This window comes from Sorex fumeus, unplaced genomic scaffold (genome assembly GCF_029834395.1).
Source record: "Sorex fumeus unplaced genomic scaffold, SorFum_2.1 ptg000019l, whole genome shotgun sequence".
Lineage (NCBI taxonomy): Eukaryota > Metazoa > Chordata > Mammalia > Eulipotyphla > Soricidae > Sorex > Sorex fumeus.
Window position 1 is genome coordinate 27,269,713 of NW_026606076.1, and position 72,089 is coordinate 27,341,801.

Sequence of the window (72,089 nt, forward strand, 5' to 3'; positions counted from 1 at the left end):
AGTCAAACCTTCTGGTGACTCTGGACTTTGCATCTGTAGTCACTTATTTGCACTTCTCTTTCCTCTGTAACCTATATAATCAATAATCTATCACTATAGAGCAATGTTCTTTGCTTCAAAAAGGAAAATACGTTCATGCTAAGCTCTTAATATTTATGAGTTAGTTGACTCTAAAATATATTTACTCCTGGCCATCCGTCATTATTACTTGACTCAGCATTCAGTTGCTATAGTCTCTAACCCCAGAAAGCTGGATCCCAGTCAGCTTTTAACCTTCACTCCTGGACCCCAGAGAAGTAAGTTTTGGAATGTTTCTCTACTGTGTGTATCGATAATTTCAAATATTAATAAGAAGTAAAATTAATTGTTTAATATGTACGAGCAGGGAAAGAGAAAAGCAATACAGATGCATATAGCCCCTGAGTGAATTTCTTAGTATAGTCTCAGGCAGAACGTCTTCTTGACTTAATTCCCCCGCAAAAAAATTGTCTCTGTTGAAACGCTTTACCTCTGTAAATGGTAAATCACAATACATGCAGTTCTGTACCGCAAAACTCCTCAGATATTCTATAAGTATGCTATTTGGTTCTGAATTAAAGGTTGACTATGCACTATCCATTGGCCATCAGTTCCTGTGTTCCCTGTGTCTGTCTTTCTTTGGAGACACAGAACACTAAATGTGTTACCATGTGACCTACCAACTCACTATGCTTCACATCTGGCGACCTGGTGTGTATGCCTCAGAATTCATACTTGGGGTATTTTTTGTTGTTGTTCTCTTGTTTCATTAGAGTTATCTTTTGACGTTGCAGTGTTTTTGGTAATCACCCTTCATTGTCCGTGGCTTATTCCTGACTCTGAACTCAGGGATCATTTCCTACAAGGCTCAGAGGCCCATATATGTTCTAGATTATTGAACCTGAGTCAGCCAAGTGCAAGGTGAATGTCTTACCGATTGCATTACCACTCCAGGCCCCAAGATATTATATTCATGGTTTCAAAGTGGAGTCATTCTAGAAACTCCAGTTGTTAGATACATGTAATATTTCGTAATAAACATCTCTTGATAAGCTGCTCCTCAGTGACGCCATGTACGCTTAGAGAAAGGGACTGACTCCAATCAGTCTTTAAGCAGGGAAAGAGGAGAGGTTAAAAGGGGAAGGTGTATTGTTTTTTATTTATTTATTTTATGATCATTATTCTTACTTGAAACCACCATGAGCTCCAGTTACAAAGCTTTCATGTTTGAGTTTCAGTCATACAATCATAGAACACCCATCCCTCCAACAGTGCACATTTTCCAATACCACTGTCACCACGGTTCACCCCCTCACCGCATCCCACCTCCACCCCTGCTCTATGGCAGACAATTTCCCTCATACTCTCTCTCTACTTTTGCAATATAGACACTGAGAGGCTATCACACTTTGTCCTTTATCTGCTTTCAACACACATCTTCCATCCCGAATGATCCCTCCACCCTCATTCACTTAGTGATCCCTTCTCTATTCCAGCTGCCTTCTCCCCCAGTTCAAGTGGCAGATTTCCAACAATGGAACAATCTTTCTGGCCCTTGTCTTTACTATCCTTGGGTGTCAGTCTCATATTGTGTTATTTTATATTCCATAAATGAGTGCAGTCATTCTATGTCTGTCCCTCTCTCTCTGACTCATTTCACTTAGCATGATGCTCTCCATGACTATCCACTTAGAAGCTAATTTCATGACTTCATCTTTCCTAAGAGCTGCATAGTATTCCATTGTGTAGATGATATGTTTTTTAAATTATTTTTATATTTTGTTTTCTTTTGTTCTGTTTCATTTTGTTTTCTGGGCCACACTTGGCAATGCTCAGAAATCTCTCCTGGCAGGCTGAGGGGTCAAAGTTGAGTGAGGTTTGACTGCCCGAGGCTAAGCAAAGCTGTTTGAATACACCTGACAATAGGTAGACTGAGAGATATGTGAGACAACATCAAAGGAAACAGGAGATCCAGGAAAAATTAACGGTAAGAGGGAGAAGATATGTTTTTGATGTTGTTTTGTGTTTTTTTTTTTGTTTTGGGGGAGCACACTTGGCTCTGCTCAGGGATCACACCAGAGAGGCTCAGAGGTCCTGAAAGCATCAATTAAACTTAGGTGGACAGGGGCTGGATTACTTAGACAGTGGGAAGGGAACTTGCTTTGAACACTACCGAGGCTGGCCTGGGTTTGATCCACTGCACCATTTATGGTCCCCGAAGGCCACCAGAAATGATCTCTGTGCACACAGCAAGGTGTAAGTTCTGAGTATATTATTTTGTTTCTAAGTTTTGCCAATGTTCGCACATCTTGGAAATTTGTGTTTTTGTCACACAAATCCTGTGCAGATATTTTCTCCTGTTCATTGAGGGAGTGTTTTAATTTTGGCTGCCATTCTTTGGCAGTGCAGAAGTGTTTAAGTTTGATGTGCTCCCTCTGCTTTGACTTTCTTTTCCATGAAATATAATTATCAAAGACATTCTTTTTCTTTTCTTTTTAAAATTTATTTTCCAGCTAAGACATGTAAAAAAACTAAAGCACCATGATTTCCAAAGTTATTCATAGTTGAACTTTAGACATACAACATTACAACACCAATCCCACCACTAGTGCCAAATTCCCCCCACCAATGGTCTCAGGTTCCTGCCCGTATCATCTACCCACCTCCAGCCCTGCCCTCTAGACAAGCAGCTTTCTCAGTTTGGCTGTTATAATTTTGGTCTCTTGACTTCATTGTACTTGATACTGTGGATTGGATATTTGGCTCTATCTTTCCTTAATAAAACCTGAATCCCCGGACCTGACCCCCATTCCTTCTCCTCTGACTTTTCTATCCCTTCCCTCCACTCTTGTTTCCCTTCTCCTCCCTCTTGCCTGGGGCTAAGGTTTAATAGAGCATCCTCCTCTTTAAAACATTGCATTTCAGTCATCCAGTTATTCTAAATTTCACATACAAGTGATATCGTCCTGTGTTTATCCTTCTTCGGACTTGTTTCATTTAACAATCGTCAAAGACATTTCTAAAGTTGATATGATGGATATTTTTATTATTAGCTTTTGAGGTCATACCTGGCGATGCTCAGAGGTTACTTCTGTCTCTGCACTTAGGAATTACTCCTGGTGGTGCATGGGTGGACCATATTGGATACTCGGAATTTAATCCAGGTCAACCATATAATTTACAAACACCCTACCCGTATCAATCTGGCCCCAGGATTCACTCTCGATGCTATACTTTCTAGATGTTTTGAGAAAATCATACTATTTATCCATCATTATAATCATAGAGGAAAATCACTGACCTGAAACTTCTGTGTACATTCTCTTCATTCTTTCTTATTCCTTTGTCACTAGCATCTACTTGTATTTTTTTTCCCATGGGGCCACACTCATATTGATAGTAGGGCACTGTCTTCAGCCTCTAACAAGAGGAAAACATTTCTTCTGTCTCTGAGATCTAGAAGGACCCTTTGTAGTCAGGCAAAAAAAAATTAAAAAGCTAAACTGCCCTTGAGCCTGCAGTTGGGAAAATAGGATCAGATGCCTACTGGATAAAGTGGTATTTCTCTAAATTTATTTAATCTAAATTGACAAATATCAAGCTACATGAATGGTCAGTGGTTGATCAGTGGTATGGAAATTGGATGGTAGTTATGATAGAGGAGGATCCATTTGACAATACTAGTTGGAAATGATCACTCTGGACAAGAGATGAGTGTTGGAAGCAGGTAAAGGGATATACATGATAACCTGTCAGCTTCTGTATTGCAAACCATAATGCCTAAAATGAAAATAGAAAGAGATAGAGAGAGAAAGAGAGAGAGAATTACCTGCCATAGAGACAGGCTGGGGTTGGGGGTGACTTGAAGAAGTAGGAGGGAAACTGAGGACCCTGGTTTTGGGAAAATACACTGGTACAAGGGATGGGTTATGGACTATTTAAACACAATCATCAACAATTATGTAATTCTCTAATTCACCCTGATTCAATAAAAAATAAATAATTTATAAATTTTGACCCCAGTTCTTACCAAACCAATGTGAACACATTGCCAACTTTACTGAATACAATCTGTAACTGTAATTGTAAATGTAGAAGAGAAACCCTATTGCCCCTCAGAGACAGGTTTCTCTGTAGAAAAAAAAAATTATCGTCTTATGAAGGGTTACTAAAGTTTCCATTTAAAATCCTACCATAATAGTGGTTGGAGTGATAGTACAGCAGGTAGGGTGATTGCCTTAAATGCACCTAATCTGAGCATAATCCTGAGCATCCAGTATGATCCACTAAGCCCCACCAGGAGTATTTCTTGACTACTGCCAGGTGAGGCCTCAAAACAAAAGAAAACTACAAAGTATTATTACCACACCCTTTAAAGCATGCAGAGAGTTTACTCTAGGTACTCAGATAGTGCATTTACAGAGGGGGATCCAGCTAACAGGCTTCTGGGGCCTGCTTTGGGACTGAAGACTGTACTTCTATACTGCCTTGCCTCATTGCCAGGGGAGAGAGAACAGGTTTATAAGACCTTGTAGATATTCCCGTAACCAATAGACAAACAATTTAAACTGAACAAAATAACAAAATATATTGAGAAATACATAACTTCTCTGTTACTCCAGTAAAACACCTTAATTATCCTGAGTATTACATTGAGGGTATTAGCATACAACATACCCATAGCTCTGAGCTTCCTACAAACCACTTTCTATTTGTCTCAAAAGATTTCAAGATCAAAACACAATCATGAAAGTTTGTAAGTCTGTATCTCATGGTGATTCATTAAAATACAAAATAGATTTCGAGATAAAAGAAAACAAAGATTGAGGCGCTGTGTGTATTCGTTTGAATGTGAAATTCCGGTTAACTGTCAGTCACCTTTTATTTTGTTAGCCTGCATCCGTGAACCAGAAATGCTAAGGAAAGACAAGGTTGTCTGAGATTCTTTTTTATTTGAGCCGCAATACTGGGTTTGGCAGAGCCACGTTTGTAATTAGTACATCAAAACTCACTGTGCCAGATGCGAAGTCCAAAGTCCTGGGCTGGCCACATGCAAGGCAAATTTTGTAGAAAGTTCCTTAATTAGGAAATGCTAACTCCTCGTTCCCCCCGCCCCCCCCGGCTGCCAACACAAATATGGCAGGTGAATCTTATGGAAACCTGGACAGATCTCTTATTGGCTAAACTAAAACTTCAAATATCCGAAGATTGATCTTAATTTCTAAAACTCTGATATATAGGTCCACTGAGAACTTCTAATGAATTAGAGGCAAGGTCTGTGTATTTGTTCTGGGTTTTGCAAAACATGCGGAAAAGCTTATAAACAGGCATTGGAGGACTAGGTCCGGTGTTGAAGCACAGGGTCTGTAGTCTAACGGTCAGCATCTAACGGTACAGAAGAGAAGCTGGTGGCTGGAGCACAAAGGTTTCCTGGCTAAGGAGCACGCACCTTTGAGCCCGCCCCCAGTAACCAGTTCGCAGGGCTCTAGGCCTTAGCAACAGCCAATGAGAGAGGAGCGGGGCAAAACATGGACCAACAGAAGGCGTGTTCATAGATATTTCCTGACCCTGGGGCAGGGTTTGCTCATTGCCTGTCTCAACATCCAAGGGTTAGTCGTGGACTCTGATCTGCGGGGATGAGGTTTAGAAAATTGCACTGTGGATCCCGAGCATCTCGAGTCTCCCAGGAATCCCCAGATGACAGGTCAGCAGGATGGGGGCTGTATTTGCCTTGAGTGGGCCAGGGAGGAAGCGACCCTGGGGACGAAGGAGCTTCACCCAGGACTCAGAGGGTCCCGCTGGCAGGTGGTGGATTAAGTCCTTGGGGGCAAGTTGGATTTGATGGCTGGTGACCAGCGCATTTTAAACCCTGTTGGTAGAGGCGTCTATACTGCCGACATCAGGGATTGGATTCAGATCTTCCTGGAGAAACTTTCGCGAGAGTTTCCTTCTGACAGCTATCCGCCCTGCTCTCCATGTTCTGGGAGAGCCACCCAAGTTCTGGGAGAGTCAGGGTCAGTGGTGTGTGTGTGTCTGAAATGCTTTTGCTGTGGGGATCAGGTGCCAGATTCGGAACTGATAACCCAGGGTGAAATGCCCGTTTCTCACCTGTCCAGCAATTATATTGCTGGACAGAGGCAGGGGGGGATGGAGGGATGCGGGTGGGAGGGATATTATCCATGGTGGTGGAAAATGGGCACTGGTGGAGGGATGGGTATTTGATCATTGTATAATCGAAACCCAAGCACAAAAAAATTGTAAATCTTCAACTGTACCTCACGGTGTTTCACTAATAAAAATAAAATAAATAAAAAATAAAAAAAAACAATTAAAACAACAAAAAAAAACCCTTATTTTAATTAATTATGTGGGGGGTAATTTTTTGTCATGCTCTACCCAGCAGTGCGTTTCTCCCCCCGCCCCCCACCCCTGCCTCATTTGGACAAAGCAAGAACCAGAGAAATAAACGGGTCAGAGATGTGTTTGTCAGTTTCTTGTTTATGACAACTTCAATGAGGGGGAGGGGAGGGGAACTGAGTGGCATCATATTAAAATGTTATCAGTTTCTGAGAATTTAAGTTAGGTTATTTTTAACTTTATGATTTAACTACCGTGTAACCCCAACAACGGCCAGGATCCAGAGATTATCACACCAAGCTCCCGGGAGCACACAGCTGCATTCACGGCTGTGCGACTTTTTATTTATGTTTATTTATTTTTTCAGGTTACCTTGAATATCCCAACCAAACGGCAGAGCCTGGCAAGCTATCTGTGGCATATTCGATATGCCACATCCAGTAAGAAAATGGATTTCATTCTCTTGATCCTGAATACGGCAGAGTTGAGAAGGATGTGGAAGGAGAGGCTGATAAAATCTCAAGGCCGAACTAGGCTGCCAAAACGAAGAAAGACAAAAATGGTTGTCTGTACTTTCAATGGATGTATTCTGGCATCTGATGCATTCATCGAGGACCTGAAGGTACAAGTGCGAAAGATCAAGTATGACATTATTGGTCTGACCGAAACGAGAAGGCATCAATCACATCACGCCATTTTTGACACTGGAGAAGAACTTTTCCTTGGAACATGTGACAAAAGAGGCATCGGTGATGTCGGTATCATTGTCAACACGAATTTAGCCCTGAGCATTGATTCATTCGAATGCCTAACAACTTGAATCGGATGATTTCACTTGAATATATGTGGCTCGCTGCCAGCAGTTTCTATCTTTGTTGCCTATGCACCAACATCCAATTATGGTGAAGGAGAAATTGAGAAGTTCTACATGGAGCTGGGGAAGTTCTATAAAGAAGACCACACCTTCTACAAGATTTTAATGCCAAGATAGGACCAAGAAGATTAGCCGATGAACTCCACATTGGGACCCATAGCATAGAATGGAGTAAACAGGGTGACAGACTGTCTGAGTTCATCATGTCAACCAAGACCATCCATGGTAACTCACAGTTCCAAAAGGCTGAATCTAAATGTTGGACATGGGAGTCTCCTGGTGGACGGTTCCACAATGAAATAGACTACATCATATTCAATTGGCGGTTTTGCCTAACTGATGTTGCTGTTGGCTCAAAATTCCAAAAGGGATCGGACCACCATCTCCTTCGTGCAAAATTCTACCTCACAGAACAGGGAGAAAAGAATGCAAAGTTTAAGGAGAGAACTCACAGAATGACCACCAACTGGGAGCTCTTTGGCTCTGTTGCAGCAACATGGAAGGATGCCGTCATTGACAACATTGACAAAGAATATGATTGAATGATTCAGCACCTCCATGATTGTGCGAGGAATGCCAAGAGAGAGATAACCACAAAACCTCAGGCAAGCAAATGTCTGAGCTGGCAAAACAGTGCAGAGAAGTAATCTAGGATGATTTCAAAGACATGATAGCAGCAGTGCTGGTAGATGTGGCAGAAGTTGGGAAAAGCATTTGTAATGCCGCCTGTACTTCACCAACTACAAGACCAACATGACTCCCCTCCGACATCCTGATGGATCTGTCACACCTTCCAGAAGGGCAATGGAGATTATTCAAGACTTCTACTCAGATCTCTTTAATAGCCACGTTCACTTGCCCACATACCAAATTCCGCGAGATGGATATGTCATTTCCAATGTTCCCCTCCCGAAATCCAACACACCATCTCTTCGGTAAAGAAACAAAGAGCATATGGCCCAGCCACGTTCAGACCTGAACACCTGAAGCACTTACCATCAGTACTCATCAATACACAGGCTTGGCTCTTCACATGCTACCTGTTTGAATGCAAGGTTCCATCCCAATGGAAAAGCAGCAGGACTGTACTACTATACAAGAAGGGAGACATTACAACATTGGCAACTATCGCCCAATCTGCCTATTGTCGGTCATCTACAAACTGTTCACTCGAGTCATCCTGAATAGGATTGACAGAACACTAGATGAAGGACAACCATGCGAACAAGCCAGGTTCTGAAAAGGATTCAGCACCATCGACCATATCCACACGATAACCAAAGCTCATTGAGGTTTCTCAGGAGTTCAAGATGCCGCTCTGTCTAAATTTCATTGATTTAAAGAAGGCCTTTGATTCTGTTGAGACGGAAGCAGTCATAGAAGCCCTAACCAATCAGGGCATACAAACTCAATACATCAGGATCCTCCGTGAGCTCTATTATGAATTCAGTACCAGGATCTCACCATTCTACAAAGAAGTAATCATCCATGTCAAGAGAGGGGTTTTGCACGGTGATACCATTTCACCAAAACTCTTCAGTGCCACCCTCAAGAACATCATGCGACGACTGGAATGGGAAGGAATGGGAGTGAAGATAGATGTTCGGCAACTACACCACCTCCGCTTTGCTGATGACATCTTTCTAATAACAGCAAACATCAGCGAAGTGGAACAAATGCTGACTGACTTCGACCGTGAGTGCGGAATGGTTGGATTACAACTCAATCTCACAAAGACAATGTTCATGAGAAACAGTCTTGTTTCTGATGTTCCATTCACTCTCAACAGAACCACCATTTCCGAATGCAACATTTATATATACCTAGGTCGAAAAATTAACATGATGAATAACCTGGCACCTGATTTACACAGGAGGAAGAGAGCAGCTTGCTATGCCTTCAAGAGCGTTGAAGAAATAACTCAGAGGACAAAGAACCTCCAGCTCCGAGCACATCTCTTCGATTCCACTGTTCTTCCTGCATTAACTTATACCTCAGAGACCTGGACCCTACGAAAATAGGATGAGAACGCCATTCAAGTCTCTCAAAGAGGAATAGAAAGCGCTTTGCTTGGAGTATTACGCTTGACTGAGAGATAGAATCCAGAGTTCTGATCTTCATCAACGCTCAAGAATCAGGGACGCTGTCTCATTTGCCAACGCATCAAAAATCAGATGGGCTGGACACGTAATGAGGTTTAGAGATGACCAGTGGACTAGAGCCATTACTGACTGGATTCCACGCGACATCAAAAGATCGTGTGGACGCCCACCTACAAGATGGTCAGACTTCTTCGTCAAGATCCTGAATGATTGTTTTGAGGCTCTGCATGCTCTTAGAACGAGCAGATGCCACTGGGCTACGTGAGCACACAACAGGGATAAATGGAGACGTTACTGGCACCCGCTCGAGTAAACCGATGAGTAACAGGATATGAAGTGATCAAGTGATTTGACTTGGCAGTGATTCTGGAGTCCAGAGCCCAGCCAGCTTCCCCACTCTAGTGCGCTGATCTCAACTTTCTATATTGTACTTGGGATACCTCGACTTCAAGGAAACAGTGTGTCTTGGATCTTCACTTGACTCAAGTGGAGAAGCTTCAATTTATGCTATTTCAACTGTAGCAAATACATTCTTCACACCTAAGATGAACACTGATAACATGGTTTTTGTTAGAATTTGAAATGGCTTCGAAACGTTGCCATGGGCCAGGGCAACGACTCAACGGGCTGGGGTGCATGCCAGACTAGCAAAAGACCCCAAGTTTGAATGCGGGCTCCCTTTGTTCCCCCCTCCCCATGTCTGCCCCACTGGGTGTGACGTCAGCAGCACCAACTCTGGTGGTCCCCAACACTGAAGGTGAACACTGAACTGCACACCAAACCTTTGAACCCAACAAGGGCAGTTTTAAAGAGAGGGGGACCCTGTCAGGCACCTCCATGGAGCTCCTTTCCCGTTCCCAGAAACGGATCAAAATAAAATAAGCTTACAGAAAGGTCCTGGGTAGAGAATACTTACTTGTTTCAATAATTTAGTGTTCCAACTCCACCAATGTGACTGTCCTTCAACCAATATCCCCAGTTTCCGTCCCAATCCCAATCTACCCCCTTTGGCACATCAAAAATTTACTTTGTATTATTTATTCCAACAAAACATTGAGAACGACAAATAGAAGCATCAGAAACTTGATCAGTAAGGGCTGATTAGTGCACATCTGAGTCTTTTAATAAATGTATTTGTGGGGCTGGAGCTATAGCACAGTGGTTTGGGCATTTGCCTTGTAGGCGGCCGACCCGGGTTTGATTCCCAGCATCCCATATGGTCCCCAGAGCACCGCCAGGAGCAATTCCTGAGTGCGTAGCCAGGAGTAACCCCTGTGCATCGCTGGGTGTGACCCAAAAAGAAAAAAAATTGTTCATTTAAATTTAAATTTTATTTTTATAAATCACTTGATCACTTGACATCCGTTACCCATTGATTTGCTCGAGCGGGCACCAATAACGTCTCCATCCATACTTGACACGTGCTAGTGTAGCCAAATGGCGTCTGTTTGTTCTAGGAACAGGAATGAAGAGCCTCAAACTGATTGTTCACAGTCTTGATGAAGAAATCTGGCCATCTCTTAGGTGAGCAGCCATGTGATCTTTTGACGCCCTGGGAATTCAGTCAGTAATGGCTTTAGTCCAGCAGTTATCTCCAAGTCTCATTACATGTCCAGCCCATCTGATTTTTGACACCTTTGCAAATGAGACAGCATCCCTGATTCTTGACCGTTGACGGAGATCTGAACTTCAGATTCATTCATTTGAGTGGAGCTTGATACTCCAAGCATAGTTCCTTCAATTCCTCTTTGGGAGACCTGAATAATGTTCTCATCTTGTTTCCATAGGGCCCAGGTCTCTGAGGCATATGTTAATGCAGGTAAATCGGTGTATTCGAAGAGATCTGCCTGGAGCCAGAGGTTCTTTGTCCTCTTAGCTATTTCTTTGACTCTCTTAAAGGTGTTCCAAGCCACTCTCTTCCTCCTGCGTAACACAAGTGCCAGGTCATTCATCATATTGACTTCTCGACCTATACACATAACTGTTGCATTCGGAGATGATCATTCCATTGAGAGTGAATGGAACGTCAGGAATGAGACTGTTTCTCATAAACATTGTCCTGGTGAGATTCAGCTGTAGTCCAACCTTTCCACACTCACGGTAGAAGTCAGCCAGCCTTTTTGCCAGTTGGTTAATGTTTGTTGTTATTAGAACGATGTCATCAGTAAAACAGAGTTGGTGTAGATGCCAACCGTCTATCTTCACTCACATTTCTTCCCATTGCAGTCGTCGCATGATGTTCTCGAGTGTGGCATTGAAGAGTTTTGGTGAAACGGTATCACCCTGCCGAACCACTCTATTGACATCCATGATCACTTCTTTGTAGAATGGTGAGATCCTTGTAGTGAATCTGTAAAAGAGTTCACACAGGGTCCTGATGTATTGAGTTTGAACGCCCTGTTTGCAAGGCTAGGCTAGCTGTCTTCGATCACAGCTTCCATCTCAACAGAATCAAAGGCCTTCTTTAAATCAACGAGCGTTAGACAAAGCGTCATCTTGAACTCCCGAGAAACCTCAAAAAGCTTGGTTATCATGTGGATATGGTCAATCGTGCTGAATCCTTTTTGGAAACTGGCTTGCTGGTATGGTTGTCCTTCATCTAGCCAATCCTATTCAGGATGACTCGAGTTAACAGCTTCTGGATGACAGACAGTAGGCAGATTGGGCAATAGTTGCCAATGTCTTGAATGTCTCCCTTCTTGTACAGTAGTACAGTCCTGCTGGTTTTCCACTGGGATGGAAACTTGCATTCAGATAGGTAGCGTGTGGAGAGCAGAGCCAGTGTATTGATGAGTCCTAATGGCAGATTCTTCAGGGTTTGGTTCTGACTTTGTCTGGGCCAAGTGCTATTCACTTCTTTACTGACGAAATGGTGTGTCAGATATCAGAAGGGAGAACGTTGGGAACGACATATTCATCCAGCAAAATTTGGTATGTGGGCAGGTGGATGTGGCTATCGAAGAGGTCCTAATAGAAGTCATGGATAATCTTCTTCATTGCCCTTCTGAAAGATATGATAGATCCATCAGAACATCGGAGGGCTGTCATCTTGGTCTTGTAGTTGACCATGAACAGCAGGGCTTTGTGAATGCTTTTCCCATCTTCTGCTGCATCTGCCAGGACTACTGCCCATCTCTCTTCAAGGTCTTCCTTTATCGCTTCTCTTCACTGATTTGCAAGCTCGGGCATTTGCTTGTGGTTGCCTGAGGCTAGCGCCAAGCCATGTTGGCAAATAAGCTCAGGAGTTTTCGAGGACAGGCATTTTTTTGGCTATCTGTCTCTTGGCGTTTCTCACACAATCATGGAGGTGCTGAACCAGTCAATCATATTCCTCGTCAATATTTTCTATGGCAGCATCTTCCCATGTTGCTGCAATAGTGCCAAAGAGCTCCCAGTTGGTGGTCGTTCTGGGTGTTCTCTTCTTAATCTTTGCAGCCCTTTCTCCCCACACCGTGAAGTAGAATTTTGCATGAAGGAGACGGTGGTCCGATCCCGTATGGAATTTTAGAACCACAGCGACGTCGGCCAGGCAAAACCATAGATTGAGTATGATGTTGTCAATTTTGTTGTTAACCATCCACTGGAAGACTCCCATGTCCAACGTTTAGATTTGGCCTTCTGGAACTGTGAGTCACCATGGATGGTCTTAGTCAACATGATGAACTCAGACTCTCACCCTGTTCATTCCATTCTAGGCCATGGGTCCCGACTATGAGTTCTTCATCTAATCTTATTGCTCCTATATTGACATTAAAATCACCAAAAATTATCTTGTAGAAGGTGTGGTATTCTTTATAGAACTTCTCCAGCTTTCTGTAGAACTTCTCAATTTCTTCTTCATCATAATTGGATGTTGGTGCGTAGACAATGAAGACAACTACTTTTATAAACTAGTTCACAATATTTGACAACTGCTTTATATTTGACAATTACACTTAATATTTGAACACCGATTCCACCACCAATGGACCTTCCCACCATTTTAGATGTTTCCATTTCGAACCCCAACTTCTGCCCTAAAGCAGAACTAAAGTAATTTATTTTCTATTTTTGTTATCAATAAATAACTGAAAATGCTCAAAAAACTTTCCTTAGGGGAGTGTGTGTGAAGATTATTGTATTTCACCCAAGGGCCATTAAACCCTTCTATAAGAGATTACTAATATGTTGTTAAATTAAACCGTATTTAATGTGGTGTGCTACTTTTGGAATATGAGTGGTGTGAGGTATGTGATATTGTGTGGCCACGCAGTCCAGGATTTCAGTGGCCAGGTCTTGGTTTCTTGAGGTGTGGAGGGGCTTCCCCTGCCGCCCTCCCGGGTACCCTGTATGAAACATCCTGGCTTGGGGTCCAGCAGCATGGCTATTGCGTGTGTTGTTTTATGCTGTATTCCAAGAGAGAAGGACAATGAGTCTCTGGATCGTGTCCATTGATGAGATTATCTGGCCCACATTTTATCCTTGAACCCTTCTGAGCACCACGTCAGGAATAGCCTGAGCACTGCCAGATGTGATCCAGCATCCGCCTGACTGCCAACTTTTCCCAAAGAGAGAAATGCTTGAGGATGTTAGTTGCACATCACAACTTCACATTATTGAGGGTTATTTTTTGTTATTTTTTATTTTATAAAATAGTTCACAATATTTGATTACATTTAATATCCCAACACTAATTCCACCACCATTGTACCTTCCCAACAACATATTTCAGATGTTTCTATCCATCCTGAACCCCAACCCCTGCCCCAAAGCAGAAATGAGATAATATCTTTTGTATTGTTTGTTATAAAAAACTGCTGAAAATTCTACAGAAATGTATCCTTAGAGGAAAGAGTGCGAAGATTGTTGTATTTCACCCAGGGACCATAAGTGATAATGTGTTGTTAAAGGTTTAGCCTTCTGTGCATATATATATATATATATATATATATATATATATCGGACACACACATATATCTGTAAAAGAAATATTTCCCTCTAAGATTAGTTGCCTCCTTCTTTGAACTCCATCAAATGTGGTGTAGTATTCTTGGAGTATGGGTAGGGTTGTGTCCTGTGAAGGGTTACACTGCTGTGAATATGGCTACGCAGTCCAGGAATAGGTTCACTCATGGGTGAGGCTTGACCTGAGCATGTGGGGTCAAACCCTGTGCAGGGTCTGGCAGCATTCTTCTGGCGAGTGTCATGTTATGATCTCTTCCGGGAAAGGACATGGGATCTGGATGGTCACCAATGACGAGATTATCTGGACTCAGCCAGAGGTTGTTTATGGGCGTGACTATTGACTTGCTGGAGACAGGGCCATATGGCCAGAGGATCTCTATTCCATTCCTGTATATGGTGATTCAATCACGGGTGAGGTTCAGTCCAAATGTATGGAGTGCGGCCATGAGCATGACGGTGGTTGAGTTCTGGATGTTTTTGGCTGCCAGGACTGGGTCCCTTGGGGCAGGGAGAGGTTTTATCCAACCCCTCTGGGGTGCCCTGGGTGAAATATCGTGGCTCAGGGTCTGGTGCCATAGTTATGTCAAGTGTCATGTTATACTCTCCTCCAGGAGACAAGGACATGCGACTCTGGATGGTGGCCAATGACGAGATTATCTGCCGCCAACCAGAGGTAGCTTATGGGTTTGACTTCTGAGTTGCTGGAGATAGGGAGATATGGGCAGAGGATCTATTGAGGAATTTTTGATATTTTGGTTGGGTTAGGCCATGGCAGGATTCAGTTTCCATGTCAGAGTGTATCCAATTCTCATTGAATGATGAGGACAGAATGAGTGGAGGAAAAGCAGATTCATTATAGTATCTGTGGAAAATATCAATCCATGACCATGCAAGTTTTTATTTTTTTATTATTATTTAAAATAATAAAACTGGACAAACTTGCAGGCTACTGAATGTAACCTGCCCGCATGGCAGAGTCTGGTAAACTCCCCATGGCTTACCCAATATGCCAAATACCAGTAACAATGATGGGTCTCATTCTCCTAACCCGGAAAGAGCCTTGAATCTCAGGGCTAGGACGAAGGAGATGTTACTGGGGCCTGCTCGAGGCAATCAATAAACAACAGGATGGTCGTGATCGTGATCGTGATGATTATTTAATTTTTTTAAATTAAATCACCAGGAGATAGGTCATTACAAAGCTGTTCATGATTGGGTTTCAGTCATAAAAAGTTCTAACACCCATCCCTCCACCAGTATAATTTCTTAGCACCAGTTTTCCCAGTTTTCCTCCCACCCCTTCAAGTCACACCCCCCAGCCTGCCTCTATGGTAGACACCTCTCTTCTCTCTCATTCTCTTTCGCTTATTTTAGTCATTATGGTTTGCTATACAGATGCTGAAAAGTTATGTATATCCCTTCACCTACTTTCAACACTCAGTTCTTGTCCAGAGTGATCATTTCTAACTATGCTGTCATGATGAATCCTCCTCTATATTAATTACCCTCTATCTCCAAACCTTTGTGGTAATTCCCAACCATTCACTAGTCCACGTGGCCCCTATTTTCACTGGCCTCGGATATTAGGTTATTTTAAATTATTTAGATTTTATAAAGTAGTTCACAATATTTGATTACAATTAATATTCAAACATCAATTTCACCACCATGACACCTTCACACCACCATATTTTGGAAGGTTCCATCTCAAACCCCAACCTGGGCCCCAAAAGCAGAACTGAAATAATATAGTTGGTATTGTTTGTTATGAAAAACCACTGAACATGATACAAAAAGTTTTCTTAGAGGAAAGAATGTGAGGATTGTTGTATTTCACCCACAGGCCATTAAGCCCTTCTATAAGAGATCATTCAAATGTTGTTAAAGGTTGAGCCTTGTGTACTATATATATATGTGTGTGTGTGTGTTTGTGTGTGTGTGTGTGTAAAAATTATTTCCCTCTAAGATTGGTAAGATTGGTTGCCTCTTACATGAACCCCATCAAATGTGGTGCGTTACTCTTGGAGTTTGAGTGGTGTGTGGTATGAAGTGTCGTACGGATTCAAATGTGGCCTTGCGGTTCAGGAATAGGTTCACTTGTGGGTGAGGATCGGCCAGAGTGCGTGGGGAGTGGCCATGATCATGGTGGCACTTGAGTTCTGGAGGGTTTTGGTTGCCAGGGATAGGTCCTTTGGGGTGGGAAGGGGTCTCAACCGGCCGCCCTCTCAGGCACCCCAAGTGAAATAGCCTAGCACGGGATCCAGCGGTGTGGTTATGGCAAGTGTCATGTTATGCTCCCTTCTGGGAGAGAACATGTGATTCTCGATGGTGACCGATGATGAGATTATCTGGCACCAGCCAGAGGTGGCTTATGGGTGTGACTGCTGTTTCTGGAAACAGGGGGATACGGGTGAAGGATCCCCGTTCCTGGTTCCATAGAACCCTGAGTTCTCACTCAAAAAGTTCCGCATAACTGGGTTTTCTGGGATTCAGTCATACGTGAGGCTTGGCCCAAGCGTATGGAGAGTGACAGTGAGCAGGGCGGTGGTTGAGTTCTGGAGGTTTTCAGCTGCTGGAGCTGAGTTCCTTGGGGTGGGTATGCGACAGAGTTTTCAGGTTTGTCAGGATACTCCTATCACAGTGCTCCCATTCCTCTGTGTTTATTTGTGACATCTTTCTTAGTGCATTGTTGGGTGTGACCCAAAAAGGAAAAAAATGACAAAAAGAGAAAGAAAGAAATATTGTTATCATGCTAAGTGAAATGAGTCATAAAGAGCGGAACAGACACAGACTGACTGCACTCATTGTGGAATATAAACATGAGACTGACACCCAAAGGAAGTACACACAAGGCCCAGGAATATTACTCCATGGTTGATAGCCTGCCTCATGAGCTGGGGACGGGCAGCTGGAATAGAAAGAGATCACTAAGTCAATGAGGGTTAGAAGGATCGCTCAAGATTGGAGGTGTGTGCCGAAAATAGATAAAGGACCATAGGTGATAGCCCCTCAGTATCTGTATTGCAAACCATAATGCCCAGAAGTAAAGAGTATGGGGGAGATTGTTTGCCATAGAGGTAGGGGGTAGACTGATGGGGGAAAATGGAGGGATGGGTGTTTGATCATTGTACGACTGAAACTCAAACTCAAGCTGCAATGTGGTCACCCTACCTGCTGTGCTATCACTCCAGCCCAGAGTCTCATTTTTGCTTGGACTCTGGTTTGAACAGAGGCCCTGGTTTTCAGGGTTTATGGAAGAGATCAAGCAGGATGTTGCAGTTGTTCTCTGAGCAGCTGGTGTCTGGCCCTTTAAGGCTGCTTGCAGAAGCGCAAGTGACGTCACAGCAGGGCATTTACATGTTTGGGTGCAAGATGCTGGATCAGGCCTCCATTTGTTAAGCAGTTGAAGGGAGAAGAGGCTGTCTGTCCGTCGTGGAAGGGGTCTGTGAAGGCCGGTTTTGTGGCAGGACACTAGCGGCCTCCCGTGAGCACTCCGCACCGCGCCTCCCAGTTTCTGCACAGAGGGGCGGAGCCAAGCCGGCTCTAAGGACACGTTTAAGCTTTTTCCACTGATATCCACGTGGTTCCTGCCGCCCGGCAGGGTTTTGTGGGGGACTCGGAGCTTTGGTGAGTGCAGTGGGGGCTTTGCTGGGGCGCAGGGGTCAGGGGTATGAGTGTGTGGTTCTGGGGATCCCCTGCATCTCCGCAGTGGGATGGCGGCAGGTGGGCGTGGTGCCGAGTGGGTGGGGGGGCGCTGGGCCGTCCCTACTCTCCCACTTTGGGACTGCACTGGGCCCTGTCTTGGACGCTTTGGCCCCAACCTCACTGCTGTACAAGCTGCATGTTCACTTAGAGGACCTGAGAGATAGCACAGTGGTTAGGGCGTTTGCTTTGCATCTGGCCCACCCAAGATCGATCTCCAAGCTCGACCACGACGGGTGCCTGAGCGCAGTTAGATGTTTCTTGTCCATATCACCGGTGGTGCCTCCAAAACTATAAAAGGACTGTTCATTTTTGAGGGGCAGCTCCCTAATGGCAAATAACACTGTAGCCCTCAGTCACTATTCATTAGTAGCCTTGATTTCCAGACCATCCCTTGGGTGGGGTTCTAGGGGTGGTTGCGGTTTGCAACTGAAAATTTACTTTGGGGCTATTTTTGGTTGTATTTTGGGCACAAATATGTAATCTCGGGGCTTCTTTAAGGAGCAGCACTCTGGAATTCTTTTTTTTTTTTTAAGTTCTTTAGGTGTCATGTGAGATGCTGAATATCAATCAGGGTCAGCATGGGAAGCGCCCCTCCCAGCTTAATATCTCTGACTCCACATTGTTGTTTATTCTAACGTAGAATTTCTGTATCCTAAAATCAATTTGAAAATTGCACCCCGACTCTTCATCTCTCCCTGATTAGGCAAAACCCGGCTATTACACTGAGAGTTGTGTACAAATAATGTCTGGGCATGCGCTGCATGATTTTGGTGGCTATGATTGGTCTCCCCACCCTGGCCAGTGAAGGGTAACAGAGGATCAAAGAAGGAAACGGGCCAGGCTGTTGGTGATCTGCTGGATATTAACCCAAAGTGTCTTAGGCTTCATCTGTGAATTGCCCCTTTTGCTCCTCCCAGAGAAGCTTATCATGTCCTTGCTAACATCCCTAATTTAGTTAAAGTTTATCTTTAACATTTCATTTGTATTTTTCTTCGCGTTGTCTCAATTCCCCAGGCCAGTCTTGATTACTTATATACCATAACTTTCTGGTTATTCTCAGCTTTGTATTTGTACTGCTTTGTAGTTGAAGTGGCTGTGTATTTGTACCTGCTTCCCTGTTTCCCCTATAGCATTTTTATGTTTTCACTCTACAGCACTGTTCTTTGGTTAAACACAGAAAGACCATCAATGATTATACTCCTAGTATTTCGGAGTAGATGGACTCAAGTATATCTACTCCTGGGCATAATTGCTTGGTCATAATTACTTGACTCGGGCTTCAGTTACTGTAGTTCGTAACACGCCAAAAGGAAGGTTCTGCCGTGGAACTTGTATGGACCAGGGGCAAGTGGGAAAACTACCCCAGCTTCGAAATGGAACATTCTAGAAAGCACGTGTGCATGGTCTTGATGCAAACAGTTACAGCATTAGAGACAGGATCCCCATGGGGAAGGATAAGGTGAACTGGCCTGAAGACTTAGTCTGGGATTTACAGTAAAAGTCTTGCTTGCTCTCAGAGCCCAGAGAAGTAAGTGTTAAAAGCCTTATTTGCTCTGGGGGCTGGAGAGATAGCACAGCGGGTAGGGTGTATGGCTTGCACACGGCCAACCTGGGTTCGATTCCCAGCATCCCATATGGTCCCTTCTGCAATGCCAGGAGTAACTCCTGAGCGCAGAGCCAGGAGTATCTCCTTGTATCACCGAGTGTGACCCAAAAAAGCAAAAAGAAAAAAAAGCCTTATTTGCTGTCAAAGCCTAGAGAACTAAGTGTTGGGATATTTGTCTCTTACTGTGTTTATCCAAACAACTACAAGTGTTGATAACGTATACAACTAGAGGAAAAGATAAAAGCAGCGTAGATGTCCCTGGGAGACAGAGTGTCTCCTTGGGTAAATCTCCCCATGAGAATTTACTCTGCCAAATGTTTATCTGCATAAATGATCAGTCACCCCTCTTACCTGTCCCTTTTCAATGCCAGGGTAGCTCACAGCTCTCCTGGGTCCATTCAGTCTCTTGCTTTTGGGGTGCTAAGAACAAAGGGCAGATGATGCTTAAGTCTCATAAACATGACAATGCCCAGGAGTATATAGTATCTGCAGTTAATTAACTCTGAAGTTACAAAAGCATAATATTGCCTTCCTTTGTCTAGACAAAGCTGAGGGCTGGGGGCATGGCCATCCCAATCCTCCAAGCACAATCTTCCCACCTTGGGACTACACTGGTCCTTGTTCAGGAGAAAAAAAAGATATTTTTTCTAAAGTAAACTGTAGTGGATATAAAGGAAAGAGAAAGTCAACATTTTATTTACAAATACAAAATCCAGAGATCTCTGGAGAATCTGACTTTACAATTCACAGGTTGTGATTAGGGAAAATGGGTGAATAATGTATAGGGGAAGCAGAGCACAGGGAATTAAAGACGAATACTAAGGAAATGGATGTGATTGGGATGGGTGTTACTCAGTAAGCCTCAGCTCCTTGTAGCAGAGGAGAAATGATGAACCAATGTTAAACCTAAATTGTTTAGAACTAGAATCCAACCAGGGTAAAGGATTTTGTTTTTTTTAAGCAAGAAAGTTTTGGTTTTCCAGGAGTAAGGACATTTGCCCAGGAATCCCACTGGGTGTGCTAGGAGCACGTTTACTTAGGTCCGGAGCCATAGTACAGTGGGTAAGGAACCATCCAAGCAATCGTCCCAGGTTCTATGCCCTGCATCCCATATAGTCTGTACCAGAGTGATTCCTGCGTGTAGAGCTAGGAGTAAGCCCTGAATATGCCGGTTGTGGCCTCGAAACAAAAATCACACAAAGTCACACTTATATATACACATATATATGCACAATGGTGAAAGAACAACAGGGATTCAGGAGAAACTGTGTGTTTCTGTAGCACGGATAGATCAAAAATATGGTATTATTTTTTCTTTTTTGGGTCACACTTGGCGATGCACAGGGATTACTCCTGGCTTTGCACTCAGGAGTTACTCCTGGCATTGCTCAGGAGATGATATGGGATTCTGGGAATCGAACCCAGGTTGGCCATGTGCAAGGCATACGCCCTATCTGCTGTGCTGTCTCTCCAGCCCCAAGAATAGAGGATTTTTAAGGACCAGAAATTTGACTCTTTTAATGTTTCATTCTCAAATTTGTCTCTGTACATCATTCCCCCCCCCCTTCAGTAGAATTTGCCTTTTTTCTTGTTATATTTTTCACCACAGCCTACAGTGCTCAGTGTTTACTCTTGTCTGAGCTCAGGGATCATTTGACAAGAGTCAGGGTAACATTCTGTGTTTAGATATCATTGATTCGATGTTAGTTGACAACTGCAGGATCAGGGGACTTCTCCTTACCCCCAGGCCCCCAGTGTGTGACCGACCAGTCCAGCATTTGCCTCTCCACTCCTTTATTCGAGTCTATCCTCCTTGCAGCACAGATTCACCTGGGGGGCAAAAAGGTTCTCAGGGCCTAGACTCTGGCTCTTTAAGGTACCTAATGGAAACAGTAGTGATGTCATAAATGTCATGGTTCATTTTCCATCCCTGAATCAGACACTGGGACTGTTGCTCACTTGGCAAGGGACAAGTAAATTTGTGCCCCATCCTGGAAGGGGGAGTCTGAAGAAGAATTTAGTTGCAGGACTCAAGCAACCTCCTGTGAGCACCCCGCGCCTTCCCATTTCCACACTCTGAGCCAAGGGGCCGAGCCAACTTGGGGGGGTACTTTTTCACTGGTTTTTCACTTGTTCGCCAACATTCAGGTGGATCGTGAGGTGTGGTGGAGGATTTAGGGGGACGCAGAGCCTTGGGGGTGCAGGAGGGGCTGTCTCACGGTTCAGGAGTGACAGTTTTGAGTTCGTGATTCTACGGTGCCTCTTTTGCCACGATTGTCTCCAGCTCCGGGATGGCTCAACAGTGGCTGAATGCGGGAATCATCCAAGGGCTTGGCTGTTCCAACCGTCCCAGCAGTCCATGTTTGAACCATCGGCCCTAAACTCGCTTCTGTAGAATCTCCAGATTTGAGGGGCAAAGCTTCAGCCCCTCCAGCTAATGGCAGGAAACCTGTTGCTGGTCATTTTCATTGTCTGCCGTGAGAGCCGTGATCATGTGGGGTATGTGAGTTGGAAGGTGGCCTGCAGGTGGCTGAGGTTTGCCAGTGAATATGTATTTGGGGGGGCTATTTTGGTTCTTTATATTTAACGGGGGAGAGAGGGCAAATACCCGGAGATGCTCATGACTTACTCGAGTCTCTAAGCTCAGGTATTGTCCCTGGCGCTGCTAGGGGCCATATGGGATGCAGAGGATTGATTGGTTCATCTAGTCAAGCGCCCAATTCACATTATTGCCATCTAACCACAATACTTGTATATCTTTTTTTAGGCTCATGAATTTCAGCTCCCTCACATCAAGCTGCAAAGCAACCCTGACTCTTTATCTCTCCCTGAGCAGACGACACAGGCCATTGTGGTAAATACTGAGGTCCCCGGGACAGAGTGCCCAGGTTCATGTCCTTGTCCACCCTGTAAGCGAGTGTCGAAGGTTTGTCCACTCTAAGTCACATGGTGGAGCCACATTCCAGGCTACGGTTCCCTGGGGGCAGCACTTCTGCCAGCCTGAAGGGGGACGCTAGTATTTGGGAGCTCCTGGACTGAGAGTCGGCCCCTGGCAGTGCCTATAGGGACTTTACTGTGGGAGCCAGAGAAGAATCCGGGAATCAGAGAATGCTGTCTTTTCCTCCCCTGTAGCCTGGGCCCAGGCTCCTCTCCTGAAGTACAGCACAGATGCCAACAAAATTTGCATCCCCAGCGGAGACAGGAGCTTCTGCCATTGTCTCCCAGAGGTGAAATTGTGTGCTTGTGCCCGAGGGTGTGGTTGGTCTGGCTCAGAAGTGGGAGGAGGTGCTCCTCTCTGGTGCTCACTGTTCTGACTTCTCCAGGTCTTTGCACGGAGCCTCCTGCTGATACTCAGAACAATAGTGACAGTAGAAGATGGTGACACGGCTTCTGATAAACCGTCCGCAGGTAGAAGTAGACGGATAGAATGACATGAGGTAATATCAGGAGTGCCCAGGTTTCCTGGGACTTCTGTTTTGAGTTTCTTTAGGACGGATTCCAAGATGAGACTTCTGATCGGACCGTCCCATTTGGTGTTTGAAGCTGCTTTTTTTTATGTTTGTTTTGTTTTATTTGGCTTTGAGGCCAATCCAGTGGTGCATGAGGAGTACTCAAAGCTCTGTGCTCAATGCTCTTTCATGAAAGGTCTAGGTGATCAATGGGATGCTGGAGGTCCAAAAGTTTCATCTTGGGTTTTCTGTTTTATTAGCGGTGGCAGAGCAAGGATTCTCGCAATCATTCCTTGTGCTGCACTCTGGCATTGCCCCTGGCAGTGCTTGTGGGACCATATGGGATGTCAGGGATCGCCAGTCCTACATGCTGTCCCCGGAATAGCTGTCGTGTTACGCTAACCTGCTTCTTTAGTTTCTTTTGCATTGTTTTTGTCATCAGCTGTCCTCTGGACTCTGTGCTCTGGATTCACAACTGACTGGCCTCAGAGCACCCTGGGTTGTAATGGCCTCATTTGCGTCCTGGAAACTACAGTGACTTGGGCCACCAGACTTGCTTTTCTCCTATTTTGTCCTTCCTACTTTGGAGAGACTACCTGCTCGGTCATACAGTCTTGCGTTCACATAATCTTGTGTGTGGATTTCTGGGCATGCACCGATCCCAAGGAGAAAGAGCCAAGGATCTCTGAGGCCAGCAGAGATGTTGGGGTCACGAAACTTCTACCTTGTTTGAGCAGGATTTGGGGTAGTCCTGAGCAGTGAGTTCCTACAGGCACACATGCCATGCACTGCTCTGAGTAGTTGTCTATATGGACTGTCGTGTTCTAAATCCTAGTGGTCATGTGCTGTGGGGTTGCAGCGGTGAGCGTGCAGTGGTTTTTGCTACACCCAGGGATAGCCTTTTGGATCTTACAAGTATGTGTTCAGGTGATCCTCTCTACAGTGTTCACTGGAACAGTGGTGCTCGAATTGGCCGGGGGGTTACCAGGAAAGGCAGATACATCCAAGAACCTTCTGTCAAACTTCCTCCCACTTTAGCAGATCCAGTTGCCTTATGTGATTTTTGGGGCCCGTCAGTCATGCGTGTGCATGGAGGCTGGTTCATTTGGAGTGGAGAGGCCCAGTGACAATATAGGACCCTGCTACCTAGCCTCAGAGTAGTGGGAATGAGGCTAAGATAGACTCTGACTCCCACCCTTTTTGTGTGCTGACTCAGGACGCAGTGACCTTCCATGACTGTGAACTTCAACCCAGAGGAATTGTCATGCCTGGAGGCGTCTCAGCGGAAGTTCTACAGGGACTTGATGCTGGAGACCTACCAGAATCTGCAGGCTGTCGGTGAGAGCAGTGTGGAGCCAACCGTGTCTAAACAGACCCGCGTGGGCTCCCTGGGGTTGGCCGGCAGATGTGTGCAAGCGGCGCACGTGGATTAAATCCCAGGCATCCCATGTCATCCCCAAGCAGCAGCAGCAGTGATTTCTGAATACAGAGTCAGGAGTCACCCCTCAGCATGGCCAGGTGAGACCCCAAAGAAGACAAAAACCAACAACATACTGTGCTGATCAACCCCCTGTTGGCCATACACAAGGTCAGGTTTAGAGTATTTGTGGTATTTTCTTGGGTCTTACCTCTCGAATAACTAGAAATATGTGCCATTTTGGAAATGGACATCCTATTCATGCTTTTCAGATATATGCCCAATTGTATCAGGAAAATATAGGGATTTACCTGTCACCATCTCCCTGTCACTTATCCATGCCTCTGTTTCTGTTGGGGCAGGGCACTCTGGCATAAAGCCTGCGGTGATCTCCTGGCTGGAAGGAGGAGCCCTGAGGTCGAGGAGGAGAGGCGTATGTGCGGGTGAGTGTCTGAGGACCCTTCCTGGCTCAAGCCCTGTGCAGTGTATGGGTGTGATGAACATGTAGGAAACACGCTGCTGAGACCAGGGCTTTGGTCTCGGATCCTTGGGTCTGTGCCACACTTATGCTGCTCTTCATTTCCCTGGACTGTCAGTCACAGAATGATCCTGTAATTTGCTTCCATGGTTTTCGAATAAGTAAGACCATAACAGAGCTAGTTTGGATCTGAACGATAGTACAGCAGGGAGTGCCTTGCAGTGCCTGAAGGTGACCTGTTCAATAATTTGTTCAATAACCTGGTTCCCTGAACATTACCAGGTCTACTCAAAAACAAAAACAAAACCTAGTGTAGAATTGCCAAGATCCTCACAGTTTTCCACTATCCGAATCTTTTCTTTAGTGTGGGACTCTTTGGAATTTGAGAACCACAGAGATGTACTGTTAACTACATGACATCATTATGCTACATTTTTGACATGTGCTTGAATTGTATGTTTTGTTCAGTTTCAGAACGGAAACCGCGACTTCAGGATTTGACATTACAGCACTTTGATTTGGGAATGGAGTTAGCAAGTACAAGTGAGTTGGTAAGATTCGCTAATTCAGAATAAATATTATTATACCAGCAGGAGAGGACCAAGTATGTGATTGTTAAGGTGGAAGGCTGGGAATGGCAGGGAGGAATTCCAAAGTCTGATGCTTAGAGTATAGGACCCTTAGCTTCACTACGTGCTGAAATAAACCATGTGTAAAAATACCGTGAGTTTTAATTTGCTTGACAGTGGTAGTCGTTTTAAAAGCTAATTGGTGTGCCCTATAGAGGGTGCAGTGAGAAATATACTTTCTTTGCACAAGGATGTATGGTCCTTACCCAGCACACCTTATAGACAGCATAGACCCACAGAAATGATCCTAGACATTGCATGGTGTGCCCCTCCACGCACCCCACCCCAAATAAATAGAAACTACAAAACAGAAAGAACAAAAAACTTCATTGATTCTGAAAGCCATCACTTGTGGTGAGAGCTTTGCAATGGCCACGTGGTCTGTCTCAGCTGCATGACGATGCTGCGTTGTCTTCACCCCTGCATCACAGGTTCCACACGGAACTTTAACCAAACCCGCATGTGGATCTATTTCATTTTCTCTTGAAATAGATGCTTCCATTTTCTATAGAAGGAATTATTTCCAGTTGTATTCCTTCATTAATTTAAAGGGGAGAAAGCCGCAGAATTTACTGACTCTGCATCCATCAATTTTGTGTGTCCAACTTACAGTTACATAAAATTATTCTATTGTAAGACAATTCGTATGTCGGAAATTGCATTTGTGTGGTGCATATGTGTGAAACCACAGCTGAAGGGCTCAGTTTTTTGTCAGGAAGACTCAGTGAATAAGTCAATAATTAGAATCCTCTGTTGTTCTACAGGAAAACTGCCACCCCAAGTGGAATGTCTCTGATCCTACACTGTGAGACAATGTCTCTAGTGAGCAATCCTACCCTCAGCCCCATGAGGACGCCAAGACTGGCGGGATGTCTTCTGACGATGATCAGAATGGTGAGAGGTACCTCACTCTGAAGAAGTCCTCTCCTGGAAAAAGTTCCTTGGAGTGCGTTATTCTCAGTTCACAAGCAAAAAATTCCCCAACGGGGTACTTGCTAGGGAGAGGAGCACTTTTTATAGTGAGTCCCTCACAGCAACATACCCTCAACCACAATCACCGTGAGCAGAACCCATCTAGGTGTAAGGAATGTGGGGGAGCCTCCCCATGTTCTCAGCGCTGTGTTATTCCCTTAGAAAACCACAGTGAACAGAATCCCCAGAAATGTCAGCCCCAAGAGCAAAGTGTGAGTCAAGGGTTACCCCATCATGACCATATGAATATTAATGCAAGAGTGAAACCTTATACATATGAAGAATGTGGAAAGACCTTCAGTAGATCAGCAAATCTTATTTTGCATAGGAGAATTCATATAGGAGAGAAACCATATAAATGTCAGACTTGTGGGAAGGCCTTTATTCAGACCTCACATCTTAATAGACACATGAAAACTCATAGTGGAGAGAAGCCTTATATATGTGAGGAGTGTGGCAAGGCCTTTACTCAGTTGTCAAGCCTCAGTAGACATGCAATTATTCACACTGGAGAGAAACCGTATAGATGTAAAGAATGTGGAAAGGCCTTTGTTTGGGCCGCAAGACTTAGTTTACATAGGAGAATTCACACTGGAGAGAAACCGTATATATGTAAGTAATGTGGGAAGTCCTTTGCTGAATCCTCAAAGCTTAGTGTACATAGGAGAATTCACACTGGAGAGAAACAGTATATATGTAAGGACTGTGGGAAGTCCTTTGCTGAAGCCTCAACACTTCGTGAACATAGGAAAATTCACACTGGAGAGAAACCTTATCAGTGTCTGACATGTGGAAAGGCATTCACACGGTTCTCTTCCCTTACTCTGCACATGAGAATTCATACTGGAGAGAAGTCTTAGATATGTATGGAGTGTGAAAAGGCCTTTACTTCTTCCTCACAATTGACTGTACATAGGAGTATTCATAGTGGAGAGAAACCTTATATATGTAAGGAATGAGGGAAGGCATTTGCTACAGCCTCAAATATTAGTGTACATAGGAAAATTCACTCTGGAGAGAAACGTTATATGTAAGGAATGTGGGAAGGCCTCTGTTTGTCCTCAATACTTAATGTACATAGGAGAATACGCACAGGAGAGAAACCATATACATGTAAGAAATGTGGAAACGCATTTTGAGAAGCCTCAGATTTAGTGTACAAAGTAGCATTCACGCCAGAGAATACTTAACTTAAATTTCCGTTAGTCGTCGATTTGCTCGAGCGGGCGCCAGCAACGTCTCCATTTGTCCCTGTCGCATGCTAGTGTAGCCCAATTACATCTGTTCGCTCTGGGAACATGAAGAGCCTCAAACCGATCATTCATGATCTTCACAAAGAAGTCTGACCATCAGGTAGGTGGACGGCCACGGGGTCTTTTGACATCCGGTGGAATCCAGTCAGTAACAGCTCTAGTCCAGCAGTCATCTTTAAATCTCATTATGTGACCAGCCCATCTGATTTTGACACCTTGGCAAACGAGACAGCGTCCCTATTTCTTGATTGTCGACGGATGTCAGAAATCCGGATTCTTTCTCTCATTTGAGTGAAACGTGATATTCCAAGCATAGCTCTTTCTATTCTTCTTTGGGAGACCTGAATAGCGTTCTCATCTTGTTTGCGTAGGGCCCAGGTCTCTGAGGCATATGTTAATGCAGTAAGAACAGTGGAATCAAAGAGATGTGCCTGGAGCCGGAGTTTCTTCGTCCTCTTAGCTATTTCTTCGACGTTCTTGAAGGCGTTCCAAGCTGCTCTCTTCCTCCTGTGCAGCTCGGTTGCCAGGTCATTTGTCATGTTGACTTCTCGACCGAGGTACACATAGCTGTTGCATTCGGAGATGGTCGTTCCATTGAGAGCGAATGGGGCATCAGGAACGAGGCTGTTTCTCATGAACATCATCTTCGTAAGATTCAGCTGTAGTCCTACCTTTCCACACTCACGTTCAAAGTCGGCCAGCATTTGTGCCGCTTGGCTGATGTTTGGTGTTATTAAAACAATGTCATCAGCAAAGCGGAGGTGGTGTAGTTGCCGACCATCTATCTTCACTCCCATTCTTTCCCATTCCAGTCGTCGCATGATGTTCTCAAGGGTGGCACTGAAGAGTTTCGGTGGATTGGTATCACCCTGCCGCACCCCTCTCTTTACATCAACGATCACTTCTTTGTAGAATGGCGAGATCCTGTTAGTGAATCCGCAATACAGCTCACGGAGGATCCTGATGTACTGGGCTTGAATGCCCTGATTGACTAGGGTTTCAATGACCGCTTCCGTTCTCAACGGAATCAAAAGCCTTCTTTAAATCAATGAATGTTAAACAGAGCGGCATCTTGAACTCCCGAGAAACCTCAGTGAGCTTGGTTATCATGTGGATATGGTCGATGGTGCTGAATCCTTTGCAGAACCCAGCTTGCTCGCATGGTTGTCCTTCATCTAGTGTTCTGCCAATCCTATTTAGGATGACTCGAGTGAACAACTTGTAGATGACAGACAATAGGCAGATCGGGCGATAGTTGCCAATGTCATGGATGTATCCCTTCTTGAACAGGAGTACTGTCCTGCTGGTTTTCCACTGGGACAGAACCTTGCATTCAGACAGGTAGCAAGTGAAGAGCCGAGCCAGAGTATTGATGAGTACTGATGGCAGGTTATTCAGGTGTTCAGGTCTGACCTTGTCTGGGCTGGGTTCTGTTTGTTTCTTTACCTACGAATTGCCTGTCGGATTTCGGAAGGGAGAATGTTGGGAACGACACATCCATCCTGTGGAATTTGGTATGTCGGCAAGTGGACATGGCTATCGAAGAGATTTGAGTAGAAGTTATGGATAATCTTCTCCATTGCCGTTCTGGAGGATGTGATGGGTCCATCAGGACGTCGGAGGGCAGTCATCTTGGTCTTGTAGTTGGCGAAGGACAGGTGGGCCTTACGAATACTTTTCCCAGCTTCTGCCGCATCTACCAGTACTTCTGCGCTTCTCTCTTTGAGGTCTTCCTTGGCCGCATCTCTGCACAGCTTTGCGAGCCCCGACAAAGTGCGAGCTGCACTGCTTTGTGTCCGTGTTCGAGCACGCCAGATAAAAACCTTATATGTGCGAGAAATGTGGCAAGGCCTTCTGCCATTTTAAATCCTTGCTAAGCACGGGAAAATTCACAGTGGAGGGAAATCTTATTAGTGCCCGACTTGTGGGAAGACGTTCATTTGGTGCTGTTTTCTTACTCAGTATGTGAGAATTCATACTGGATACAAACTGCATATATGTCAGTAATGTGGGAAGGGCTTCATGTACCCCTCACGTCATAATAAACATAAAAATTCATACCGGATATTTTGATCCCTTAATAACGGTCTCTAAGGACAGAACAGGACAAATCAGACGAACAAGTTTCCTTTGGACACAATGGTCAAGGGTGTTGAAAAAGTGCAGTTAATAGGGAAGTAAGCCTGCCTGCTCGGAACAGGCTTCTCTTGTCATTGAAATGTACCTGCTGATTTTCACCCGGGCTGCACCTATTCCAGTATTCTAGGGCTTAGAATTGATTGTGTGTTAACTTGTAAATAATGGGTCCTGGTGAGGAAAATAAGGAGGAAGGTGACTGAGTGAACAGGTATAGAAACACCCCCCTGCTCAGAGCTGTCACAGCTCACTACTCTCTTATTGTTTGCTATGCTTCTGGCTTGGCCCAGAGGGGCTGTTTGGTGGGAATTATGGCAGAAATCAACCAAGATGCAGCACTGAATTCTTTGAAAATGGAAAAACAGGTAAACCTTCATTCCTCAGTCTTTCCTGTGTTAGAATTTGGAATGCTTGAGCACCCTGAAAATCCCGGTTTGGGAACTTGAGTGGCAGGTCACACCAGCATGTAGGGCACTTTCATACTTTTTTTACTTGTTCTGGATATCCAGGCTTTAGAGGATGTGGAGCTTTTGAGGGGTGCATTGGGGGCTGTTCTTTGGCTCTAGTGCCATGGGTGAGGGTGCGTTATCCTGAGGGCCCCTACACCCACGATCGCAACCATGTCCAAGATGGCACTGGAGGGTGGGCACATGGACTTCAGGCCTTGGTGTGAGGAGCCTGCAAAGAGTGGGGGTCGTGGCCATCTCATTCCTCCCTACTCGAGACTGCGGAGGACCATGTTTGGAGCCTTTGGACTGGACATAACACTTATCGAACCTCCAGATATGTTCACGGGCAGCCCCCAAAGGAAAGGGACACTTTTGGCGTCGGTCATTTTCATTGGCTTCCGTGCTGGGTTTGGGACTTTGGGGCGTGTTTGGAAAAGTGAGAGATATTTGCCTCTGAAAATTTACTCTTTGGATTATTATTTATTTATTTATTGCTTTTTGGGTCACACCCAGCGTTTCACATGGGTTTCTCCTGGCTTATGCACTCAGGAATTACTCTTGGTAAAGCTCAGGAGACCATATTGTTGCTGGGATTTGAAACCGGGTTGGTCATGTGCAAGTCAAACATCCTACCTGTTCTGCTATCACTTCAGCCCCACTTTGGATTAATTTTAATAGCTTTTTTTTAATTCAGGGGAGTTGGAAGGGATTCTTTGATGCTCAAGGTTTACTTCTGGTTCTGAAGCTCAGGAATTATTCTGCAGTGCTGCTGGGTTTCTATGGGATGGGGAGGTTTGACCTGGATCAGCAAGGCAAGCATCCTACTCGCTTTATAGTGAGTCCAACCCCAATATTGGTGTTTTTTTTCCATATATGGAATTTCTACTTCCTGGGTGTCTGGTACCACCAGCAGGTCAATCTGTGCCTGTAAGGCAAGTGCATCAGCAGAATGATGGCACCATCAGACTTCCAGATACTCCAAAATTGATGTTGTGCCTTTGGCCGGACAACAAAAACTTTGGGCAAAGTCTTCCAACAAAGTAAATGGCCAAAAGTTAGGTATGTGCAAGACACACCAACAAACCACTTCCGGCTCAGCTATATAATTGGAGGCAAGGTCTCTGTGGTTCCTGATCAAACTGCTTAAAGGCTATGATCCCAGAGACTCAGAGACAAATCTCGGAACCCAGCGGCTTTTTGCAGAGATGCACCTGGTTCCCGCAATGAGCTGCCAGTTACAGACCACCACAAGGGGGAAAGGGTGTGTATCTCTGCCTGATCCCACTTGGTGGCTCAGTGGCCACCATCTTCCAGAGGCCATTGGACAGACAGGTTTGGGCCTGCAGTGACAAGACATGTGGGGCCTCATGGGATTGGGGCGGTCTCTGCCCTTTCCTCCCCACCTCAATGAGACCCCGAGTTGCTACCCATGTACAGACTGTCTGGCTCTTGATCACTCGGCCATGATCCCAGAGTCTCAATAACAAATCTTCGGAACCCAGCGGCTTTCAGCACAAATGTGTCTGGTCCCCACAGTAGGTTACCAAAGCTGGGTATTTCAGGTGGCAATAGGTTTTGTGCCTGGCGGCTCAGTGGCCGCCATCTCTAATGGCTTCTGGACGGTTAGGTTTGGGACTGCTGTGAGGAGACATGCAGGGCCTAACTGGATGGTGGTGTAGCCGGCCCTTTTCTCCCCACCCCAACGAAACCCCGAGTTGTCTGGCACCTATGATTGACCTCTGTGGCTTGTGATCAAGGTACGTAATGACCATGATCGCAGAGATCAGAGACAAATCTTGAAACCCAGCGCCTTTTAGCAGAAATGCATCTGGACTCTGCAGTAGGTTACTGTTCCCGGTCCACCCCAGGGGAAATTGGTGCTGTCCCCCCAACTGCTCCCACTTGGCGGCTCGGTGGCCTCCATACTCCAAGGGCCTTTGGAAAGTCAGGTTTGGGCCCTCACTCAGGAAGATACGTGGGGCATCTCAGGACGGGGTGGAGCCGGCCAATTCCTCCCCTCCCCAACAAGAACCTATGTCATTCCCATGAACTGCCTCTCTGGCTCGTGGTAAAGCTGTTTAATGGCCATAACCCCAGAGACTCTGGAACAAATCTCAGAACCCAGCAGGTTTTGACAGAAATCCCTCCAGATTTAGTTGTTAAAATTTCAGAATTCCAAAATCATATGTTATTTATAACCAGCAATCGAAAAAGAATTGTCAATTGTTGTGTTTTCGCCAGATCTGAGTGCTGGGGTAAAATCCCAAATAATACTGGTGGTCTTGTGACAAAATATTGAATGTAATCAAAGTAGAGAGAAGAATGTGGAAATTATCTACCCCACAGTTAGTGGGAGGCTGTGGAATGGTGGTATACTTGGGTTTTTAGTGGTGGGAAAAGGGCACGGTGAAGAGACGGGTGTTTCATTGTATGACCGAGAATTAAACCTGAAAGCTTTGTAATTGCTCTCTCATTTTTTCCCGTTTTCTCCCATTTATTTAGAAATGGCCAGAGAAATAGTAGGGCAAGTAGGATGCTTGCCTTGCATGTGGCCAACCCAGGAGTCCTCAAAACCACAACATCTTTGAGTTTCTCATTGGACATTGAGTATCCCCTTCTCATCGCTAGACCACGTTATGTGGAGGTGTGGCATGGGGTAGGGGTGTCTTCTCCCCTGAGCTGTTCATTACGGATAGATCCTGTGCTTTGCTTTCTTGACTTTGTTGTCATACTTCCTTATCTGTAAGGTATGTTGAGTAGTCCATGTGTTTCAAGGCCCTTGTGTCCCCGGCTATATAACTAACCTGGCTGTACACCTAAAGGGTCGGGTGCCCTTTCTGGACTCCTCTCAGTCAATCTGACACCATGCATATCCTTGCCTTTGGATCATTGCCACGGTTTTTTGAATATGGGAAGAAATTTAGTTTTCTTTTGTTTTGGGGCCTGGGAATGCTCAGCAGTTATTCCTGGTGGTTCTCGTAAGTTGCTTTTGACAGTGTTCAGGGATCAACCACTGTTAGCCTCATGCAAGGCAAATGCCTACCTGCTGTACGCTTGTACACACCAAAAATTGTCCTATTGTGTGTATGTTAAATTGTTACTGTGAGCCCATAGTGAAGTTAATTAGGACGAGAACAGCAGTGCATCATGGTGGGTTCTCGCCTTACAGATGCCGCCTACCTTCGATGTCCAGCATCCCCTATGGTATCCCAAGCATCACTGGGTCTGATTAAAAACAAAACCCAAAAGGCTTTTTTAGGGATTGCCGAGATCCTCCTAGCACAACTTCCCGCAGATTTTCCCTTTCTGTAGACTTGCTTGGACTGTGAGAAATATAGAGTTGTCCTCCTCCTGCTTGGTCATTCAACTGCATTCCATTCAACATTGGACTAATTCTCATTGTGTATTTTGTTTGATTTCAGAACTCAAATCACAGTTTTAGAATGTGGCATTACAGCAATTTCTTTAGGAACAGGGGTATTGCATACAAGTGTGCGGCAATATTGTATTGTTGAAACTATTATGCCATTGGAGTGCTCAGTGGACCGAGCATGCGGCATGAAAGGTGGGGTCCGGCTCCATCCCCACAACCACATCTATGGTCTCAGCATCACAGGAAAAATATTGGAGCCTAATGCTGGGACTAGAGGGTCCTTAACCTCAGTGGGTGCTGAATGTTGCATTCAGAGATGGTGATTCTCTTGAGAGTGAATGGAACATCAGAAACAAGACTGTTTCTCATGAACATTGTTATTGTGAGATTTAGTTGTAATCCGACCTTTCGACACTCACAGTCAAAGTCAGTCAGCATTTGTTCCACTTGGCTGATGTTTAGTGTTATTAGAACGATGTCATCAGCAAAGCGGAGGTGGTGTAATTGTCGACCATCTATCTTCACTCTCATTCCTTCCCATTCCCATCATCGCATGATGTTCTCAAGGGTGTCACTGAAGAGTTTTGGTGAAATTGTATCACCCTGCCCAACCCCTCTCTTGACATGGATAATTACTTCTTTGTAGAATGGTGAGATCCTGGTAGTGAATCCGCAATACAGCTCACGGAGGATCCTGATGTATTGAGTTTGTACACCATGATTGGCTAGGGCTTCTATGACCACTTCCATCTCAACAGGAAAAAAAGGCCTTCTTTAAATCAATGAACGTTAGACAGAGCGGCATGTTGAACTCCTGAGAAACCTCAATGAGCTTAGTAATCGTGTGGATATTGTACATGGCACTGAATCCTTTTCGAGACCTGGCTTGTTCAGATGGTTGTTCTTCATCTAGTGTTCTGCTAATCCTATTCAAGATGACTCGAGTGAACAGTTTGCAGATGACAGACAATAGGCAGTTTGGGCGATAGATGCCAATGTCATAGATGTCTCCCTTCTTGTATAGTAGTACAGTCTTGCTGGTTTTCCATTGGGATAGAACTTTGCATTCAGACAAGTAGTGTGTGAAGAGCTGAGCCAGTGTATTGATGAGTACTGATGGTAAGTTCTTCAGGTGTTCAGGTCTGATCTTGTCTGGGCCAGCTGCTATTTGTTTCTTTACCAAAGAGATGGTGTGTTGAAATTTGGAAGGCAGAACATTGGGAACAATATGTCAATTGTGCAGAATGTGGTATGTGGGAAAGTGGACATGGCTATTAAAGAGATCTGAGTAGAAGTCATGAATAATCTTCTCCATTGACCTTCTGGAAGATGTGATAAATCCATCAGGATGTTGGAAGGTAGTCATCTTGGTCTTGTAGTTGGTGATGGACAGGCAGGCATTACGAAGGCTTTTCACGGCTTCTGCCACATCTGCCAGCATCGCTGTTCTCCTGTCTTTGAGGTCATCCTTGATGGCTCTTCTGCATTGTTTTGCGAGCTTGAACGTTCGCTTGCTGTTTCCTGAGGCATGTGCCAAGCCACGTTGGCGAATAAGTTCAAGAGTGTTCGAAGAAAGGCGGGTTTTTCGTGGTTATCTCTCTCGGCCCCGAGAGTCCCAGCAGCAGGAATCCCTGAGCACTGCTGGTGTGACCCTCTCCTCACCGAAGTAAAGAGAACAAGATAACAGAAAACTTATTGATCCTCGAGAGGAATCTGCTTCAGGTGAGATGTTTTCAAAGGTCTGTCTCGGCTGTGTGGGGATGCATCATTGCCTTCGCACGTGTATCCCACTAAGCTATCCCACTAAGCTTCACACTAAGCTAGTAACAAACCTAGTCCCGGGCCCTTTTTATTTTCACTCTAAACTGGTGCTTCAATTTTCTGCAGAGGGACTTATTTCCACTTACTGTGTCTGTTCTTTGAGTTGGAAAAAAATCACACAGCTATGTGACCTGCCGTCCGTCTATTTTGCTTGTCCATCTTGCTTAAACGTTAGGTTGTTGCCTGGAAAAATCCATCCATGTGTCAGAATTGCAACCGAGTTGGGTAAATGTTAGAAACCAACCTGCAGGTCTAAAATTTTGTTGACGAGAAGCCTATCAGGCACAGCCCCTCCAGCACTTGCCTCTCCTCTTTTTAATTCGAGCTCATCCCCCTTGCACTGGTTCACCTGGGCTGCCATAATGGTCTCTCTGCACTTGGAACCTAGCACTTTAAGGCTCTTCATGAAATGGATGATGTCACAGACGGGAGTCTTCCATGTGCACCTTTACTTCCTAATGATGTCAAGTGGATCAGGCCTCATACAGACAAGCGTTTAAAGGACAAACTGATACTTCAGGTGAAGGGGGGAACTGAAGGCCAATCAGTGGCAGGACATGAGGACCTCTCACCTTCAGTGCCTGTAATGTGACCAATGGGATCGTTCCAGCTTTCAGGACAATTTTGTGGTTGTTTATCAGTCCCCCTCATCCATATCCAGTGGGTTCCTGGGGTCTGCCTTGCTCCAGAGGCTTTACAAGAATGTAGAGCTTTGCTGGTTGCATTGGTAGGATTTAACACGGCACGTGGGTCTCGGGTGTGAGCTTGGGGGCATATTCGTCTCCAGCTCTGCGATGGGGCAGCATGGCCCGTGTGCGGAGTTGAACATGGGGGGCTGTGGGTCTCGAGGATGCCCGACCTGCTGATGGAAGAAGACTTGACCATCCCAGCCTTCTCAAGCAGGGGTTGTACCAGGCCCTGTCCCACAGCTTTCGGTGTAAACATGTGTGTGTAAAACTGCCAGATCACTTTGAGGGGCAGCTCCTCAGCCCCCAATGGTGAGGGACCTTATTGAAGCCCGTCTTTTTTATTGGCACCTGCCAAAAAGATTCCCGGGGGGCGCATATGCTGCCGGAGCCCATGTGCTGCTTACACCCACATGGCCGAGCACATGTGGTTCCCGAGCACATGTGTTGCCCGCATCTCCCCTCGTGGGATGTGTACATTCATGCTTTCATGTCTAACTTTACTCTCTCCCTCTCTCTCTTTTTCTTTCTTTCTATCCCCATTTTGGTGAGGGTTTTCATCATAAACGGCTGCTGGATCTTGTCAAATGCTTTCTCTGATCTATTGATATGATCATATGATTTTTATCTTTTCTTTTGTTGTTATGATAGATTATGTTGTTTGATTTCCAATGTTAAACTATCCTTGCATCCCCAGAATGAATCCCACTGGGTCATGGTGTATGATCTTTTTGATGAGTTGTTGAATTCTATTTGCTAGTATTTTGTTGAGAATCTTCGCATCCTTGTTCATTAGTGATATCAGCCTGTAGTTTTCTTTTCTTATGCTGTCTTTGTTTCCTTTTGGTATGAGAGAGATATGGGCTTCATAGAAACTGTTTGGGAGAGTTTCTGTTTCTTAAATTTCCTGAAAACCTTGAGAAGAACTGGCAATAAATAGGTCCTCTTTAAATGTTTGGAAAAAGTCGCTAATGAATCCATCTGGACCTGGGCTTTTGTTTTGGGGAAGACTTTTGATTACAGTTTCAATTTCCTTGATGTTCATAGGTCTATTCAGGTACTCTAGATCTTCTTGATTCTGCTTTGGGAGATTATAGGAATTCAGACATTTATCCATTTCTTCTAGGTTCTCTTGTTTCGTGGCATATAGACTTTCAAAGTTGTCTCTGATGATCTTATGAATTTCTTTGGTTCCTGTTATGATATACCCATTGTTATTTCTGATTCGATTTATTAGGGTTCTCTCTATTTCTTTGTGAGTGTTGCTAGTGGTTTATCTATCTTGTTTATTTTCTTGAAGAACCAGCACTTGGTTTCATTGATCTTTTGGATTGTTTCTTTGGTTTCCATGTCGTTGATTTCTGCTCTAAGTTTTATGATCTCTTTCCTTCTGCCTGATTTGGGCTCATTCTGTTGATCTTTTATAAGATCTTGAACTACGAAATCAAGTTGTTTATGTGCATCCTTCTTCTGTTCTAAAAAAAATGCTTTCAGAGCTATGAATTTTCCCCTTAATACAGCTTTAGCTGTATCCCATGAGTTCTGGTAGCGCATGTCTTCATTCTCATTTGTTTCCAAGTATCCTTTTTTTTTGCTTTTTGGGTCACACCTGGAGATCCACAGGGGTTACCCCTGTCTCTGCACTCAGGATTTTCTCCTGTCAGTGCTCAGGGGACCATATGGGATGCTGGGAGTCGAAACCAGGTCGGCCGCATGCAAGGTTAACGCCCTACCCGCTGTGCTATCTCTCCAGCCACTTGCAGGTATCTTTTGATTTCGTTCTTGACTTCCTTCCTTACCCATTCATTGTTCAACATTGAGTTGTTTAATTTCCAGGTGTTTGATTTGGTTCTCCGTGTCTGTGTGTGATTCATTTCTATCCTCAGCTCATCGTGGTCTTAAAAGATTGTTGATACTAATTCTATCTTCCTGATTCTATTGAGGTATGTTTTGTGGCCTAGCACATGGTCTATTTTGGAAAATGCTCCGTGCACACTGGAGAAGAATGTGTATTCTTTCTTTTTGGGGTGTCAAGCCCTGTAGAGGTCTATAAGCCCTTTCTCTTCTATTTCTTCTTTCAAAGCCAATGTTTCCTTGCTGAGTTTTGTTCTTGTTGATCTATCCAGAGGTGATAAGGCAATGTTGAAGTCTCCAACTACTGTTGTGTTGCTAGCAATGTCCTCCTTAAAATCAATTAGCAGTTGTTTTAAATATTTAGCTGTTCCCTCATTAGATGCATATACATTTAAGAATGTGATTTCTTACTGTTGTACGTATCCCTTGATGAAGAGAAAATAGCTTTCACTGTCCTTTCTAATCTTTTTAAGCCTGAAATTAATGTTGTCGGATACTTGTATGATCACCCCAGCTTTTTGAGGGAGCTGTTTGCTTGCAGGATTGTTTTCCATCCTTTCACTTTGAGTCTGTGTTTGCTATGACTGTTGAGATGAGTTTCTTGTAGGCAGCAGAATGTTGGGTTTTGTCTCTGAATCCATTTTGCCACTCTGTGTCTTTTAATTGGTGAATTTAGACTGTTGATATTGAGAGATATTATTGTTGTGGGGTTTTGTATCATCTTTCTGTAAGGGTCTGTTGTGCTTATAGGGTTTGTCTTGTCTTATAGTAGCCACTTTAGCCCTTCTTTTAGGTTTGGTTTTGAGTCTATGAAGTTCTGGAGCTGCTATTTATCTAGAAAATAGTGTACTGTTCCTTCAATTTTGAGTGAGAGTTTAGCCAGATAGAGTATTCCTGTTGACGCATTTCAGTGAGTTTTTTCACTATATCCCCCTATTGCCTTTGGGCTTGGAGGGTTTCCTCTGATAGGTCTGCTGTGAATCTAAGGGATGCTCCTTTGTATGTGATTTCCTTCTTTGACCTTGCTGCTTGCAGTATTGTGTCTCCATTGGCAGCATTGATCATTCTGGCTATGATATGTCTTGTAGTTTTTTTTGTTAAGGTCTCTTTTAGCTGGCACCCTTCGGGCTCCTTGAACCTGAATGGCTGCATTGTCAAGCTCTGGGAATTTTTCAGCAATGATTTGTTTAACCGTGGCTTTTTCATTGGGATTGTTTCCCTGAGCTTCTGATACTCCAATAATTCTAATGGTGTTCCCCTTGGAATCGTCTCCTAGGACTTTGATTCACTCTAGAGCTATTTTGAGGTCCCTTGCTATTGTTTGTTGTTGCCTGTTGACTTGGTGGAGCTGATCTTCCAGCTCACTGATTCTGTCCTCAGAATCAGTGGGTTATTCTACTATTGAGGGAACAGACTGAGTTTTTTATTTAATCTATGGAATCTTTAATTCGTGACATTTCTGTGCGTAGCTTTCCAATTTCTACTCTCATTTCATCCTGTATTTTCTCGAGTGTTTCTTTCATGTCCTCCTTTAATTTACTGGATATCTGTCTGACTGTTTCATTGAGTTCATTGAACATCTTCATGACATCATATCTGAATTCTTTGTCAGAGAGTTCCCTTCGTTGTGTCGCAGCTACAGAGGCTTCTGGACTCTTTTCATCGTCCTCCGCATGTAGTGGGAATTTGCGTTGTTTCTTCATGTTGTTGTGTAGGTATGGGTACTAGGTTTCTTGGTATGTCTAAAATACCTGCAGCTGCTTAAGGGGCCGCCTGCCTAAAATCAGGCCACGCCCATTTCTAACAAAGGCACGCCCACTTCAGAAGAGGCGACGCCCCCACCAGAACCGGTTGTGGGGGGGGGAGTAAAGACTGGGTGGGGAAGAAGACCAGGACAGCTTGGAGGGTGAAGAGGAAGAGCAGAAAAACAAAGTTTTAAGGTCCTGCTATTTGACTATTGAAATGTTCTTCCCTCTTATTTTGCACATGAATTCTGTTTGTTTCTTGTGCTTCGAATTTGCCTTTTTGTTTCAGTATTTTTGTTCATAATCTACAGTGCTCAGGTCTTAATTCCTGACAGTTCATATTATGGTCCTTAGTAAATTCCCTGGCTATTTGAATTATTTTGCTGTACAACCGACTGTTTGCGCGGTTTTCTAATATATTCTTGCACGACAGGAGCAAGAGTTGGCTGAGGCTTACGCAGATGTGCCGTTTTAGGGTTTGAGTGAATCAGGACCCATAAGGGCTCAGGTCCAGTGGTAAAGAGCAGGGCTGTGTCTCTGACCCAACTGTACCCAGAAGTGATCTCGGTTCCTGGGACAGAGTGCTCAGGCTCAGGTTCTGTCCACCCTGCAAAAGAATGGCTGAACATTTGTCCACTATAAGACCCTGTGTCTTTCCCAGTGGCAGAGACACATTCCAGGCTATAGTTCTCAAGGGGCAGCACTTCTGCGAGCCTGCAGAGGCGCTGGTTTTCGGGAGCTGCTGGACTCAGAGTCAGCCCCTACCTGGGCCTGTAGGGACTTTCCTGTGGTATCTAGGGAGGAATTTTGGAGTCAGAGAAGGCTGCCGTTTCCACCCCTGCAGCCTGCGCCCTAGCTCCTATCCTGAAGTTCAGCACAGATGCCAGCAAAATTTGTATCCCCAGCGGAGACAGGAGCTTCTGCCACGGTCTCCCTGAGGTGGGATTGTGAGCCTCTACCCAAGGGTTTGGCTGGTCCGAGCTCAGGGGTGGGAGGAGGTGCTCCTCTCTGGTGCTCACTATTCTGACTTCTCAAGGTCTTTGCACGGAGTCTCCTGCTGACCCTCAGAACAACAGTGGTGGGAGAAGATGGTGACACGGTCTCTGATAGACCGTCCCCAGGTAGGAGTAGAGGGACAGAATGACATGAGATAGTGCCAGGAGTGCCCGGGCTTCCTGGGCCATCTGTTTGGGGTTGTTTCTTTTTTTTTTCTTTTCTTTTTTTTTTTTTTTCTCTTGGGTCACACCCGGCGATGCACAGGGCTTACTCCTGGCTCTGCACTCAGGAATCACTCCTGGTGGTGCTCAGGGGACCATATGGGATGGGAATCGAACCCGGGTCGGTCGCGTGCAAGGCAGACGCCCTACCCGCTATGCTATTGCTCCAGCCCCCAGGGCCATCTGTTCTGAGTTTCTTTTGGACGGATTCCAAGATGAGACTTCCGATCAGACCGTCCCATTCTGCTCTTCGAAGCTGCTATTGTGTATGTTTGTTTTGTTTTATTTGGCTTTGGGGCCGACCCAGTGGTGCATGAGGAGTACTCAAAGCTCAGTGCTCAATGATCGTCCCTTACAGGTCTAGGTGACCAATGGGATGCTGGAGGTCCGAGGGTTTCATTTTAGGTTTTCTGTTTTGTTTGGGGTGGCACAGCAAAGGATTCTCACAATCATTCCATGTGCTGCACTCTGGCATTGCCAGACATGTCGATTTCTGGGCATGCGCTTATCTGAAGGAGAAAGAGCCAAGGATCTCTGAGGCTAGTAGAGATGTTGGGGTCAAGAAACTTCTAACTTATTTGAGAGGAATTTGGGGCGGCCCTGAGCAGTGAGTTCCTACAGGCACACATGTCCGTACACAGCTATGACTAGTGGTCTATATGGACTGTCGAGTTCTCAGTCCTAGTTGTCATGAGCTGTGGGGGTACAGCAGTGGGCAGGCAGTGGTTTCTGCTGCACCCAGGGATGGTGTTTGGAATCGGACAAGTCTGCCTTCAGGTGATCCTCTCTACAGTGATCACTGGACCATTGGTGCTCGAATTGGACCTGGGGTTATCAGGAAAGGCAGATACATCCAAGAGCCTTCTGTATAACGTCCTCCCACTTTAGCAGATCCAGCTGCCTTATGTGATTTCTGGGGCCCGTCAGCCATGCGTGGAGGTTGGTTCATTCGGAGGGGAGAGGCCCAGCGACAATATAGGACCCTGGGTCCTGGCCTCACAGTAGTGGGAATGAGGCTAAGATAGACTCTGACTCCCACCCTCCCCGTGTGCTGACTCAGGACGCAGTGACCTTCCATGACGTAGCTGTGAACTTCACCCCGGAGGAATGGTCGTGCCTGGCAGCCTCTCAGCAGAAGCTCTACAGGGACGTGATGTTAGAGATCTACCAGCATCTGCAGGCTGTCGGTGAGAGCAGTGTGGGGCCAACCGTGTCTGGACAGACCCACTTGGGCTTCCTGGGGATGGGCCGCAGCTGTGTGTACAACAGTAGCTGTCATTTTGATGGGCTGGGATGTTGGACAGCCGTGTGGTAGCTGTTCCCTCCCTGTTTTTTTTAGGGTTCACCTATGGATAACCAGGGCTTACTCTCAACTCTGTCCTCAGGAATCACTCTGGTGGAGTAGCAGGACCCTGTGGGGTGATTCATATCAACCTGTTTCTACTGTGTCCATGGGAAAATCCCTATCTGCCCAGTTATCGCTCAGGTCCCTTGAAATAGTTGCATCCATTGGTGAATCAATTTACCTTGTGTACTACATGAACATTTTTGTGTTTAATTGATTTTTCTGTTGCCTTTGTTTGGGGGCACAGTCCACAGTTCTCCTGGCTCTGTGCTAAAGGATGACTCCTAAGAGTGCTCAGGAACTGGGGTATCGTGGGTTGAAACCTCTTGGCAACTTAAAACATTGGTACCTCACCCCCAGTACTATTCAACCAGGCTCTCAAGTCAGAGGGTTTTTTCTTTTTTCTTTATTTTTTCTTATGGATAGGGATTATTCCTGCCTGTGTATTCAGGATCCAAACCTGGCATTGCTCCAAGACCATATGGGCTGCCTGGGATCAAAGCCACATATGTGTGCAATGCTTCTGTCCTATGTGCTGTACTATCTCTCCCGCCATCGGGGCTTTGATATTTCGTCTCTCAACTCATAATTGCTGCCCTATTTCAGTGCTTGGATTTACTTCTAAGTTTTTGTGAGACTTCAGCAGGACTCAGGGTTTACTCCTGGACTCTGCACTCAGAGATCACTCCTGGATGGTATGAGGGATCCTAGGGGATGTCAGGTATCGCAACTGGGTTGGCTTTGAGAAACTCCTGCTGTTCTCTCTTTCTGGAAACATTTTTCAGCTTAAAAATAAGGGTCTCTTGCCACCTTTGGCCATTTCCAGATTTATTAAGCACTTAGTATTACTGAAATTGAGTTCTGTAGGTTTTCGGTTGCCAGGACTGGGTCCCTTGGGGCAGGGAGAGGTTTCACCCAACCCCTCTGGGGCGCCCCGGGTGAAATAGCCTGGCTCAGGGTCTGGTGGCATACTTATGTCAAGTGTCATGTTATACTCCCCTCCAGGAGAGAAGGACATACGACTCTGGATGGTGGCCAATGACGAGATTATCTGCCGCCAACCAGAGGTAGCTTATGGGTTTGACTGCTGAGTTGCTGGAGATGGGGAGATATGGGCAGAGGATCTCGTGAGGAATTTTTGATATTTTAGTTGGGTTAGGCCATGGCAGGATTCATTTTCCATGTCAGAGTGTATCCAATTCTCATTGAATGATGAGGACAGAATGAGTGGAGGAAAAGCAGATTTATTATAGTACCTGTGGAAAATATCAATGCATTACCATGCAAGTTTTTATTTTTTATTATAATTATTTAAATTTTTTAAATTGAATCACCATGAGATAGAGCATTACAAAGCTCTTCATGATTGGGTTTCAGTCATACAATGTTCTAACACCCATCCCTCCACCAGTATAATTTCCCACCACCAGTGTTCCCAGTTTCCCTCCGACCACTTCAAGTCACCCCCCAGCCTGCCTCTATGGCAGGCACCTCTCTTCTCTCTCATTCTCTTTTTAGTCATTATGGTTTGCTACACAGACGCTGAAAAGTTATGTATATCCCTTTACATACTTTCAACACTCAATTCTTGTCCAGAGTGATCATTTCTAACTATGCTGTCATAATGAATCCTCCTTTATATTAACTACCCTCTATCTCCAAACCTTTGTGGTAATTCCCAACCATTCATTAGTCCGCGTGGCCCCTGTTTTCACTGGCCTCGGATATTAGGTTATTTTAATTTTTTTTAATTTTATAAAGTAGTTCACAATATTTGATTACAATTAATACTCAAACATCAATTCCACCTCCATGGCACCTTCCCACCACCATATTTTGGAAGGTTCCATCCCAAACCCCAACCCGGGCCCCAATAGCAGAACTGAAATAATATATTGTGTATTGTTTGTTATGAAAAACCACTGACCGTGATACAAAAAGTTTCCTTAGAGTAAAGAATGTGAGAATTGTTTTATTTCACCCACAGGCCATTAAGACCTTCTATAAGAGATTATTCACATGTTGTTAAAGGTTGAGCCTTGTGTACTATATCACTTAATCACTTAACTTTCCGTTAGTCGTCGATTTGCTCGAGCGGGCGCCAGTAACGTCTCCATTTGTCCCTGCCGCGTGCTAGTGTAGCCCAATGGCATCTGTTCGCTCTAGGAACATGAAGAGCCTCAAACCGATTGTTCATGATCTTCACGAAGAAGTCTGACCATCTGGTAGGTGGGCGGTCACGCGGTCTTTTGACATCCCGTGGAATCCAGTCAGTAACAGCTCTAGTCCAGTTGTCATCTTTAAATCTCATTACGTGACCAGCCCATCTGATTTTTGACACCTTGGCAAATGAGACAGCGTCCCTGATTCTTGATCGTCGACGGATGTCGGAACTCCAGATTTTTTCTCTCATTTGAGTGAAACGTGATATTCCAAGCATAGCTCTTTCTATTCGTCTTTGGGAGACCTGAATAGCATTCTCATCCTGTTTGCATAGGGCCCAGGTCTCTGAGGCATATGTTAATGCAGGAAGAACAGTGGAATCAAAGAGATGTGCCTGGAGCCGGAGGTTCTTCGTCCTCTTAGCTATTTCTTCGACGTTCTTGAAGGCGTTCCAAGCCGCTCTCTTCCTCCTACGCAGCTCGGGTGCCAGGTCATTTGTCATGTTGTCAGCTAGGTACACATAGCTGTTGCAATCGGAGATGGTCGTTCCGTTGAGAGCGAATGGGGCATCAGGAACGAGACTGTTTCTCATAAACATTGTCTTTGTATAATTCAGCTGTAGTCCTACCTTTCCACACTCACGGTCAAAGTTGGCCAGCATTTGTGCCGCTTGGCTGATGTTTGGTGTTATTAAAACAATGTCATCAGCAAAGCAGAGGTGGTGTAGTTGCCGACCATCTATCTTCACTCCCATTCCTTCCCATCACAGTCGTCGCATGATGTTCTCGAGGGTGGCACTGAAGAGTTTCGGTGAAATGGTATCACCCTGCCGAACCCCTCTCTTGACATCAACGATCACTTCTTTGTAGAATGGTGAGATCCTGGTAGTGAATCCATAATACAGCTCACGGAGGATCTTGACGTATTGGTCTTGAATGCCCTGATTGGCTAGGGCTTCAATGACCGCTTCCATATCAACAGAATCAAAGGCCTTCTTTAAATCAATGAACGTTAAACAGAGCGGCATCTTGAACTCCCGAGAAACCTCAATGAGTTTGGTTATTGTGTGGATATGGTCGATGGTGCTGAATCCTTTGCGGAAACCCGGCTTGCTCGCATAGTTGTCCTTCATCGAGTGTTCTGCCAATCCTATTTAGGATGACTCGAGTGAACAACTTGTAGACGACAGAAAATAGGCAGATAGGGCGATAGTTGCCAATGTCATGGATGTCTCCCTTCTTGAACAGTAGGACGGTCCTGCTGGTTTTCCATTGGGACGGAACCTTGCATTCAGACAGGTAGTGAGTGAAGAGCCGAGCCAGTGTATTGATGAGTACTGATGGCAGGTTATTCAGGTGTTCAGGTCTGACCTTGTCTGGGCCGGGTGCTGTTTGTTTCTTTACCGATGAAATGGCGTGTCGGATTTCGGAGGGGAGAACGTTGGGAACGACATATCCATCCTGTGAGATTTGGTATGTCGGCAAGTGGACATGGCTATCGAAGAGATTTGAGTAGAAGTCATGGATAATCTTCTCCATTGCCGTTCTGGAGGATGTGATGGATCCATCAGGACGTCGGAGGGCAGTCATCTTGGTCTTGTAGTTGCCGAAGGACAGGCGGGCGTAACGAATACTTTTCCCAGCTTCTGCTGCACCTACCAGTACTTCTGCTCTTCTCTCTTTGAGGTCTTCCTTGATCGCATCTCTGCACTGCTTTGCGAGCTCGGACATTAGCTTGTGGTTGCCTGAGGCATGCGCCAAACCACGCTGGCAAAGTAGCTCAAGAGTTTTCGAAGACAGGAGTTTTTTTGTGGCTATCTCTCTCTTGGCGTTCCTCGCACATTCATGTGTAATATATATATATATATATATATATATATATATATTTATATATATATATATGTATATATGTGTGTGCGTGAAAATATTTTTCTCTGAGATTGGTAAGATTGGTTGACTCTTACTTGAACCCCATCAAATGTGGTGTGTAACACTTGGAGTTTGAGTGGTGTGTAGTATGAAGTGTCATGCGGATTCAAATGTGGCCGTGCAGTCCAGGAATAGTTTCACTTAAGGGTGAGGCTCAGTCAGAGTGCGTGGAGAGTCGCCTTGAGCATGGTGGCAGTTGAGTTCTGGAGGTTTTTGGTTGCCAGGTATAGGTCCTTTGGGGTGAGGAGGGGTCTCAACCAGCTGCCCTCTGGGGCACCCCAAGTGAAACAGTCTAGCACAGGATCCTGTGGCATGGTTATGCAAGTGTCATGTTATGCTCCCTTCTGGGAGAGAAGAACATGTGACTCTGCATGGTGGCCAATGATGAGATTATCTGGCACCAGTCAGAGGTGGCTTATGGGTGTGACTGCTGATTCTGGAAACAGGGGGATATGGGTGAATGATCCCCGTTCCTGGTTCCATCGAACCCTGAGTTCTCACTCACAAAGTCCCGCATTCTTGGGTTTTCTGGGGATTCAGTCATATGTGAGGCTTGGTCCGAGTGTACGGAGAGTGACAGTGAGCAGGGCAGTGGTTGATTTCTGGAGGTTTTCAGCTGCCGGACCTGAGTCCCTTGAGGTGGGAATGTGACAGAGTTTTTTGGTTTGTCAGGCTACTCCTATCACAGTGTTCCCATTCCTCTGTGTTTATTTGTGATCTTTTTCTTTGTGCATTCCTGGGTGTGACCCAAAAAGGAAAAAAAATGACAAAAAAGAGAATGAAAGAAATATTGTTTGCTATCATGCTAAGTGAAATGAGTCAGAAAGAGCAGAACAGACATTGACTGCACTCATTGTGGAATAAAAACATGAGACCGACACCCAAGGGCAGTACACACAAGGCCCAGAAATATTACTCCATGGTTGGTAGCCTGCCTCATGAGCTGGGGATAAGGCAGCTGGAATAGAGAAGAAATCATTAATTCAATGAGAGTTAGAAGGATTGCTGGGATGGGACATGTGTGCCGAAAATAGATAAAGGGCCAAAGGTGATAGCCCCTCAGTATCTGTATTGCAAACTATAATGCCCATAAATAGAGAGTATGGGGGAGATTGTCTGCCATAGAGGTAGGGGGGAGACATTGATGGTGAAAAATAGAGGATGGGTGTTCGATCATTGTATGACCAAAACTCAAACTCAAACTCAAGCTGCAATGCGGTTGCCCTACCTGCTGTGCTATCACTCCAGCCCGGTGTCTAATTTTTGCTTGGACTCTGGTTTGAACAGAGGCCCTGGTTTTCAGGGTTTATAGTAGACATCAAGCAGGACGTTGCAGTGAATCCTTTGGAATGGAAAAAGATGCAAACCTCCACACTTCAGCCCTTCCTCTGTTATATTTTGAGGAGCCACGCCTGCTTTTCTCAGCCCGTACTCTTGGCTCTGAGCTCATCCATACCTGCGAGAGAGAACATAGGTGTCCTTAAGGGGATCTGGACTTTGAATCCAGATCAGTCTTATGCAATCAAACACCTTCCCGCTGTATCAGCTCTGCACTCCTAGGATTCAGATTTTTTATTAGATTTCCCTAAGCATTAAGAATAAATATTTCTGAAAAGTTTAGGATAATAGCCCTGTCATTGTTCTTTAATAGGGTGGATTAGATATAGTTGAAATGGACTTGACTGTGCACAGAAAGATTTCTGATGGTTTTATGAACGGATGGAACGGGCCCCTTGATCAAAATATTTTACAAATGGTGGGAACTTGGCAGAATAGTCAAACTCCCATCTCAGCAGGCAATAACATCAGCTGTGATGACTAACTACGAAGGTTGTCACATTACTAGATTCCACTCTCCTCATTTCAGTTATATTAGGAGAAAAGACGACAAACCGATGCATTTGCAGGTGGTATAATCTCAACCTTACTAGCCACCAGAATGATTAAAACCGTTTTTGTTCTTTCCAAAAGACCAAGTCTGGGGGTATGGTGCCGCCAGTGGTCAATCTGTACCTGTGAGGCAAGTGCATCAACAGCCTGATGGCACTGTCAGGCCTTCAGATACCCAAAATGCTGCTGTGCCTTTGGCCAGACCCCAAAAACTTAGGGCAAATTTTATCAAGAAAGTAAACAGCCAAAAGTTAGGTATGTGGGAGACATACCCACAAACCACCTCCGGGTCAGCTATATAACTGGAGGCATGGCCTCTCTGGTTCCTGATCGAACTACTTAACAGCCATGATCCCAGAGGCTCAGAAACGAATCTCAGAACCTAAAAGCTTTTGGCAAAAAATGCGTCCTGTTCCTGCAGTAGGTTACTGGGGCTGGGCCACTCCAGGTGGGAATAGGTTTCGTGCCTTGGCAGCCTGGTGACCATCATCCTCCAGAGGCCACAAGACAGTCAGGTTTGGGCCTGCAGTGACGAGACACGCAGGGCCTCACCAGATGGGGGTGGAACCAGCCCTTTCCTCCCCATCCCAGTGAGACCTCAAGTCGCCGCCTATAAGCGGCCTCTCTGGCTCCAGATCAAGCTGACTAATGGCCACGATCCCAGAGACTCAGAAACAAATCTCAAAACCCAGTGGCTTTTGGCAGAAATGCATCTGGACTGCATACACGGCCATGGCTCCAAGTCAAAAGGACTTAATCCAGAGCCCAACATCTTGTGGTAGAAAAGTGAATCGACCATGCATCAAACTACAGAATCATGCCTCCGCGGGAGGGAAAGGGTGTTGCTCCCTTCCACCTTTCTCCCCACCGGCAGCAAGATGGCTGCCGCCTCAGATTTTATTAGAAAGCCAGGTATGAGCCGGCAGTGACGGGGCAACTGTAGTCTCATGGGAATGGGGTCGGTACTGGCTCGTCCTTCATGCCCTACTGAGGTCACAAGTTGCGCCCCATGAGCGGCTCTCTGGCACAGACATGGCTCCAGAGGCAAATGGACTTAGTCCAGAGGCCGGCAGCTTGAGGCAGAAAAGTAAATGGACCATGCATTAAACTACATTTTCATATCTCCCCGGGAGGGAAAGGGTGTTTCTCCCTTCTGCCTCCCCACCCCCGGCAGCAAGGTGGCCACTGCCTCAAAGCTGAGAGGAAAGCCAGATATGAGCCAGCAGTGACAAGACAACTGCAGTCTTATGGGAAGAGGGGTGGTACCGGCTCGTCCTCCATGCCCTACCAGGTCCTGAGTTGCCTCCCAAGAACAGTTCTCCGGCACAGCCATAACACAAGACACACACAAAAAAAAAATCTCTAAATTATCTGGCTCTTTGCAGAAATCCAAAATTGCGGGGCCGCAATAGCGGCCACGCAACATATGATTCTCATAACCAACTATAGAAAACAAAGTATTTCACAATGCCTTTTCAGCAATTCCGATTGTGGGGGGGAGTTCTAAAAAATAACGGTACATCTTTTGTCGAAATGATGAATGTAACCAATGTAGAGAAGACATAAGTAGAAATCATCTGCCTCACAGGCATTGGGTGGGGTGGAATGGGGGTATATTGGGGTTAATAAATAAAACTGGCTGGAGCGATAGCACAGCGGGTAGGGCGTTCGCCTAACAAGCGGCCAACATGGCCGACCCGAGTTCGATTCCTCCGCCCCTCTCGGAGAGCCCGGCAAGCTACCGAGAGTATTCGATATGCCAGACACAATAACAACAAAGTCTCCAATGGAGATGTTACTGGGCCCGCTCGAGCAAATCGACGATCAACGGGAGGGCCTTTACTTTACTTTACTTTATGGAAAAAAAGTAAGGTTGAGTTCATGCCCGATTCAATCAGCTAATCAGTGGCTGAATAAATAGCAGTACTCCTACATAAAAAAGACCAAGTCTACAAAATGATCTGGTACACTTTGGTGCCCCTTAACTCCTATGTGCCTCCGTTCATAGGGTTGGTTCATACATGGGATTTATTTATTGAAGTATGTTTTATGTAATTCATGCTATACTTGGCAGTTCTTAGGAGTTTGTATTATTTTGGATACCAAGAATAGACCTCAGGAAAACCATGTTTAACACAAGCATTAAGCCACAGTATTATACTCTTTCCCCTTACTCTTGGTTGAAAACGTGTTTCTAAAGCTGCATCCTGGGGTTTCCTTGTAGGTTAGAGTTCTCTGCTCTTGTGTTTTCAAGGGGTAGAGTGTTCACGGTACAGTGCTCTCTGATGTTCTTCCCAGCCTTTGTTCCTATCCAGTGTCTCTCCAGCTCTCCTTGTTGCTGCTGGCCAGTTCCTCTGCATCTTCAAGGCTGACTTCAGAGTCACTGCACAATCTTGATTAATGACTTTCCAGCGAAACTCATTGTCCCATGAGCCATTCACAACCTACTTGTCTGTTTTACTTGGAATCAACCTGCTTTTTTATGATGGACGTGTGTGTGAGAGCCTGGGTTCCATGTTTGACAAGTACAGGATCAAAGGACTCCGCCTTAACTCGCTGCCCTGACCTCTGTGACCAGCCCTTCCAGCACTTGCCTCTCCTCTTCTTTATCCGAGCTCATCTCCCTTGCACCGATTCACCTGCACTTGCATAATGGTCTTTCTGCACTTGGAACCTGGCACTTCAAGGCTCCTTGGTGAAATGGATGATGTCACAGACGGGAGTCTTCCATGTGCACCTTTACTTCCTAATGATGTCAAGTGTATCAGGCCTCCTACGGGCACGCGTTTAAAGGACAAAGTGACACTTCAGTCGAAGGGGGACACTGAAGGCCAATCAGTGGCAGGACACAAGGACCTCTCACGTTCAGTGCCAGTACTGTGACTGACGGGATCGCACCAGATTTGGGGGCACATTTGTGGTTGTTTTTCACTCCCCCCATCTATATCCAGTGGGTTCCTGGGTCTGACTTACTCCAGAGGCTTTAGAAGGATGTAGAGCTTTGCTAGTTGGATTGGGGGGATTTAGCAAGGTACAGGGGTCTCGGGTGTCTGTGCGTTTTATTGGGGGCACCTTCGTCTCCAGCTCTGCGATGGGGTAGCGTGTCCTGGGTGCGGAGCTGAGAATTAGGGGCTCTGGGAATTGAGGACCCTGGAACTGCTGATGGCAGAACTCTTCACCATCCCAACCTTCTCAAGCAGGGGTTGTGCCGGGCCCTGTCCTGCAGCTTTCAGTGTACACATGTGTATGTAAAATTTCCAGATCACTTTGAGGGGCAGCTCCTCAGCCCCCAGTGGAGAGGGACCCTATTGAAGCCCATCTTTTTCATTGGCAGCTGCCAGGAGGAATCCTGGGGGCCTGGTCCTAGCATGTGGCTGAGAGTTGTACATGAATATATAAATGAACGTCGGGACTCAGAGAGATGGTCCTGGTGGCTGTTTGCAAAGTATTTTTGTGAATGTTCCTTCCTTCGTAAATACAAAGATTCTCTACTTGACATGTTATCTGTTTAGTCATCACTCTCCATCTATTCCGACCTGGCGACCCCCAGATGTCTGGGTCACCTGATCCTATCCCAGAAACGAGGAAAAATGACTTTCTGACCAGTAATATTTGAAGCCTGGCCCTTTAAGTCTCTGGGCAACCGTGCAGGTGACGTAACATAATCCGGGTTCTTTATCAGAGGAGATTTGGCATTCTGGGTGGAAGTGCCAGTGGGCTGCAGAAGGTGAGAAGCGGATGAGGGGGCATCCAGGGGAAGCTGGGGAAATCGATACCATTGATGAACAACAGGATGATTGTGATCGTGATGTGTTTTAGGCCTTTACCTGGTGGTGCTCAGGAGTCCCTCCCTGGGGATCCGAGAACCCTTTGGGGTGCCAAGATGCGAGGCAAGCACCCTCCCTGCTGAACCATTTCTTGGGCCCCTTACAAAGCAGAAAGTGTCAGAGCTAGAGGGAGCGTCAGTCTACCCCCCCCCAGATCAGATGGGGCGCATGAGGGCACCTCAGTGTTAACTTAGTTTCGGGGCGTCTCCTAGCACCTGGTCAGTAAAAGGGGTTGGTGGATTATCTCAGCAATGTCTGCAGGACATCCCATTACTAGCCCCCTTTCATTCATTAGGCTGATTGTGGAGTAGGGCTAATGTGTGGGTTTCCCTCATCAAAGGGACCTGCGGGGCATTCTTTTTCCTCTTGGGGGTTTTTGAGTCCCATCTGGTAGTGTTCAGGGATCACTCCTGAGGTTGCTCAAGTATCCCATATCAGGGTCAGCAGCATGAAGGAAAAAACACCCTCCCTTCTGTCCTTTCATTCCTTCTGGGAGTTGGGCAGGTGGATGGGGCTGGGCATATTCTTTATATGCTTAGGGCTCAAAAGCATTTGGCAGAGCCTTTGATTTTCACTTGTTCCTTGTACATTCAGTGGGTCCTGGGAGTACAGGGAGGTGGGGAGCATCTCTTTACTTCTTTTTATTTTTTTTAATTTTTCTTTTTGGGTCACACCCAGCGATGCTGGTTGGTTACTCCTGTCTCTACATTCAGTAAGCACTCCTAGTGGTGTCAGGGATACCCAGAATTAAACCCAGGTCGGCCACCGTCAAAACAAATGCATATTTGTCTATGCTATCACTCAGTCCCCAAGGTGTAGAGCTTTAAGACAACTCAGTGTTGGGGCGTAGGTCCAGAGGGGTGCATAAGGATTGTGCTATGCCACCGTGGGTCTTGCAACCAAATATGAAATCTTAGCAGGAAGTAGCTTGGGCACTTCAGAGTGTGCCCTAAACCCTCTAATAATGCAATTTAGGATCACTACTGGCCACCAAACCTTGATTGATTTAAATGAATTAATTATTTAGTCTGTAGGAGTACAACTGCAAGACTCATTTACTCCTCCTGCCTCAGTACTCATGGAGCACTCCTGGATGAGCTCAGGGCACCATATGGGATGCCAGGATTCAAACCTGGTTTGGCCGTGTGCAAGACAAGCATCTCACTTGCTCTAATATCTCTCCAATATCTTTTCACAGAAATTTCTTTATTATTTAATTTATTGTACTTTTTGAGGCTACAGCACCACTCAGTGCTCAGGGCTTACACCTTGTTCTGAGATCAGGTATCGTTTTTAGCAGTGCTGGTGTGGGTGAGTCTATGTACTATTGCATATTGACCCTGGCTTAGCTGCTTGATAGAAAAGCACCCCAGCAACTTATTATCTTTGCTAACCCTATATGATGGGCTGGAGCGATAGCACAGCGGTAGGGCGTTCGCCTTACAAGCGGCCAACATGGTCGACCCGAATTCGATTCCTCCGCCCCTCTCAGAGAGCCTGGCAAGCTACCGAGAGTATTTGATATGCCAGACACAGTAACAACAAAGTCTCCAATGGAGACGTTACTGGGCCTGCTCGAGCAAATCGACGATCAACGGGAGGGCCTTTACTTTACTTACTTACTTAACCCTATATGATTATATTTCCTCAGAAAAAAACAATTTCTGCCTCAACTGTCAAGATTCCAATCATCCCCCACTGTCCATCACTCCCAGACTAGAGGAGTGTCCTGCTGTTGAGTGAGTACTTGCAGAAAGGGGTTTTCCAGGGACCAAATGCAATAGATTCTAAAGTCTTACTTTTAGGGGGCTGGTGCAGTAGTATAGTCAGGAAGGTGTTTGTCTTTCTTGCCATGACCAGAGTTATCCCTGCCATACCATAGGGTCCCTTGAGCATCACTAGGTATGACTCCAACTCTCCCACTCCAGAATTTGTCTTGACGCATGAGCATCCTTTGAACAACTTTTTGGTGTTGGAGTATATCTCCTGTCTGCCCCGCTCCATTTGCTACAAACATGGGGATAGTCAGAGACAACTCTCCCCCTCTGTGTCTGTGTATCTGAGATGTAGGGGGAGCCATGATATGTCCCCCAAAGTTAGATCAGGTGCTCAGTCATCTGAGCTCCTCTCCTTAGGTGTATTTCACTACTTGCGGAGCAGATGAGTTGAGATTTGGGGCCACACCTGGCAGTGATTGAGGTCTGTTCCCTGCTCTGAGCTCAGGGGACGAGTGGATACTGGGTACCAGGGAAGGCCCTCTGGGCTTCCAGTTGGCCAGTATCTGCTTCCGTCTGGTGTGCTCTTCCCTGCCCCTGTGTTCATAACTTCATTGAAAGTTCTTAGATGTGAACATTCTTGAGTCCTTTAAACAAGTGGCTATTAGGAGGAAAGGAAGGAGTTGGAGGCTCTGAGCAACATTATGGACTTTAAAATCTCATTTGGAATAAGTGTAATTTTTCTTTTTTTTCTTTTATCTTTTTTGGGACACAGTGGTGATGTTCAGGTGTTAATTCTGGCTTGGCACTCAGGAATCACTCCTGGCGGTGCTTGGGGAACTGGATGGGATTCCGGGGACCGAACAAATACCCTTCCTGCTGTACTATCACTCTCGCTCCAAGTGTAATTCTTCATCCTCTTTTTCTTTTATAAAATCACTTACCCGCAGGAGTAAAATCATAGTCTGAAAACGTGGCCTGTGAACTCTGAGCACTTCTGGATGTGGTCCCAAAACAAAATAACAAACCCAGTGGACTGACCCTTGAGAGCATATTACAGATTTCACACTGCTGCTGTTGGCAGATAACTTCTCATTGCCTTTATTTGGGCAGAAGGAGGATTGGATATGCGGGCTTTTGCCAAACCCAGAAGTGCTCCGGGACAATTCAGGATGTGACGTTGAGTCTTCTGAATTCATGAGAAGTGCCCTGCCACTCACTGTCAGCTCTTTAAGGCCCCTGCAAACCTTTGAAATTGCAGCCTGTACTTCTGGCTCAAGTTTGCACTGGGAGGCCCCAGGTGCCAGCAGCCCTGCCCTGACCTCTACCAGCTGGGCCTGATCCCTGCCCCTGTCTGTATCCTTCTCACAAGGTTCGCATTATTTGTATAGAATTTGAATTCCTGTGATCAGAGATAGTCCAGGAGTGCAGGACCTGTCCTTGCAAGCAGTCGTCCACGGTAGAGTCTACTATTCAACACAGGATTCTCCAAGCACCACTCAGGTAAGCCCAAAGTTCTGCCACCTGTATCCCCAAAACCCAAACCTGCATTCTACAAAACTGGCTGGTGGATGAGATTGACTTGTGAACAAAATATATATATATATATACATATATATATTTATACACACAAAACACACACATATATTTATATATTTAATGTCATACCCTGTGATCTCTGCCAAAAGGTACCAAAATCTACCTAGTGTTGTGTGGTGCCAGGGTATACAAGTCAGCCGTGTACAAGGCCAGTAACCTACCAGACTATAGTTGTGGCACCTACATTTGTGGATTTATTTTTGGTTGGCCACACCCGATGAAGATTAGAGTTTTCCCCGGCTCTTTTCTCATTGATAATGCTAGGTTTGGGAAACCTGTGAGGTGATAGGGATTGAACCCTGGTCAGCAATGTGCCAGACAAGCAACTCATGGTCTGTGCTATCTCTGTGGCGATCATAAAAATGCTTTTATGCTAATTTGAGAAAGTCGTGGTCCTTTTTCCTGATTAACTACACAATTTTATTTTTTGGGGGGGTCATACCTGGTGATGCACAGGGGTTACTCCTGGCTCATGCGTTCAGGAATTACTCCTGTCAGTGTTTGGGGAACCATATGGGGTGCTAGGAATCAAATGTGGGCTAGTGGCGTGCAAGGTAAAAGCCCTACCCTCTGTGCTATCGCTCCAGCCCCCCACAATTCACTTGTTGTGTGTTTTTGTTTTCGGGTCACAACCAAAAGTACACTGGGCTTACTCCTGACTCTGCACTCAGGAATCAATTCAGGGGGGCTTGGGGAACCTATGGGAAGTGGGGGTTAACCAGATTGCCATGTTAACAGATGTTCCCGGACTCTCAGCGGCTCTCTCTACCTGTCCGCATTTGGTGTTCTCAAGCCACTTATCACGCCGGAGAGCTGTTGCTTTGGACTGGCGAAAGAAGAATGAGGTCTAAGCTGGTTGCTGAGTATTTGCAGTTTATTAAATCCCTTGACTCTCCCAGCTCTATCCAACCATCTCTCTAACTCTCCCTACGATGCTCTCTGTGACTCCTCTCCAATCTCCCCAGCCACTCTTACTCTCAGCTCTCATCCTTCTCTCTAAGTTGCAACCATCTCTATCTCTGTGTCTCTTCTTCTCTCAGTCTCCTTCAATCCCTCTGTCTCCCTGAAGCTGCTCTTTTTTCTCCTCTCACCATGCCTCCCCAACCGCGCCTCCCCACGGGAAGCGTAATGAAAAATGTTTTTACAGACTTCCCCATCACCTGCAGCCCACGGGAGCAAAGCACACCTTAAGGTGTGTTTCTCCTCTCCTTAGACTAGTAAATAACTTAACATACTTAGCACAGCAGTTGGGCGTTTGCCTTGCGCAAGGCCTGGCAAGCTACCCGTGACATATTCAATATACAAAACACAGTAAGAACAAGTCTCAAAATGGAGACAATACTGGGCCCGCTCGAGAAAATCAATGAACAGTGGGAGGATAGTGACAGTGACAGTGACAGTTTTGCTTCATAATATTTACCATTCTGTATTGACACAGTATTAGATACTTTTAGGCTTGTGAGGTGACACTCTTGGGGACTACTCACCACAAACTCAGACTACAGTGCTCAGGACGGATCAATCAATCCTAATCCCAGCAGGGTTCAATTCTAGTTATTACTTTTTGATTTATGACAGAATTTGTCCATGTCCATGCTCTTAACTTATATATAAGCATTATGATACATTGGCCAGGCCCATTTCGATGTCAGGGTAGCTAACTCACCACTTGCCCTGGGTCCATCCAGTCCCTCATCGGGACCCTAATTTTGGGGATCAAGGAAGTAAGGGCAACTGAGGCTTAATTCAAGAGAGCAGATGTCCAGGAGGTAATATTATCTGGAGACAATCAACTCCCAAGCCACTGGCTTGTCTTTGTAACTATCTTGCTATATGCATACAAAATGCAATTGCTCTGAAATCACTAATCACGCAAAGGACATTAAGGAGAAGAGAAAGACAATATTTCAAGTAAAAGTCTGATCAGGAGACAAAGGTAATTGAAAGGTATGGGGGCAATAAACAAAGACAAGCTCCCAGAGACCAGGGAGGAAGGGCAAACCAATATTATCCTACAATTCCTGGTGATGCTCAGGGGTTTCTCCTGGGTTTTCACTCAGTTGGTGCTCTGGGAGACTCTTCAGGATCCTGGGGGTTGAACCTAGGTCGGCCATGTGAAAGCAACACCCTACCCTGAACTACAGTTGCTCTGGTCTTGATTGGAGACAGTTTAGATGAACTTTACTGTGCACAGAATGTCGTTTGAAAGGACGGTAGGGACCCCTTGATGAAATATTTTATAAGTGGGGATATGGGTCAGCTCCCAAGTTCCACACATGCCATCAGGCCATTCCATTTACCTGTGATTACTCACAAGGTTGGTCACAGTCCTGGATTCCACCCATGTCACTTTACTAATATTAGAAGAAAAAAGTGCAACATTTATGATTGGATAGAGCAAAATCCCATCCGTCTCACGATGGATGGTGCTCAGGGGACCATTTGGAATTCTGGACATTGTACCTAGATTGACTGCATACAACCTACTGTACTAGCCTGATACTCAGTTTAAAATCATGTTTCTGTAACTGCCTCCTGGGGTTTTCCTTATAGCTGAGAGTCCACTTCTTGTGTGTTGTCAAAGGGTAGAGCGTTGTCCAGAATGTGCTCTCTGATGTTCTTACCAGCCTTTACTCCTGTTCCATGTCTCCAACTCTCTGAGTTTCTACTAGACCAATTCCTCTCTTAAGCCCAGGGCTGGCTTTGGAATAACTAATTTCACCCCCATCTGGATTTATTACTTCCCCCAAGAAACTCATTGTTCCATGCCCCACCAGCTACCCACCTGCAGAGCTTGATTTCTTTTGACATGAAAACTCTCATGGCATAGACTACTAATTAGAATCATTCTCTACTCTTCTACAAGGAATCAGCCAGCTCTGGTGGAATATCTCTTCCTGCACACTGTGATAGAGGCTCAAGTGAGCAATTTATCCCCCATTCCCATGGGGATGCTGAGACAGGTGGAATGTTTTCCAAGGGTGAACAGAAGATCACCCTTCCCATCTCCTCAGCACCATCATCTTCCCTCAGAAGCCAATAATGGACAGAATCCCCAGAAATTTAAGCACTGAGGACAAACTTGAGTCCAGTGTCACCCCGGTGGGACTATGTGAACATCCACACAGGAGAGAAACCAATTAAGTGTAAAGATTGTGGGAAAGCCTTCATAGCATCCTAATACCTTACACACAGATTTCATACTGGAGAGTTCGTATGCATGTAAGGAATGTGTCGTGGCCTTTACCTGACTCTTACAACTTAGTATGCACAGAAAAAGTCACACTGGAAAGAAACCATATGCATGTATGGAGTGGGAAGTCTTTGCTTATTCCACAAGTCTTAGTACACAGAAAAAAGTCACACTGAACAGATAACAGACTCAGAGACTATAAAATCCAGATCCCGGACGAGAGCAGTGCAGTCTCTGCCCCCGCGAATCGGTGTTCCTTCCCGGAGTCCCTTGGAGGGGAGCGGGTTGAGCTTTCCTCCCCGCCCCGGCCAGGGCTACGGCAGCCGGAGACCTCCAGGACCAGCCACCACCATGCTGAGACCACTCTCCGCACACCTGAAGGTACTGGCAGAGGGACAAAGCCACGCGGGTTCCGGGGCCGAGACCTCCAAGCCTACTCGAATTGGAGTCGAGCATCTTCCACCCAGATCCTCCAAATTCCAGTAGGCGGGGGTCACACTCACCACCTGGCCCCCTGGCGCCGTGTAATCCCATCAGCGGCCAAGACTCAGAGACTATAAAATCCAGATCCCGGACGAGAGCAGTGCAGTCTCTGCCCCCGCGAATCGGTGTTCCTTCCCGGAGTCCCTTGGAGGGGAGCGGGTTGAGCTTTCCTCCCCGCCCCGGCCAGGGCTACGGCAGCCGGAGACCTCCAGGACCAGCCACCACCATGCTGAGACCACTCTCCGCACACCTGAAGGTACTGGCAGAGGGACAAAGCCACGCGGGTTCCGGGGCCGAGACCTCCAAGCCTACTCGAATTGGAGTCGAGCATCTTCCACCCAGATCCTCCAAATTCCAGTAGGCGGGGGTCACACCCACCACCTGGCCCCCTGGCGCCGTGTAATCCCATCAGCGGCCAAGACTCAGAGACTATAAAATCCAGATCCCGGACGAGAGCAGTGCAGTCTCTGCCCCCGCGAATCGGTGTTCCTTCCCGGAGTCCCTTGGAGGGGAGCGGGTTGAGCTTTCCTCCCCGCCCCGGCCAGGGCTACGGCAGCCGGAGACCTCCAGGACCAGCCACCACCATGCTGAGACCACTCTCCGCACACCTGAAGGTACTGGCAGAGGGACAAAGCCACGCGGGTTCCGGGGCCGAGACCTCCAAGCCTACTCGAATTGGAGTCGAGCATCTTCCACCCAGATCCTCCAAATTCCAGTAGGCGGGGGTCACACCCACCACCTGGCCCCCTGGCGCCGTGTAATCCCATCAGCGGCCAAGACTCAGAGACTATAAAATCCAGATCCCGGATGAGAGCAGTGCAGTCTCTGCCCCCGCGAATCGGTGTTCCTTCCCAGAGTCCCTTGGAGGGGAGCGGGTTGAGCTTTCCTCCCCGCCCCGGCCAGGGCTACGGCAGCCGGAGACCTCCAGGACCAGCCACCACCATGCTGAGACCACTCTCCGCACACCTGAAGGTACTGGCAGAGGGACAAAGCCACGCGGGTTCCGGGGCCGAGACCTCCAAGCCTACTCGAATTGGAGTCGAGCATCTTCCACCCAGATCCTCCAAATTCCAGTAGGCGGGGGTCACACCCACCACCTGGCCCCCTGGCGCCGTGTAATCCCATCAGCGGCCAAGACTCAGAGACTATAAAATCCAGATCCCGGACGAGAGCAGTGCAGTCTCTGCCCCCGCGAATCGGTGTTCCTTCCCGGAGTCCCTTGGAGGGGAGCGGGTTGAGCTTTCCTCCCCGCCCCGGCCAGGGCTACGGCAGCCGGAGACCTCCAGGACCAGCCACCACCATGCTGAGACCACTCTCCGCACACCTGAAGGTACTGGCAGAGGGACAAAGCCACGCGGGTTCCGGGGCCGAGACCTCCAAGCCTACTCGAATTGGAGTCGAGCATCTTCCACCCAGATCCTCCAAATTCCAGTAGGCGGGGGTCACACCCACCACCTGGCCCCCTGGCGCCGTGTAATCCCATCAGCGGCCAAGACTCAGAGACTATAAAATCCAGATCCCGGACGAGAGCAGTGCAGTCTCTGCCCCCGCGAATCGGTGTTCCTTCCCGGAGTCCCTTGGAGGGGAGCGGGTTGAGCTTTCCTCCCCGCCCCGGCCAGGGCTACGGCAGCCGGAGACCTCCAGGACCAGCCACCACCATGCTGAGACCACTCTCCGCACACCTGAAGGTACTGGCAGAGGGACAAAGCCACGCGGGTTCCGGGGCCGAGACCTCCAAGCCTACTCGAATTGGAGTCGAGCATCTTCCACCCAGATCCTCCAAATTCCAGTAGGCGGGGGTCACACCCACCACCTGGCCCCCTGGCGCCGTGTAATCCCATCAGCGGCCAAGACTCAGAGACTATAAAATCCAGATCCCGGACGAGAGCAGTGCAGTCTCTGCCCCCGCGAATCGGTGTTCCTTCCCGGAGTCCCTTGGAGGGGAGCGGGTTGAGCTTTCCTCCCCGCCCCGGCCAGGGCTACGGCAGCCGGAGACCTCCAGGACCAGCCACCACCATGCTGAGACCACTCTCCGCACACCTGAAGGTACTGGCAGAGGGACAAAGCCACGCGGGTTCCGGGGCCGAGACCTCCAAGCCTACTCGAATTGGAGTCGAGCATCTTCCACCCAGATCCTCCAAATTCCAGTAGGCGGGGGTCACACCCACCACCTGGCCCCCTGGCGCCGTGTAATCCCATCAGCGGCCAAGACTCAGAGACTATAAAATCCAGATCCCGGACGAGAGCAGTGCAGTCTCTGCCCCCGCGAATCGGTGTTCCTTCCCGGAGTCCCTTGGAGGGGAGCGGGTTGAGCTTTCCTCCCCGCCCCGGCCAGGGCTACGGCAGCCGGAGACCTCCAGGACCAGCCACCACCATGCTGAGACCACTCTCCGCACACCTGAAGGTACTGGCAGAGGGACAAAGCCACGCGGGTTCCGGGGCCGAGACCTCCAAGCCTACTCGAATTGGAGTCGAGCATCTTCCACCCAGATCCTCCAAATTCCAGTAGGCGGGGGTCACACCCACCACCTGGCCCCCTGGCGCCGTGTAATCCCATCAGCGGCCAAGACTCAGAGACTATAAAATCCAGATCCCGGAACCGCGCGGCCGCATTTGCGGCCGCGCAACATCTTATTATCTCATTCCTACTTTGGACAAACTTGCAGGCTGTCGAATGTAGCCTGCCCACAGGGCAGAGTCTGGCACACTCCCCGTGGCCTACCAAATATGCCAAATACCAGTAACAATGATGGGTCTCATTCTCCTAAAGAGCCCTGAATATAATCTCAGGACTAGGATGAAAGAGACGTTACTGGGGCCTGCTCGAGCCAATCGACGATTAACAGGATGATGAAATGAAAAAATGAAATGAACAGATAACCTATACATGTGAGCAATGTAGGAAAGACTTTGCTTATTCCTGAAGTCTTAGTTTTCACAATTTTCATTTTGGAGAAAACCCTTATATTTGTGAGGTAGGTGAAAAGGCCTTTCATTTCTTATCAGATCTTTCTGAGCATTGGAAAGTTCTTACAGCAATGACACATTATTCGTGTCGTTACTGTAGAAGGGACTTCACTTTCTATTCAAACTTTTTGTCCACAAGAAAACACACTGCAGTGAATCCACATATATGTAAGGAGTGTGACAAGGCCTTTGCTTACTTCACAAGTCTTTTGAGGCACAGAAAATTTCATACTGGAGACAAACCTTATTTTTGTAAAGACTTGGGCAAAGCCTTCACTTCCCCCTAACACCTTATTAAACATAGGAAAATTCATACTCGAAAAAAACATATGTAAGGGTGTGAGAAGAACTTTACTAAATCCTCAAGCTTTTCTGTGTGTAGAAAAATTTATCCTGGATTGAGGCCTTTTATATGAAAGGACTGCAGGAAGATTTTCATGCAATTAGCATAGCTTTCTGAAGAAGAAAATTCACAGTAGAGAGAAACCTCATATGTAAGGAATGTAGAAAGGTCTTTAGTTTGTCTTCAGCCCTTCCTGTGCATGGGAAAGGTCATTTTGCACTGAACCCTTATATATATCAGGAGTATGGAAAGGACTTTCCTGGATCCTCAGGCCTTATTATGCATAGGAGAATTCACACTGGAGAGAAACTATATATATGTACAAACATGGAAAGCCCATTATTCGCACATGTGGCCTTTAAAGAGAATACTGGAGAAAATCCTTTAGGGAAGGAATAGAGGAAGGGCATCATGTTCCGTCAAGCTTTAGTAAATATAAAAGCTATGCTGGATCCATCAATTCCATAATAACAGTGACGGGAGTCAGAAAAGGGACCTTGGATAAAACAATTTTAGTTTCAACAAGTGGATGAGGGATTGATACAAAAGTTCAGTAAGAAAGGAAATAATCCTGGTATGTGTGACAGCTTCCTGTGATAATAGTACCATAAGTGAAAGGTACTTGCTGATTATCACCTGGTCCATGGTTGTGATAACATCCTGGTATGTGGACTCCCGAGTATGTTAACTGGTAAATAATGGTTCTTAGTAATAAACCAGGGTGGAAGGAAATAAATAAGACGTAAATAGGTAGAAAATTGCATTTTGGTGGGTGCTTTCAAGACTCACCTTGGTTTCATTCTTTACTGTGACTCTGGCTTGGCTCGGAGTCCCTGTTTTGCGGGGTTCATCAACCACGATGCTGCGGTGAACCCTTTTGACATTGAATAGACAGCCAAACCTCCATTCTTCAGGCCCTTCTGTGTTATATTCTGGGAGCCACATACCGCTGTGCTGTCCTTAATTTGTGTCCAGGTCACTCACATGCAAGGAAGCACTTAACTCGCTGTAGCATATCTGCACTCATTGTATTCAGCTTTCCATTGGATTTCCACAAATACTGGGGGCAAATGTTTTGAGACTTTTACTTTGGAAGCAGGAAAATCCTAACAATCCATTATACACCAAAATGGGACCATATAGAATCCAGATGATTGAACCTGGGTCAGTTGCGTACAAGACAAACACCCTATCTACTGTGCTTCCGTTCCAGCCAACCAGCCTTACACATTTACCTGCATTTTCCCAGTTGTTTTCTGCGCAGCTGGTGTCTGGTCCTTTAAGGCTGCTTGCAGAAGCGGAAGTGACACCACAGCAGGTCACTTAGGTGTTTACGTGCAAGATGTGAATCAGCATCCACTTGTTAAGCAGGTGTGGGGCCAAGTGGCTGTCCCACGTGGAAGGGGTCTGTGAAGGCCGGTTTCTTGGCAGGACACCAGCAGCCTCCCGTGAGCGCCCCACCCAGTGCCTCCCGGTCTCCGCACTGAGGGGCGGGGCCAAGTCACCTGGGAGGACGCTTTCGCGCTCCTTTTTCAATCGGTTCCCGATATCCAGGTGGTTCCGGCAGAGGGGTTTGGTGGGGGACACGGAGCTTTGGTGAGTGCAGTGGGGGCTGTGCCGGGGCGCAGGGGTCGGGGGTGTGAGTGCGTGGTTCTGGGATCCCCTGCAGCCACAATCGCCTTCGGCTCCGCCATGGGGCAGTGGCGGGTGGGCTTGGGGCTGAGCGCAGGGGCTGCAGAGCGTCGGGGCTGTCCGGGCTCGGCCGTCCTGACCCTCCCAGCACAGGACTGCGCTGGGCCATGTCCTGGACGCTTTGGCCCCTACCTCACAGCTGTAGAACCTGCAGATTCACTTAGAGGACCGGAGAGATAGCACAGCTGTTACGGCGTTTGTTTTGCATCTGGCCCACCCAAGTTCGATCTCCAAGCTCGACTAGATTGAGTTCCTGAGCGCAGTCAGAAGTTTCTCATCCCGATCGCTGCTGGTGCCTCCAAAACTATAAAAATCCTGTTCATTTTTGAGCGGAGGGCGGGGGGGGGGCACTCCCTAATGGCAAATGACACTGTAGCCCTCGGTCACTAGTCATTAGTAGCTTTGATGTCCAGGGCCATTCTGGGGCCGTGGTCCTAGTAGTGGTTGCGGTTTGCAAATGAAAATTTACTTTTGGGCTATTTTTGGTTCTATTTTGGGCACATATGTGGAAGCTCAGGGCTTACTTCAGGAGCAGTACTCTGGAATTCTTTTTTTTTTTTCAGTTCTTTAGGGGGTCATGTGAGATACCGAGTATCTGGGTCAGCATGGGAAGCACCCCTCCCAGCTTACAATCTCTCTGACTCCACATTGTTGTTTTTTCTAACATATAGAATTTCTGTACCCTAAAATCAAGTTAAAAATTGCACCCCGACTCTTTATCTCTCCCTGATCAGGGCAAAACCCGGCTGTAACACTGAGTACTGAGAGTTGTGTTCAAATAATGTCTGGGCATGTACTGCATGCATTTGGTGGCCATGATTGGTCTCCCCACCCTGGCCAGTGAAGGGTGACAGAGGATCAAAGAAGGAAACAGGGGCCAGGCTCTTGGTGACCTGCTGGATATTAACTTACAGTATTTTAGGCTTCATCTGCCCCTCTTGATCCTCCCAGAGAAGCTTATCATGTCCTTGCTAACATCCCTAATTTAGTTCAAGTTTATCTTTAACCTTTTCTTTCTATTTTACCTCTCATTGTCTCAGTTCCCAAGTCAGTCTTGGTTACTTAAAGCCATAACTTTCTGTTAATTCTCAACTTCATATTTGTACTTCTTTGTAGTTGAAGTGCTGTGAATTTGTAACTGCTTTTCTATTTCCCTTTTAGATTTTTTATGTTTTTACTATAGAACAATTTGTTTGGTTAAACACAGAAATACCATCAATGCCATGCTCCTAACAATTGGGAGTTGATTGACTCTGAAGTTATCTACTCCAGGACTTGATTGCTTGGTCATCATTACTTGACTCAGGTTACAGTTGCTGTAGTTCCTAACACATCAAAAGGGAGGTTCTTCCATGGTACTTGGATGGACCTGGGGCAAGTGGCAAAACTACCCCGGCCTCAAAATGGAAAATTCTAGAAAGCAGATATGCATGGTCTTGATGCAGACTGTTACAACGTTAGAGACAGGATCCCCACGGGGAAGGACAAGCTGAACTGGCCTGAGTATTTAGTCTGGGATTTTCAGTCTTGCTTGCTCTCAGAGCATTAACTGTTTTAAGTTTTAGCATTTAAGTTTTAGCATCAAGTGTTAAAAGCCTTATATGCTCTCAGAGCCCAGAGAATTAAGTGTTGGGATCTTTCTCTCTTGCTGTTTATCCAAACAATTGCAAGTATTGATAACTTATACAACTAGAGGAAAAGATAAAAGCAAAAGCAATTTAGATGTCCCTGGGAGACAGAATGTCTCCTTGGGTGAATCTCCTCATGAGAATTTTCTCTGCCAAATGTTTATCTCTGTAAATGACCAGTCACTTCTATGTCCTTATCTCATGCCCCTCAGATGTTTTATAAGTGTTGTAGCTGTTCTGCATTAAATGGCCATTTACACCATCAGGCTGTGGTTTTCTGTCTTCCTGTCTCTCTGTTGGGAGGTGCTCAGGAGATAGGAGGCAGCGCTAGACCACCAACACCTAACCTCACCCTCGCATTTTACTTTGTGGACGCACAGTGATCTGTTGCTCTTTATTCCATACTCCTGCGCAACTATACCAGTCTCCCACTGCTCCTCATCCCCTCTCCTCACTCGACTCCCACAGCTTTTATTCTCCAGCCAATCCCACAGAGTTAGGGGTAGCAAATACTCAGAGATGTGGTTGTACAATCAAAGGATGTAAAGCTCTTCCCTCAGGGGAAACTTCTGGGGCAAAAATCTGACTTGGAAGGAGAGATCAGCTCTAGGGCATGATTTTCTCTACGGACATATATTTTCTTTGCTTGGTCAGCTCAAGGGCATGATTTTCTCTATACACATATTTTTTCTTTGCTTAGTTCATATTCATTGAAACAATCATCTTAAATTTACACTTCATCTTTCTGATCATTTTGAATGGACACAGTAAGAGATCTATTAACCTTATAGGGTGGATATGCTGGGTATATTTACTATAGCACCCAGACTACACTCTTCAGGACAGGTTAGTTCTTCCTAACCCCAGCAGGATCCTTATCCAGTTGCTTATGTTTGGGTCATGATGGAATTTGTTATGGTGCTTACCTGCCCCTTTTCAATGCCAGGGTAGCTCACAGCTATCCTGGGTCTATCCAGTGTCTTGCTTTTGGGGTGCTAGAAACATAGGGCAGCTGAGGCTTCAGTCACAATCACAATCATCCTGTTGTTCGTGGATTGCCTCGAGCAGGTACCAGTAACGTCTCATTCGTCCTAGCCCTGAGATTTTAAAAAGTGCCATATTGAAGGCTCTTTTAGGGTTAGGAGAATGAGACCCATCATTGTTACTGATGTTTGGCATATTGGGTATGCTACGGGTCCTTTGCCAGGCTCTGCCCTGTCGGCAGGTTACGTTCGGTAGCCTGACTGGTTGTCCAAAGTAAGAACGAGATAAGATGCTCCACTTCTAGGAGAAGGATTTTATAGTTTCTGAGACTTCGTGGAGAATTTTGGGTGCAGGATCTGGGTGGAGGATACTCAGCCCCGATCCGAGCAGGCTTGGAGATCTCAGCCTCCGGACCACATGCCTGTGTTAAGCTGAGGCTTAAGTCTCATAAATATGACAATGCCCAGGAGTAAATCGTATCTGTAGTCAATTAACTCTGAAGTTACAAAAGCATAACATTGTATTCCTTTGTCTCTACAAAGCTGAGGGCGGGGGGCATGGCCATCCTGATCCTCCCAGCACAATCTTCCCAACATGGGACTGAATTTGTCCTTGTCTAGGAGCAAAATGGATATTTGTCTAAAGTAAACTGCAGAGGACATAAAGAAAAGAGAAAGTCAAAATTTGATTTACAAATACAAAATCCAGAGATCTCTGAAGAATCTGACTTTACAATTGACAGGTTCTGGTTAGGGAAGTGGTATTTAATGCATAGGGGAAGCAGAGCACCTGGAAGTTAAAGATGAATACTAAGGAAATGGGAGTGATTCACTAGCATTGAGATAGCCATTACTCAGTAAGCCTAAGCTCCTTGTAGCAGAGGAGAAATGGTGGACCAATGTTAAACCTAAATTGTTTAGAACTCTAATCCAACAAGGGTAAAGTTTTTTTAAGCAGGAAAGTTTTGGTTTTTCAGGAGTAAGGACATTTACTCAGGGATCACCCTGGGTGCACATTTACTTAGGGCCGGAGCCACAGTACAGTGAGTAAGGACTTAACCAAGCAGTCGACCCAGGTTCCATCCCCTGCATCCCATGTGGTCCGTACCAGAGTGATTCCTGAATGTAAAGCGAGGAGTAAGCCCTGAATCTGCCAGTTGTGGTCCCCAAACAAAAATCACACAAAGACACTTGTGTATACACACTTATATGCACGTATAATTAAGAAAGATGCGAAATGGAGAAAGAACAATTGGGAGTCAGAAGAAACTGTGACATTCTGTAGCAGGGAAAGATCAATAATAGGGGATTTTTAAGGATCAGTAATTTGACTCTTTAAATGTATCACTCTAGAATTGTCTTTGTACATCATTTCCCCCCCTTTGATAATATTTGAATTTGGGGGGGTTGCATATTTTTCGCCATAGTCTACAGTGCTCAGTGTTTACTCTTGTGTCTGAGCTCAGGGATCATTTGGTAAGAGTCAGGATAACATTGTGTGTCTAGATATCATTGGTTCAATGTTTGGTGACAACTGCAGGATCAGGTTACTTCTCCTTCTTCTCCTTACCCCCAGTTCCTCAATGTGTGACCGACCACTCTAGCATTTGCCTCTCCACTCCTTTATTCGGGTCCATCCCCCTTGCAGCACAGATTCAGCTGTGTGGCAAAAAAAAGGTTCTCAGTGCCTAGACTCTGCCTCTTTAAGGCACCTTATGGAAACGGAAGTGATGTCATAAGTGATGTCATAAATGTCATGGTTCAATTTCCATCCCTGACACTGACACTGGGGCTGCTGCTCACTTGGCAAAGGACAAGTAAATTTGTGCCCCATCTTGGAAGGGGTACTCTGAAGAAGGATTTAGTTTTAGGACTCGAGCAACCTCCTCTGAGTACCCCACACGATGCCGTTTTCACACTATGAGCCGAGGGGCTGAGCCAGCTTGTGGGGGGCAATTTTGCGCTGGTTTTTCACTTGTTCCCCAACGTCCAGGTGGATCCTGAGGTGTGGTCAAGGTTTTAGTGGGACCCAGAGCTTTAGGGGTGCAGTGGGGGCTGTATGGGGGTTCAGGGGTGGAAGTTGTGAGTTTGTGATCCTGGGGGGCCTCTTTTGCCACAATTGTCTCCAGCTCCAGGATGGGGCAATAGTGGGTGAATGCGGGAATCGCCGGGGGCTTGGCCGTCCCAACCCTCCCAGCAGTCCCATTTTTGAACCATAGTCCCTAACCTCGCTTCTGTAGAATCTCCAGATTTGAGGGGCAGAGCTTCAGCCCCTCCACTTAATGGCAGGAGATCCTTTGCTGGTCATCTTCATTGTCTGCCGTGATAGCCGGGGTCATACGGGGTATGTGGGGGGGAGGGGGCCTGCAGGTGACTGAGGTTTGCCAATGAAAATGTATTTGGGGACTATTTTTGATTCTTTGGATTTTTGGGGGGAGGGGGAATACACCCGGAGATGCTTATGACTTACTCTAGCCTCTAAGCTTAGGAATTATCCCTGGCACTGCTGGGGGCTATATGGGATGCAGAGGATTGATCGGTGGATCTAGTCAAATGCCCAACTCACATTACTGCCTGTCCAACAATAATACTGGTTTATCTTTTTCCAGATCATGAATTTCACCTCCCTCACATCAAGCTGTAAAGCAGCCCTGACTCTTCATCTCTCCCTGAGCAGACAACCCCTGGAATTGGGGTAAATACTGAGGGTAAAGGGGTTTTTAATGTTTATCTTTTAAAAGAAGATTTTTGTGTGTGGGTGGGGAGGGAGAGCTGTGTTCATGACTCACTCCTGGTATTTTTGGAAGAAATTTTCATAGGAAGCAGCGGAGCAAAAGTACAGCAAGTAGGGTGATTGCCTTGCGCACAGCCAACCCAAGTTCTGTGTCTTGAATCCCAACGGTCCCCATACCTGCTGGGAGTGAAACTTGAATGCAGAGCTAGGAATACTCCCTGAGCAATGCTGGTTCTGACTCAAAGAGAAAAAAAACATGCACACACACCCACACAGACACATACACGTGTACAGAGAAAACGTGTGATCGCAGAAAAAGAGAATAATAAGAATTCATGGAAAATCGTTCAGAAAAACTTGGTTTTAAGGACCTGCTATTTGACTATATAAATGTTCTTCCCTCTTATTTTGCACATAGAATTCTGTTTGTTTCTTGTGCTTCGTATTTGCCTTCTTGTTGCAGTATTTTTGGTCATAATCTACAGTACTTAGGTCTTAATTTCTGACAGTTCATAGTATGGTCCTTAGTAAAAACCCTCGTTATTTGAATTATTTTGCTATACAAACGACTGTTTGCGCGATTTTCCAATGTATTCTTGCACAACAGGAGCAACTGTTGGCTGAGGCTCATGCAGATGTGCCGTTTCAGGGTTAGAGTAAATCAGGACCAATAAGGGCTCCAGTGGGACAGAGCAGGGCTGTGCCTCTGACCCAACTGTACCCAGAAGTGATCTCGGTCCCCGGGACAGAGTTCCCAGGCCCATGTTCTTGTCCCTTCTGCAAGAGAGTGGCTGAAGCTTTGTCCACTCCATGTCCCTGTGGCTTTCCCCATGGCAGAGCCACATCTAGGCTATATTTCCCAGGGGGAAGCACTGCTTCCAGCTGCAGGAGCACTAGTACTCAGGAGTAACGGAACTCAGAGTCAGCCACTGGCTGGGCCTGTAGGGATTTTCTTGTGCAATCCAAGGAGGAATCCGGGGATCAGTGAAGGCTGTCGTTTCCTCCCCTGTAGCCTGGGCCTGAGCTCCTACCCTGAAGTGCAGCACAGATGCCAACAATATTTGCATCCCCAGCTTAGACAGGAGCTTCTGCCATTGTTTCCCTGAGGTGGAATTGTGAGGTTGTGGCTGGTCTGAGCTCAGGGGTGGGAGGAGGTGCTCCTCTCTAGTGCTCACTGTTCTGACTTCTCCAGGACTTTGCACAGAGCCTCCTGCTGATCCTCAGAACAACATGGCAGGAGAAGATGGTGACTCGGATTCTGATAAACCGTCCAAATGTAGGAGTAGAGGGACAGAATGGCATGAGGTAGTGCCAGGAGAACCCGGGATTCCTGGGCAATCTGTTTTGAGTTTCTTTAGGATGGATTCCAAGATGAGACTTCCGATCGAATGCCCCATGTTTGGCTTTGGGACCGACCCAGCGGTGCATGAGGAGTACTCAAAGCTCAGTGCTCAATGATCATTCCTGACATGTCTAGGTGACCAGTGGGATGCTGGAGGACCAAAGATTTTGTCTTGGGTTTTCTGTTTTATTTCGGATGGCAGAGCAAAGGATTCTCACAATCATTCTTTGTGCTGCACTCTGGCATTGTCCCTGGCAGTGCTTGTGGGACCATATGGGATGGCGGGGATCACCAGTCCTACACGCAGTCCCCGGAACAGCTGTCCTGTTACGCCAAACTGCTGCTTCTTTTTCTTTTGCATTGTTTTTGTACTCAGCCATCCTCTTGACTCTGTGCTCTGGATTCACAACTGATGGGCATCAGAACACCCTAGGGTGCGCTGGCCCCATTTGTGCACTAGCAACTACAGTGACTTGGGCTCCAGGAATTGCTTTTCCCCTGTTTTGTCTTTCCTGCTCTGGAGAGCCTCGCCTTCTCAGTCATACAGTCTTACATTCACATAATGTTATGTGTGGATTTCTGTGCATGTCTCAGGCCCCTTTTATTTTCACTCTAAAATGCTGCTTCAATTTTCTGCAGAGGGAGTTACTTCCACTTACTGTGTCTGTTCTTTGAGTTGGAAAAAAATTACACAGCTATGTGACCTGCCGTTGGTGTATTTTGCTTGTCCATCTTGCTGAAACGTTAGGTCGCTGCCTTGAAAATCCATCCACATGCCCAAATTGCAATCGGGTTGGGTAAATGTTAGAAACCAACCTGCAGGTCTAGAATTTTCTGGACAAGGAGCTCTCAGGCACAGCACATTCATTGGAATCCTTCTCTGCTATTCTTTAGGGTAGCAGACAGCCCAGGTGGAATTTTTCTGATCATGCGCACTATGACAAATGCTCGAGTGAGCAGTTATGCCCTCAGCCCCATGAGGATGCCAAGACAGGTGGGATATCTTCTGTGGGCGACTAGAAGGAAGTGAGCTCCCACACTGCAGGGTAGCACTCCCCTGGGTAAAGCTTCTTGGAAACTGTTCTGCTCAGTCCATGGTTCCAGACTGCCCCAGGTGAGAAGCCCCTGGACTGTGGGAGAGGAGCACTGTTTATTATGTACCCCACAAGATA